Here is a 72,089-nt window from a genome sequence, read left to right as displayed (position 1 = left end):
TAGTATCCTTGCCCATTATAGTATTTTATTACCAGCTAAGAACCAGAAGTACAGACAGAAACATCTTTCAAACATCAAACGTTTGTCGATCCGTAAGAGACAGGCGAATTAGATGCTTAAAACACATACCTTTGTCGTCAGTCTTCCCAGGCTTCAGAGTAACATCAGGACTTTGTCCACTCTCTGACTCTGAAGAAGACTGCAGAAATCTCACGGTTGAATAAATCACTCCCTGATCACTCATCTTTAGAGTAAGAAGAGAAATATATTTTGCAACAGGATGCATAAAACCTTACAACAGGATGATTTCTGTCTAAAGAAAAACTAAAATGTCAGTCAATAGGAACATACCAGGATTTCATGCAGAGAGGGGTGTGTGTGTGTGTCCATGTATGTGTCTGTGTGTCTGTGGGTGTGTGTTTATTAACCCCTTTAAGCGCCTACAGCATGACTGAGCCTGACTTTTATGAGAAATGGAAAATCTTTCAACATTTATGTTAAAGTTATTTATACAGTGATCACTACTAGTGATTGTTACCATGATTATTGGAAAATACAGAAAGAGTTTTTAAAATCTACCAATAGATTATTGTCCTATGCACACAGCCAATTTTGCTTAAAATGTTCAACATACATATACAAATGTTAGGTGAAATTGGTACTCCCTCAAATCATTGGAATACTTTTAAGCTAGCAATTCAAAAAACAAAAATCCTACATTCTAAAAAAAATAATTATCTTGGCTTTAAAATGACTTACACGTGTCCAACATACATATAAATATTTAAAAGTTTTTGCATTGTTTTCAATTATATGTGATTCTACTAGAGTGTTTCCAAAAGTCCATCCCATACACCATCTGCAAAAGAATTATTTGAGGGTTAATATTGCAGATTGGTTAACGTTCCAGATTCCAGTGCCCTGTGCAAGATGTACTGAATAAAAATCTCTTAGGTTAGAGGCCAGTCACCTGTATTTTTAATCCCAAATGATTCCATGAGTATCAGAATTTTAGAAACAATATTCCAGTGTATGATGTTGCCAAAAAAGCCTATGTGAAAATAAAATTTGTGAATAGGCGGTCATTAGTTAATGTCCATAATGGATGCGGTCTATTAATAGATGCCAACATAGAAAAAATTACTAAATAGTAAACATTTAAAATGTACCTTTCTTCTTCTATAAATCAGTGTGAAAAGATGATATCCAAGACACAACAAATATGGGGAAAATATCACACACATAACTATATTTTTTCTAAATTTTTTTTAATGTACAAAATTTTCTAAACTTAATTATTCACATTTTCACTAATTTCCTAAGAAAAAGAGTCTTTTCTATTATAGAATCCTTCAAAATGGATATTATGTAAATCATTAAACCCAAATAAAAATTAATTAACCCCCTCTCTCTTTCTTATTTGGATAACACAAAGCAAAAATCATAGTACATTGAGAAAGAGAAAATAACTTTCTGTGAATGCTGAACTACAATTTTCACATCCTTCAGAGTTAATGCAACTCTAATTCAATCAACAGAGAATGATTTCCTATCAATCCCACTCATGCCAAATCATTTGTAGTCAAAGGCCTCATTTCTAGAATAAGTAGGACTAATAACATAATCAGGTACAAAGGTCTGAGAGAATAAAAGCAGAGGATTACCTGTCGTGGTGCCACGGAGTGATGCAGATGGAGAACACTGACCCCAAGATGAGGGAGACGTTGGCCCTTCCAGCCCTGGGTCCCTTGGGGGCTGTAAAATGAAAAGCAGAAATGATATGCCTCTGAATCATACTTCAACTCAAAATTTTCTGCCCCTCCTCTTGACCAAAGTGATAAAAGGAAATTGTATGATGCAAGTTGATGTTGCCAGTAACGGAAAGATGGTCGTGAGCTATAGCTTCCTCCATTTCAACTCACCAACCACTGAGTACTCTTTGCAAAATAACATTCAAAATCGACTAATATCTTTAACAAAAAACTAACATGCTTAAGCGAAACTGCTACGAAGAAGGGATAACTAAAAAGTCTATGCATAAATATATATATATGTCTACACAAGAAGTGTCATGGCTAAATTCTTTAGCTCTTAGTTTAGATAATAGCCTATCTGTTAGAAATGTTCCCTTATATTTTACTATTGGGAAAAGAATTATTTCTTTTTTCTATTTATGTTCATTACAGGTAAATGTATTTTAGAAATTATTTTAAAACATCCATATTTCTACCATAAAAATTGTGGTGTATATATTCCTCTAGGTTTTTTTAATCAGTACATTATGTCTACTATCGAAATTGGTATCATTCCATATACAGTGCTTTTAATCCATTACTTTCTAATGAATGATAAGTAATTTCCTCATTTTATAGAGGTATTGCCACATGGGTGTACCATAATTTATTTTGGCAATTCCCTAATGTTGGACATTTAGGTTGTTTCCCAATTTTATGCTAGTGTAAAAAATATTTGGCCTGTACTTTTGAATATTTTCTTTAGAAAACTTTTTTAAAGGAATATAGGGTGGGATGGTGAGAGAGGTAGAGAACAGAAGGGGAAATTGCTTTCACAGAGACAAACTCCACCCATTTCACCAAATCCCTTGCTTATCTTTAACTTCCCACACCCACCTGCAGCCATGCTAAACCATCATTCTTCAGAAGGCCTCCCTTTTCTTCAGTTTCCTCAGGCCTCCTGCTTTTCCTCCAACTGCATGTTCTGACCACCAAGACCTGGTCTAGGTTATGCTTCCTGTTGTTTGGGCGTCATTTCTGCCTCCTGACACAATCCTTAACCTCTGAATCACCACTGAGGTCTGCCACTTGTCGTCATTTGCAGGCTGCCAGCTGAAATACCTCCCAGAGACTCATTTAACTCAGTAATGTACGTAAAGTTCCATGGGTGCAGTCTGGACGCCTCAGGAATACTTGATACTTGCTGCTGGGCATTTTCTTTTCTTTCTCCTAATCCTGGGGACTGGCTTTGTCAATCCCAATCGGAGGATGATGGTCCCTAGCCCTCTAGCCCAGTGCCAAAATAATAAAGGAAGTTAATTCTGCTGAGAGGAGACGGAGTGGGTGTAGGGGCAGTGATGGCCGTTGTTGAAAAGGTGGCAGGCAGAAAGAGACACTGTCATTGATTGGAGCACATCCTGGGTATAAAACCATATAGAAGCCTCCCAGCACTGGTAGGTATTTATTACTGTCTGCATTTCACAAATGAAGAAACTAATGTGAAGAGGTTCATTGACTTGCCTAAGGAAACCTTATTGTTAATTTTGACCCATGTTTAAAATCAGGCCTGACTGAAGATACAGAACATGGATGGACTGGGAATTCAGAAGGGCCTTTCAACAAAGCTCTTGCCACAAGGCATGAATTCTGCAACCAGGCAGATCTGGCTTGAAAGGCAAGCGACTAGGTCCTGTGTGTGACTTCAGGCAAGTCACGTCACTTCCCTAAATCTCAAATTCACTACAGTAAAACGGTGATACAGTGTGGATTAAATGAAATGAGGTATATAAAGTGCCCAACCAGAACCTGTCATACATATATAGCAGTCTTCCATTAAATATTAAATATTGTTATCTGAAGTCCGAGATTCAAATCCTTCCTATATGTTAAAATTTGAACAAGTCACTCTAAATCTTCAAGCCTTAGTTTCTTCACATATTCAAAAGGAATATCACCTACTTCACAGACCTGGAAGAATGAAATGAAATTAGCACTACATACACGGTGTCTTAGACTTCAAAATATGTCCACATTTTCTCATTTTCTTGTTTCTCCACTCCTAAGGTTCTGAAGCGCCGGACTGCAATCCAGAAATCCTGACACATTGAGCTGTGTTCTCTATCCCACTATGTGGGGCTAGAGTGCAGGTGTTCGGAAGAATGGAGTTGGGATAGTACACTAACACAACTCAGGAGCTGGGAAACACGGCAGCATTCCACCCCTGCTCTAGGAAGATCATTCCATAGCCTCCGATCTTACTGCCCCATGGAGACAGTGGTGATGCTGAGGCTTTTCTATTTTGATTTACATCCCTACAGCTGCTGAGAGGGTGAGTAGTTCTCTGGATGGAAGCTAGATAAGTACAGAACATACTCTTTTACACTTCTCACGTATTGTCCATCTCTTTTATCATACCATACAGTCCATAGAGTGAGCACATCTGTCTTATTCATTATTGGAATGGTAACACATACAAGAGATATAGGATTGACTATAAAATCTAAATTTTTCATAGTTTTGAAAAGAGGAGGAATGTGACTAATGATTGGAAAATCAACTTTTGTAGTTGCTGTCTCTAAGCTCTATTTTCTTTTTATTACCAAGCTATGAATCTCTGGAAAAGGCAAATTTCTTCTTCAAAGAAACAATCAGCACCAGAAGATAACCGTAACTTCAGACAGGATTGACTGAAACTCCTATCATGGCCCTTTGAACAAGATTGGAAACATCACAAGATTAGAAGTACCACACTTTACCACAACTATCACAACCAGTTAGTAAGACAGAAAGATAAGTTGGAAGAGTTTTGAATATTCTTGTACTTTGTCTTCCAAATTCACTTTTGTACACATCTACAAACATGAATGTATATAAAGTATTCACTTATTTATTTTCTGGTTGCTTTGCTGCAAAAGCTATTTTATTTGGGAAACCACACATTTTACCCCATTTCTTTCTGACAATTGTGTTAGCTAGAAGCTTAACACATGACATCTAGTCACACTTTCAAACCTCTCGGTCACAGCTTCAAACCTCCTGGTCACACCTTCAAACCTCCTGATCACACCTTCAAACTTCAGTTCTCATTTCACAGTGGCACGCTGTTCTTCCTGTGCTAGGCTGAAGTAAGGATGTCTGGAATAACAACTAGCACACAGAAAAGGATGGTCTGTGTCACTTCACTTAGAGGAATAACCTCACCTGGCCAGATTCCCACCTCGTTGTTCATTTGTCCTAATACGTAGCTTTTATACCACTTAGTGACAGTAAATTTTCTGACTCTTACAGTAAAAATTAAAATGACCTCTAGTTTGAGATTTCACGTTCCCCTAATCACTTCATTTGTCCTTTTTGTCTTTACAATAAAAGCCATTCTAATGCTCTAGATTTAAAATACTCTATATTATCCCAGCTGGGCCTCTAGCAGTCAAGCAAACAGTAACCAACCTTCCTCCAATCTCTAAGTAAGCAAATGAGAGGGCCACCTCAGGAACTGAGCAAGCATGATAAAATAATGGCAAAATAAGCTATTTGGGCTCTGTGCCACTAAAGGATAAAGTCTACTCACAGGTTGAAAATGAAGATAGTTAAGTGCTGAACCACAATTAAGACTTTTGATTCTTAAGCCAGTGTTTTCTCCACCTTATCACACAGTTCAGATTGGGACAACATAGGCACCAGAATTTGAGCAGCAGTTCTCCAGCTTTACTGATCATTTGGGGAGTTTCCCAAGGCAGATTCTGAGCTCACCCTTAAATCATTCATTTACCTTTGTTGTTTATCTTTAGTAAATTTTTTGGATTTTCTTTTCTAGCTCATTACCTATTAATGGTAGGAATCCAATTATTAAAAGAATCATATGGATCACAGGTTAAACTTATAGCACAAAACTGATGTTCACAGGTCTCACATTTCAAATCAAAACATAGTCTAACGATAGAATATACACTGTCCAAAGAGTACCCACTAGACACATGTGATTATCTAAATAAATCGAAATTAAATAGCACTACATAAAAACATACTCTATTGGCACCAATAACACCAGTCTAACAAGTCTAACGATAGAATATACAAAATACATAATCTCAACTAACATTTCTATTTATATTTTAAATGTCCACATGAATAGATTCAACCTTATTATCAATGAAATATCCAAGATAAATAATGTGAAGGCAATAAGAACAAAAACAAAAGACAAACAATTGAACAAACTTAAAAAGCACCTACTATATGGAAAAGACTATGCTAGGTTTTCTGGGTAAGAGACACACCATCCCATGGAAGTGGAAAAGGAGGGATGAGGTACAGTAGTACTTGGAAAAGAAATCTGATTATTTCAAGAGGTCTCTTTATTAAGGGAAGAAGCAAGGGGAACATGTATCTGCTGACCTAAGTGTAGTAAAAATCTAATTTCATATAAAACTAGTCCTATTCAAAATTTAATTTCTAATGATCATTTGTCTATCAGTAGCTTACAATCAAGTAGCCAGTTCAAAGTATTAAAAATCATAGACACCAGTATCAAGTATTTTCCTAATTTGGTTTGAATTAGAGAATTCATATTCTCCAATTTTGGTTTGAATATAAGAAATCTTAATAGACAGCAGAGATAGAGCAAAATAAGTAAATCAATACTACAGAGAACTCAGAGAATGGGGACAAAGAGTTAATATATTAAAAATATTTTAATCTAAGGACTACTTCTCCCCAACCTTGCTCAGTCTTGAATGGATCATCTTATTCAGCAAGACACAGAAGGAAGGTTATTTTGAGGAAGAACCAAAAACCATAGACCTCTCAGAGGTTCAAAAAGCAATTTTTCCTTTCTCAACTGATGGGGTTGACATCAGTGTGAGAGGATTTTATACTGTACATCCATCAAGGTCTACAACTTAAACAGAAATATTTATTTCCATGAGACCTGAAGATGATAGTGTAGCCTTGCACAATGAAGTAGAGATCAGGTGACTTTCCACAGTAAACCTGAATACATCGGCCATAAATTTTTGAGCAGTCAAAAGGACCATGGCAAACAGGTTACCAAGCCAGCTGTGGAGCTACACTGTCCAAAGAGTACCCACTAGACACATGTGATTATCTAAATAAATCGAAATTAAATAGCACTACATAAAAACATACTCTATTGGCACCAATTACACCAGTTAAGTGAAAAAATCAAGATGATTTATTATAATAGACCTTAGAGTAAAAAGGGTAAGTATAGAATCTAGATTGGCATATGGGTGTTCACTTTACAATTCTCAAGTTTTATATTTAATATTTTTCATAATGTTAGAAATAAAACTGCTTAAATAGCACTGTAAGTTACACTAGGCACATCTCAAGTAATCAGTAGCCCTACCCATGGCTAGTGTTACCCTATTGGACTGCACAGATATAGAACATTTCCATTATTGCAAGTCATTGGACAGAGCTGCTCTAGAGCCTAGCTGCTCAGGAGTCCTGGCAAGCCTTCAGAGACTAATTCTTCCGACCTAAAGTCAGTACTGACTGGTCCCTGGGGCAAATGGATTATAATTAACAGGACAACACAACTTTTAAAGAGTGGAGGTATAGATGGAAGACTAAAAATACCAAAGGCATAGTTATTACTAAGAAAAGTAATAAAGGTGCGATCTATCAGAAAGAGGTTCAAGGGAATTGGGAAACTATACTGAGGTGTGTTCAATAGGAATTAAAATATATATGCATTCACAGAAACATGTATAAGTCTGAATTTTAGACAATTTGTAAAGCTGAGAACTCATTTAGTTCCCACACACATATAAAATACATATGGTGAAATAAGGAATAAGGGCGTAATCAAAGATGTACCTGACTTAGGGTGCCGATTTTACTCTTGCAGCACTTAAAGGAAGCACTGCTTATACCAAAAATATTTAGATGTGAATAATCCCTGATGACTTTGTGATAACTGTAAAAAATCCAGAATGTTCTATAAACAACTTCTATAAGCATAAAAAAAATTAAATCCAATCACGTATGAAAGAAATAAGGGGCCGGGCGCAATGGCTCACGCCTGTAATCCTAGCACTCTGAGAGGAGGCCGAGGTGGTCAGATTGCTTGAGGTCAGGAGTTCGAAACCAGCCTGAGCAAGAGCGAGACCTCATCTCTACTATAAATAGAAAGAAATTAATTGGGCAACTAATATATATAGAAAAAATTAGCCGGGCATGGTGGCACATGCCTGTAGTCCCAGCTACTCGGGAGGCTGAGGCAGGAGGATTGCTTGAGCCCAGGACATTGAGGTTGTTGTGAGCTAGGCTGATGCCATAACACTCACTCTTGCCTGGGCAACAAAGCGAGATTCTGTCTCAAGAAAAAAAAGAAATAAGGGAAGATCTGCAATTGTCTTTACTGGATGGGAATCTGGCTACATATTTCTACCTAAAACATCTTCTTCCAAACTATTACTAGAACAATTTCTTAACTTGAAATCAAAACAAAACAAACACCACTCTCCATCCAGGCTTTGATGCTTTATTGGAGCAAATCTTCAACAAAAGGTGGCTTTTATTTACAAAATTTAATGTGTGGGGGGACTGTCCAACCCAGTTGGACCCAAGTAATGATAACCATTAAGGTTGTTTATGTATTTTTCTTATTTTCAGTTTACATACAAAAAAAATTTATTTGCTTCACATTCATAAAAATCCCAATATTGTAAATAACAAATAAACCCTCCCTTACCCATCCCTTAATTAAATATACAAACAGCTTCAGAAACATTAAATTTAAATTGGTTTAATCTTGAAGTGTAATCCAATAAGACTGAAAACTAAACATTTCAGGTCTTGTACCAAATAGTAAAATACTCGAAGGCCTTCAGGATCCCTAAAATGTAAAAAGGTAAAAGTTACTTTTTTGTTCCTAGAATGAAACAATGTTATAAATTCCTAAAACAAATAAAATCAAAAGCTTGTAACAATTAAGTTAATAGAATCTAGGAAAAAGGAAGGATTTTGCTGACAACTGAAATGAACAGACTAAATGATTAACATCTCTATGCTGTAGGGGAAAAAATAGTTTCTTCATCAATATTCATTATATTTCAAGTATTTATCTCCTTATGAACATAATAACTGTATCACAAAGATATACAAAGCAGAAAAAATATTCATAATACTACAATGCCTTACTCTCATGGAATAACTATAAATATTTTCCATTTTTTTATAAATAAAATCACTCCCTGTGCCCTTTATTATATTACTTTCTCCACAGCATTAAAAAAAACAACTCACTAATAATTTTAACTAAATAGTTCCCTCCTTGTTAGACGTTTGGATTATTTTCCTATTACAAATAACACTCAATGAGCATCTTTGTACACAATAAAGCTTTTCCAGTATTTGAGAATATTTCCCTACCACAGATGTTCATAAATGAAATTATTATGTCAAAGAGGAATAAAAAATGTTAACAATTTTTGATACATATTACCAAATTGCTTTCTACCAAAAATAGTACCAATTTACAATCACAGTAGGGTATGAATGCCATTCCCTCATCAACTGTAGAAAAATTAATTTGACAGCTTAAAAGTAACTGGTTGGTCTTTATGAGCACAGTTTTTTGTGCCCAATAGTTATTATGCATTCATTCCTTTCTCCTTTCCTCTAATAAATATTTCTCCTCTCATCTAATAAGTATTTCTCCTTTCTCCTTTCCTCTAATAAATATTTATATAAAGTATCTATTATGTGTCAGACACTATGCTAACTTTGGAGATACAGCAAGACTCTTATAGAGCTTACATTCAAACCAGTAAAGCAGACGAATTATTATAATTTCAGGTGACAGGGAAAAGTAAGAACATTATGGGGACATTTTGAGGGGAAAAGATGGGAAGAAATAGCCTGATCAGACCAAGACAATGGGACATGCTACAATGGCCCAGAGACATAGATCTTGGGAAAATATAGGTAGCTAAAGGAATATTTAAGCTATATTGAATATTTTCAATTTTTTTCAAGTATTGAACCCAAGGAGGAGCGTGATATAATACCGAGCTAACAAGGCTGATAAAATCCAATAAGGATTTCTTTACATTTTCTGAAATCGCACCCAGATTTTCATACAAAATAGCTAATAAAATCTGAGTGTTCTTATACAGAAGTGTTGGAATAAGATGTTTTTGACAATCTGTGAAATACCCTGCTAATTTCTTAGATAAGTTTTTAATGATGTAAAAATCAAAATTGCATGTGCATGATAAACTGACAGGATGCCACTGAAATATTCTTGGCTAACCAACTGACTACAGTTCTAAAATGAGCCTCTCTAACAATGTCGGGCTGGCCAAAATGCTTTAACATACTTACTTTGACTGATTTACATCAATAAGAGAACCTATTTTTGATGTAGTAAAAGAAATGTGCTCATCTCCAATTACAATTTCCAGCTCCTGAAAAAAATAAAATAGCAGAGAAATGTAGTTAATATAAAAATCTCTGGAATACCAGAGATATCTGTATGCTTGCTACAAAGGGGGGTCTCCATTTTAGTCACAAGTTTCTTGGTAGTCAATAGTGGATGCAGTGAAGGGGAAGAAACTTGATCTGTTAGACATAAACTAAATCCTTAAAATAAAAGCCTTATTAACTGCTTACAGCACTACCCCCAATTTTATTACCAAGAATTGCTTTCCTGTGACATCATAAAGATATTATAAAATAAAATGACACAGAAATGTTTCTTATGTCAGTAAAAAATAAAGCCATTTCTTTGAAGCACATGTAAAAACTAATGATATGGGTATAAACCTATTTTTAATATAATAGATACAAAGATATTTTCCCTTTCCATAAGATTCAGCAAATAAAATGTATAATAATAATGGCCACCACTTTAGCACATATATGTGTCAGGCCCTGCTGCTAGGGACCTTACAAATGTTCTTTGCAATCCCTAAAATAACCTTGTAAGGTAGGCTTTATTAGTCTATTTTACAAATGTACAATTCAAAACTCATAAAGCAGAGGAAAACACTTGTTCATATTTACAACCACTGATCAGTGATGGTACGGATAGCTGATCCCAGAAGAGTAAGACAAATACTCCCCAAAATAACTGATATAGATTTTCCTCTATCTTGTTTATCTGCAAATATAAAACCAAAAATTAAGAGGCTATGCTTGTAATACGTTTTCAAGTTAAATTAACAAATACACCACTAAGAGAGTCCTAGCTATATATTAAATCAAAAGACCTAATTATGCAGTTTATGGCACACACCAAATGGAGAATTAACTAAGATTCTCTAACAATCACAAAATCTTTGACTTAATGATCCAACAGGCAATCTTTGGAACACGCTTATGCTTCCCCACTAACCAAAACCCATGAACACATCATCGAGTGGTTAGATGAAGCACTACACTTTCCCTGAGTATAAAAGATATAAAAGGGGCTGGGCGCGGTGGCTCAAGCCTGTAATCCTAGCTCTCTGGGAGGCCGAGGCGGGCGGATTGCTCGAGGTCAGGAGTTCGAGACCAGCCTGAGCAAGAGCGAGACCCCGTCTCTACTATAAATAGAAAGAAATTAATTGGCCAACTAATATAGAAAAAAAAAAAAAAATTAGCCGGGCATGGTGGCACATGCCTGTAGTCCCAGCTACTCGGGAGGCTGAGGCAGCAGGATTGCTTGAGCCGAGGAGTTTGAGGTTGCTGTGAGCTAGACTGATGCCACGGCACTCACTCTAGCCTGGGCAACAAAATGAGACTCTGTCTCAAAAAAAAAAAAAAAAAAAAAAAAAATGATATAAAAGGTTAGTTGCTGTTGTATTTTAGTACATATGTACAAATGCATAAAACTGAGATCTAAATTTACTTTTTAAAGTGATACAATGAATAAAATAAATCCTATTAACTATTACCTTTGCTTTCCTAAATAATGTTTCTTTAAATAGAAGAGTTAAGTTACTGCTACAGTTGTCAACATCTGTTAGATTTCTCCACATTTTCTTCTAAAAGTATAATCCTCAGAAATATACAAAAGTGAATTAAGTATTTCTTCCGTCCAGGGGTCGTATCTCATTTCTCCAAGAGTTGAAAATACCCAATTCAGAAACCAAAATTTCTTTATACACAGTGAAATTAGGCCTTCAGAGTTCTTCAGAAGCCTTTTGAGAAACACCAAATTATTCTGAAGAAAATATGAGAGGCAAACGCAATGGTCAGTTTGAACAAAGAAACCACCAATCAAGTGTCTCTCTGGGTCATAAGGATCCAAATAAAGAATTTTGAAAGTTAAAATTTGGAAAGTGAATTTTACACAGTCAGTGAGAATCTGAAGTCTCAAATTTAACAAACACTTGTACTTATTCCCAATAAAAATGACTAACAGGCCGGGCGCGGTGGCTCACGCCTGTAATCCTAGCACTCTGGGAGGCCGAGGCGGGCGGATTGCTCAAGGTCAGGAGTTCAAAACCAGCCTGAGCGAGACCGCGTCTCTACCATAAAAATAGAAAGAATTTAATTGGCCAACTAATATATATAATATAAAAATCAGCCGGGCATGGTGGCTCGTGCCTGTAGTCCCAGCTACTCGGGAGGCTGAGGCAGCAGGATTGCTTGAGCCCAGGAGTCTGAGGTTGCTGTGAGCTAGGCTGACGCCACGGCACTCACTCTAGCCTAGGCAAGAAAGCGAGACTCTGTCTCAAAAAAAAAAAAAAAAAAAAAAAATGACTAACATACAACAAAAATTATTCATAACACCATGAAAATATCCTAACTTTGGCTGGGAGGGCTACAGAGAAGATTGTTAAGAAAGATGTCTAAATTTAGAGCTATGCACTGACTCCTTTACTATGAGGAGTAAGCACTAAAAATGAAGCTAAGTGAAATAAAATTCAAAAGTATTTGTCAGGTGCCTACTAAGTGGAAAACCAAAGAATCAATGAGAATTCATTCTAAGTAAGTAAAGGGAAACATAATTATGTTGTCAATTTTTAATATTAATGCATTTAAAGAATCATTAAATACAAACCTGTCGACCAACCCTGTCAGGGGGAGGCCACAAAGCATCATCTTCTTTTGTAATTTCACTGTCATCAATAATTCTCTTTAGTTCTTCCATTACACTCTTGTGTACATAAGCCTGAAAATGAATTATAATAAAATTTCATAATGCCTGTCTATGTCATCCCACAACTCAGAAGGAAATAAAACAGTTACAAACCTTGAATATTCATAGAATCTCACAGAAATATTTAATTCTGATTCCAAAAGTACAGAATAAGAAACATTCATCCTTCTTATATTATTTTTCATCTCTTACTCTTTCCTTTAATACATATTTTTCCCTCTTTTCATCACTAGCTCCCTTTTTTTTTTTTTTTGACAGAGTCTTGGTTTGTTGCCCAGGCTAGAGTGAGTGCCATGGCGTCAGCCTAGCTCACAGCAACCTCAAACTCCTGGGCTCAAGCAATCCTACTGCCTCAGCTTACCAAGCAGCTGGGACTACAGGCATGTGCCACCATGCCCGGCTAATTTTTTTCTATATATATTAGTTGGCCAATTAATTTCTTTCTATTTATAGTAGAGACGGGGTCTCGTTCTTGCTCAGGTTGGTTTCGAACTCCTGAGCTCAAACGATCCACCCGCCTCAGCCTCCCAGAGAGCTAGGATTACAGGCGTGAGCCACCACGCCCGGCCACTAGCTCCTTTTTAAAACCCTGTATTCTGCCTTTGTAACATGGAGACTCAAATATTTTCAAGTGGTTATTGGTGACAACACAAGATCTGTGAAGTAAACAGCAACAAATGCAAGCACATATCATAGTTAGTGCTTTAAACTTTTTTTTTCCGCCTATAATCCTAGCACTCTGAGAGGCCAAGGCAGGAGGATCACTCAAGATCAGGAGTTTGAAACTAGCATGAGCAAGAATGAGACCCCATCTCTACTAAAAATAGAAAGAAATTAATTGGCCAACTAATATATATACAAAAAAATTAGCTGGGCATGGTGGCGCATGCCTGTAGTCCCAGCAACTCGGGAGGCTGAGGCAGAAGGATTGCTTGAGCCCAGGAGTTTGAGGTTGCCGTGAGCTAGGCTGATGCCACGGCACTCTAGCCCGGTCTAGAACAAGAAGGGCTAGAACAGAACAAGACTCTGTCTCAAAAAAAAAAACTTTTTTTTTCATTCTTTATTTCTCTTTTCTAGACTCACTGAATCAGAATAAACTTTCTTATCTCTATCTTTTGTGCCTTTCATTTAAAAGTTATACTATTATGATTACCAATTAGTTTTAAATAATGAATAGAGTAAAAAAACAAAGTTAATTATAAAATGAATTAAATGATAGACCCAAATGTGAGACTACAAGTTAATAGATTCAGATTGCTACTTTTGTTGCATCTAAGCTACAACTGTATCTAATGTATTTACTTTTTTGTGTGTACTTCAAAAGGCTTTTAAGCAAATGTATACATTTGTAATAAATCATAACCAAATATATACAATTATAATAAATTACAAGTAAATATACATTAATATAATTAATCATAATAATTATACATTAATAAATTATCTGAAAATAATTTTCTATATATATATCTTCTCATTTAAATGGAAACACTTTTCAATCTATAAATTGCCTTCTTCTTTACAATATAGCCTTAGATGCATTTTTATAAATTTAACACAAACTCAAAAAAAATAAAAAAATAATTTAACACAAACTCAAGGAAAATGGACTAAGCATAAAAAATTAGACATTCAAAAAGAACTTACCTCTTTTCTGATCATGACATCATTTTTGTAATTGCTGTTGTTGGCATATCTAAGCTTTCCTGTAAGGAGTGGGAAAAAATTCAATCTATAACACCAAAAACTGCCAAAATAAATAAATATCATTGTAAGCAATTTTGAAGGTAAAGACCATATTATACTACTACTTTTATTCATATTTCCTCCCTCCTACTATAATATCAATATTAGACACAGACACTTAAGTAAATATTTGATGGTGAATTGGCTGAAGTTGAAACTAGCCAAATTTTTAAATATTCCATGCCTTCAATATATTACTGGTTACTTTAAGGCCTATTTTCTTAAGCTATGTCATGAACTAGAAAGGAAATCTGAAAAAGAAAATAAAATGTTTTCAAGTTTGTTATATCTATATTGGTACTAAGTGCCTTACTCAAAGCATTTAATCTAATCTGTAAAACACACTTTCAAAGGCAGTTTTTATTCTCTCGCCTATTCACAGGCAAGAAAACACAGTTAAATAACTTGCCCAGGGTCACCCAAGATTCAGATCTAGATCTACTTTATTCCAATACTCACACTTTCTCCATTATGCCAAAATTTTCTTTTAATTATTTTTCTTCGAATTACCGTATGTATATAATTATGGTAATGCTAATATTTTAGAGTAATGACTAGGAAGCATACAAAACAATTATGTACTACTTCTGGATAAAACCTGACCAGTTTGTTAGGTGATCTACATTTAATGTTAATCCATCATGACTTTTGCGATCCCTGACACACACTTCCCCTTATGGCTAGTCAGTAGCCCAGATACAGCTACAATGTGCTGTTGACACGCTAAAATGATAGGTTACTCTAATAAGGTACACCTCTTATAAATCAGTCAAAAGATAATAGTGAGTCAAAAGACTCACTATTACCAATGGAAGTATGTAGAATGGTGTGGAAGCAGATAAATGGATGACAACCATTGTTCTAGCATGAAATTTCCCTGATAATATTTGGGTACTGGCCGGGCGCTGTGGCTCACGCCTGTAATCCTAGCTCTTGGGAGGCCGAGGCGGGCGGATTGGATTGCTCAAGGTCAGGAGTTCAAAACCAGCCTGAGCAAGAGCGAGACCCCGTCTCTACTATAAATAGAAAGAAATTAATTGACCAACTAATATATATATAAAAAAATTAGCCGGGCATGGTGGCGCATGCCTGTAGTCCCAGCTACCTGGGAGGCTGAGGCAGAAGGATCGCTGGAGCCCAGGAGTTTGAGGTTGCTGTGAGCTAGGCTGACCCCACGGCACTCACTCTAGCCTGTGCAACAAAGCGAGACTCTGTCTCAAAAAAAAAAAAAAAATATTTGGGTACTTAATTGACATGACTGGTTAAAAGTGATATGGACAAGCTGGATGATGTTCATAGGCAAGGCTGAAAACAATACTACACATAACGAAAGAATAGATAAATTCTGGTAATTTTGACTCCTGAGCTAAATTCAGAAGAGACATGGGGAGAGCAAGAATGAATAAGGTGATTAAGGTTTCTAAATAATTGCAGGGCTGTAATTACCTTGAGTTCCCCGTGAAATGCTTGATACTCTTCCCCTTTCCTAATATATGATCCTCCTCTAATGTTTCGTTCATGCTGTCATAGAACCTTGTTCAAAGCATGCAACACCACTTAATATGCATAACTGCTCTATAGTTAGTTACATGTCTCTGTCTCCCACCAAGACATAACTCCATGAGGAAAAATTGAAGTCTCACTCATTACTGTACCCTGAATTTTGTATTATTAACGCATGTCCCCAAGCACATAACGTGCATTCAGAAAATATATATAGCCAATTGAACTTCCTCGTAGTCGAGTTCAATGCACAATAACATTCTCTAAAGAGCGTCAGAGCTGTCAAAAGAGAATTGCACACAACATAGGTAGCAGTTTCACCTAGCCCTGTGCTCATACTGCTCTCAGTCTGTTGTTCTCCCCACCTCCCCTCAGAGGTCAAGAAAATACCTACTCTCACTTCAAGACTCTTCTCAAGAGTCTAGTCCTCTAGGAAGCTTTTCTTGATTCCCTCCTTTGGAATTAACCTCTCCCTCTTTTTTTGTACTTTTAATGCATCCTATGGTGAACAATTGTATTTAAGCACCTAAAACATATTACACTCATTTGTTTACATGTCGGTCTCTTCCCATTCAAAACACACACAACCTGAAAAAATAAAATGAATGAACAGGCTGAAAGTTACGGGTTACCGAAAGATTTTAAGCATCCACTGGACCACGGCTTGGTGGGAGTGTTTTTAAAACTTTCAGGCATTTAAAATTAGGGCAATAACCTACAGAACCTTTAAAGTCCCTTCTGGTGCGCTGACTCTAGGATTCTGATTATCACAAGTTCAACTTTTCAGTATGTGACTGGATTGACTTTTCTAAATTAACTACAGCAATCAATTTCCCGGTTATTCACAAGACCAACGTAGGCTTCCTATATTCCTCCTAAGCTTTATACTTCGGCGAAAGCAGGGAACTCCGCCGGCACAAGCCCACCAAGGTTCGTTCACCCCACCCCGCCTCGCCTCCTCCGCGACCTCTCGGTCTCAATTCCCCACTCCCAGCACCGCGCGCCGGAGGCCCCTCCTCTGCTCACCGTCCGGCCGAAACTCGAACTCTAGAAACTCGTGTCCAAACTTGCCCTTGTGCCCTACATAGTAGCGCAGGTAGAAATCACTGGCCATAGCCATTTTTGTGCCCAGGAAGCCCGCCGAAATCCCGGCCAACGTGCCGCCTGGCGCCCGGCAGTGACGTCAGTCGCGCAGGGTAAGTGCGTCACTGCAGGCGCGTCCCTTCCGCCTCCTGGGTACCCCAGAGCAAAGCGTGGAAGCGGGGTCTCGCGTGGAAGCGTGGCGTCCCCGGAGGCAGGGTTGCCGTGATGTGACCTTCGCTTGGCTAGGTTTGGAGACACATTATATTCAAAATTAAGTAAATTACATTATTTATTAGCAAAGAACAGAAGTGTGAAAATATAATAGCATTTTTTACGGACTTAGAGCTAAGGTTTTTGCAGGTCGCTTTTACTCGTCGGGTCTCCCAATTCTCGCGGCATCCTAAATGGGTGTGGCTTTATTCCCGTTTAAGTGGTTAGATAAGTAAAGACAAAGCCCAGAACGGCTGAGCTGGATTGTAGCCCGCTTCTTCTTGATTCCTAACAGGGGACTTTCCCCTCTGGATAATGACTGCAAGTTATCAGGCAGCTAGAAGCCTATAATAATCCAGACAGATTAAAGGGAACCCATCAGAGGAGAGAGCTGAAGTTTTAAAAAGCACCTGACACTGAAAAGCCCTGACAGTCATGATATAAAAGCGTTACTTTTAACAGCGGAACTTTTAAGGTGCTTCATTAATTCAGTAAGGGTTAACCTTTAACTGTGAATTTTGGGCAGTTTCACTTAAGATCAGATGATGGTTTAGCCAACGTTTCTCACCTGATAAAATTAAGTTGGGAAAATGAAAGAAGGGTCCAGTATGGGATGATTTTGAAGGACAGGAATGACAGGGTGAGCTTTTACACAAAATCGGCTTGTCAAATATTATTGATCACCCTTTTGTTATCAACACACAGAGCAATCCTGTCTGTTGGATGACAATCTTCAGGGGGACTTAGCAGAAAATGGTAGTCAGAAGACCTGGGATTCAGTACCAAACTACCCATTCTAACCTTGGTCAAACCACTATCTTTAATACTATTTGTTCATCAACCAAATGGATACAGAGCAATCAACTCTGTCATGCTCACAGAATATTTAAGAGGATCAAACAAGATAATGGGTAAGATAAAATAAGATAAAATAAGCTTTGAAGTTTATTAAACATGAGTTTTAACAAGCATTACCCATGTGCCAGAAACAGTTGGACACTAGTAATAAAAAGATAGAGCCATTTGCACTTGTAGTCTAGAAAAGAAAACAAACATGTAAGGCAAATACCAGCACAAAGGATCAATTGTTATAATAAATATATGTAAAATATGCTGGTAGTACAGCCGAAGCAGCAAGTCATTCTATTGCAGAGTCGGAAAATTTGAAAAAAGGAGAGTATCAGAGGGAAGACAGCATGTGAAAAGAGGTGTTTTTTCAATTAGACCTTTTTATGGGTAAGTTCTGTATATGTTCACTGGAATGAAGAAGCATCGCAGGTAGAGAATGGCCTGAGCAAAGACAGCGGTGTGAAAATACATGTTTTGGGAAAGCCAAAAATTCAGCATAGCTAGAACATAAGATTTATGGATGTGGAATGGACTAGAAAGGCAGTTAAGCCAGGTTATCTTGAGTTTATATTAACAGTTATATAACTGTTAATATAGAAAAATCAATCAGTCCGTATTGTAGGCTGCCATATTGGAAAATGCGTAGAAAGATAAAGCACTGTATCTTACCACTAGGAGTGGCAATTCCATTTTGCCCAGGACTGTGTAGTTTCCTGGGATGTGGGACTCTGAGTCCCACAAAACTGGAATGGAAGCCTGAAAGCCCCAGGAAAACTGGAATGAGGTGGTCACCATACTTAACACAAAAATAATTCACAGAAATTTGAGCACAATATTCTGTAGTATCTCTGAAAGAATCAGCTATAATCCATTTCGTTGAATTATGTGGGAAGCCTCATTTAGTATCTTTAGATTCCCTAATGTAGTTCCTTCAGGTTTTTGGCACATGTGCCAGTGCAGTGTTCATATGTACTTAATTAGAGCTATGGATATCAGAATTTGTGGCTATGTAAATAGAGATTATGCAGTGCATAAAGTGGGCCCTTGATCCCCTAAAAAGAATATGGATTCAAAATTCTCTATAACCCTACTTGTTTTTAAGATAAAATATGAAATTATATTTATTTAGCTCTTCATATTTTAAGCCAAAAATGTGCCAAAACATATACCTCTTGTACTCTTGTATTGTGACAAGGATTACAAAATGATAAAGCATTTTTTTTTTTTGAGACAGAGTCTTGCTTTGTTGCCCGAGCTAGAGTGAGTGCCGTGGCATCAGCCTAGCTCACAGCAACCTCAAACTCCTGCGCTCAAGCAATCCTACTGCCTCAGCCTCCTGAGTAGCTGGGACTACATGCATGCGCCACCATACCCAGCTAATTTTTTCTATATATATTAGTTGGCCAATTAATTTCTTTCTATTTATAGTAGAGACAGGGTCTCACTCTTGCTCAGGCTAGTTTCGAACTCCTGACCTCAAGCCATCCGCCTGCCTCAGCCTCCCAGAGTGCTAGGATTACAGGCGTGAGCCACCGCACCCAGCAAGATAAAGCATTTTTGTTTTGTGGTTTTCTCAGATGCTACACAACAGTGATGTGGAAATGTTCTGTGTGGGTAGTCAACACTTGAAATGTGGCTAGTGTGGCTGTGGAACTGAATTCTTAATTTTGATTAATTTACATTAACATTTAAATAGCCACATGTGACTAGCAGCTATCCTGGTCAGCACAGTTATGTAAGAACCTTTTCATACACTTTTTTTTTTTAATTTATTTATTTTTTTTAGAGACAGGGTCTCACTCTGTTGCTCAGGCTAGAGTGAGTGCCCTAGAGTCAGCCTAGCTCACAGCAACCTCAAACTCCTGGGCTCAGGCAATCCTCTTGCCTCAGCCTCCCGAGTAGCTGGGACTACAGGCATGTGCCAACATGCCCGGCTAATTTTTTCTATATATATATTAGTTGGCCAATTAATTTCTTTCTATTTATAGTAGAGATGGGGTCTCGTTCTTGCTCAGGCTGGTTTCGAACTCCTGACCTCGAGCAATCCTCCCGCCTCAGCCTCCCAGAGTGCTAGGATTACAGGCGTGAGCCACTGGCGCCCGGCCTTCATACACTTTTAATAGTGACAATATTTTTTGAACATTTTTCAATATCAGTTGCTATAGGCTCCAAATTAGGGCATACTTAGTGATATCATCACAGTTTATTTATGAAAATAAATGTTTTAGCTGCTTAAATGAAGCCAAAGTACTGTTTCCACGTTTGCTAACACAGTTGGTCAACTTTAAAACCCTAAGTGAAGTAGGTAAGAAATAAGCATTTTATTTCCATTTCCAACTGAAATTGAGACTTAATGATTTATTCATGATATTCATTGACAAAACAGTGATTTCCCACTAGTGTATTTAACTTTATTTCTTTCAGTTTCATGGTGATGAATCAAGTTAGGGAGCTATATTCAGAGATTTTTTTTTATAATTGTTAATCTTTAAAATATTCTGCTGATTTTTCCTACATCTAAAATTCTCTCTTCCTTTGATCTCTTTTAGGCACTATCCTCCTACCTCTTTTTGCCTCTCTATTTAAAATGATCAAATCATCCCAACTTCCAGTTTTCAGAAACATAGTCTAACTTTATTGTGATAAACACTAAAGATAATAGTCTCATGTTTTTTATTTATTTTCTGTATCAGTAACTTTCAATTAGCTTTGATTTTGTTTTTACAGATCAAAGGTTCTGTAAAACTGAGACATTCAGTTAAATGGATCAAAGTAGTAAGTCAAGAATAAGCATATTATATGGTCTAAAAGGGCATACTTAAGTGGTTTAAATTTTTTTTTAATCCAGAATGAGGTAGTCTATTTAGGTCCTAAATCCATTCACTCACCTTTCTCTCATTTATTCTGTAGATTTCTTTAAGGATTTTAGCCATATCTGTCATTTTTATCACCCAGTGGTATTACTTTTTAAATAAAAGAATCACTGTCATGCAGAAACATCAAACTTTCTACTCCATTGTTTATCACATGTTCTTGTAGGGTGAGCAGTTGGAGCTATATCTAGATTTTCATGACATGATGATATATTTAATTCCATTATTCAATCTAAGAACTTTTTTCAGCATATGACAATATTATATGCTTTAAACACATAGCATAATCTCTAACTCTCATGCCTAAAACACAGTCTGCCAAATTAAGGGTAACAGGCTATCCTCCAGTCTTCCATTCTATTTGCCTCTTGTTAATTTATTTAAAGGAGTATGTAAAACAACATTTTTTCCCTCTAAATTAAAAACCAGAAAACAGGTAAAGGAAATTTTTTTAAAAATTAATACATGATTAAGATAAATTCTATCCATTAACTTGCTGCTTTCTTCTAAAATGGTGAAAAATACCACTATTATTCATTTTTAATAATAGAATACCTAAATCTAGCGTGAAAAACACTAGTGTTCTGCATGAGCATAATTTGAGAACTGCTAGTTTAAACTATTATATCTAGGTAGATGTCTGCTCACTTCCTAATTGTTGGTATTTGTTGTTTTTTTTTTTAACAATAAAGCATAGATTGGAAAAACAAGACTAGAAGAGGGGACAATCAAAACAATAAATTCTGTTTGGATTCAACTTGATTAAATAGTAAATATCATAATCCCCTTTTCATTCATTAGTTTGGAAATACCTAGTTTGGTTGACAGATCAACGATGCCAGAAATATAATCCTCCTGGAAAAAGTCTGGCCACGTGAACGAAAGACCCAGTTTTCTTAGATTAAAAATTACTGTGTCCAGTTTTCTAGGCCTATATCCAGAAAAATAAATAAAATTGAGATGTAAAAATTTAAAATACCTATTGTCTGCTTCTTTCCCTTTTACTTAAACAAATATGAACATAAAGTATGAAAGAGTAACCCTCCATTTCACTATATGCCACTTTGCCTTTAACCCACTATGCTCCAACCCCATATTTTTCCTTGCAGTTCCTTAAACAAACTGTGCTTTTTCATGCCTCAGAGTTTTCACATATATATTCTACTGATGGAAAGCTCTTCTTACTCTTTGTCTGGCTTACGTACCCATCCCTAAGGTCTTAGGTTAAATGCCATTTCTCTTCAGGGAGATCTTCATTTCTTATTTCCTTCTACTATCCTATACTTTTTCCTTTTAGCACTTAACACAATTTGTAATGCACAAGCACCCACACAAATAAATAGATAATGTCTCTTCTAGACTTTGATCAAAAGCTCCTTGTTGGCCAGGCGTGGTGGCTCACACCTATAATCCTAGCACTCTGGGAGCCCGAAGTGGGCGGATTGCTCGAGGTCAGGAGTTTGAAACCAGCCTGAGCAAGAGCGAGACCCCGTCTCTACTATAAATAGAAAGAAATTAATTGGACAACTAATATATATAGAAAAAATTAGCCGGGCATGGTGGCACATGCCTGTAGTCCCAGCTACTCGGGAGGCTGAGGCAGAAGGACTGCTCAAGCCCAGGAGTTTGAAATTGCTGTGAGCTAGGCTGATGCCATGGCACTGACTCTAGCCTGGGCAACAAAGTGAGACTCTGTCTCAAAAAAAAAAAAAAAAAAAAAAAAGCTCCTTGTTTCTTTTATTCAACACCTAGCCCAGTCTCTGGCACAGTGAGCCTTAACACTCAGTTTTTTAAAATAGTCGAATAAGTAAGTAAATACTTTGTAATTGGACGTAAATGAACAGCTGAGCAGCAACAGTAGGATTCCACAGGACTTCATTGTTTTGTGTGAAGCCATTCTACCTCTCTTCTTCCTACTGGCTCTTACTACCCATTTAAGTCCTGACTGGTCATTGTGGTATTCCCACAGCAGCACTAAGTATTCTTCATTTAGCTGACTCATTATGACTCCAACTTCTATCACTTACCAGGATTCCAACTTCTATAACCTTTTTAGCTACGAGTCCTCCTTCCTACAGCAGCCTTAGATGTCCCTTCCAGAGTACCCAGAGTGTCCTTTAAAGTCACAGATCACCATGATCAACAAGATTTCCTTCATCATGATAGTTTGAATATTGTGAAATAGTAGGGGACTGCTGTCATCATCTGGAAGCTCACACAAAAATGATGACTTCATCGTTTTAGTCATGTAGTGTTTGTAGCATACCATCATCTTAGGCATGTCCTGCCTTACTGTGTCACAGACCGAGGTTCTTTTCTTGGCCACAGTAGACTTTAAGTGAAAAAGATATGGAAGGGCCAAAGAAAGAAAACTAACATTTATTGAACACATATTATGTACCAGATACTGTACAAGTACATACTCTGTCAGCCCTCACAACAACCCTGTGAGGTAGGAATTATCCTCATTTTACACATAAAGAATCACCTTTCTGACAATTTGGGTTGTCTCTTGAATTTTTCTTTGACATTAACTTCCATTTATTTATTTTTATCCTCCCTATTGTAGAGATTTTGGCAGCTGTATACAAGAAAACCTACTTCCATTCAATAAATATTAATTTAATGAAGTAAGTTTCATAGAACATGAAAGCATGATTGAAAATTATAAGCTACCATCCTGTAGCACATTACATTCTTTTATGGGCTCTGTTAAAAATCACCTGAGCTACTAAGCCTTCTTGTTTGGTTTTCACATTTCCTGTTTTTACACACACAGGCATGTGCACGCACACTCAAGCACGCGTGCACACACACACACACACTTTCGTTATTGATCTAACTTTGACTCTCTAGGCTTAGAATTCTTAGTCTAATAGGAACGGGGAGCCAGCCTGATGAACAAGACACGTTGAATGTTCTTAATCATGAAATGACTCCAGCAGCTTCTAATTCAAAGTAAGTACCAAGCAGGGTTTACCTGTCTCAGAATGAGATAAAAGGGAACCATCTTTCTCTTACCTATCTCCAAGGGGAAACTCAGAAGTTTTCCTTTATAGTTCTCTAATTCTACACACAGGGACCTGGACTGAAGAGCTTTATGTCCTTCCACTTTCTCTTTGAAGGAGGTCTTGGTCCACACCTATAATCCTGAGCAAGTAGAACCTTGAATGTTCTCTCTTTTCAACTCCTTTATTGGATATCTCTTCTCTCATTTCATCCCAAATCATCTGGACCTGTAATGGTCTAGATAAAAACTAGGTTCAGGGGCAAGGCAGGCTAGGATGTGAGGGACCATGCTGTCTGTGCCATGCCTCAACAAACATTGCAGATTTCTAAAACCTCCCTTGAATGACACTGTCCCCCACTTCTACCCAGGGTCTCTAGGACTGAACACAGTGGAAACAAGACTGACAGTGTTTCTCAGCTCAGGGTATATGGTATGTAGTGTCTCATTCAGCATCGTTTCAGATATCTAGGGAAATGTGTAAAGGAACATCTGGGATCCATGTCCCATTTCTGCCTTTATGTCCCACTAGAAAGTCCACTATCTGTTCTTGGAGGTATTGATTCCAAGAACATAATCACCCCTAAATTTTTCTTGCCTGGGGATCTTCAAAGGATGCTATAGCTGTAGGAGAGGCTCTCTACTCGGATGCCGGCCACAGCAGCATACAGTTCGGGAACCACTAACTCTGGTACTTGCAACACCGCCTTGTCATCTGCAGTTCTAGTGGCAGCTTCTAGGCGCAAGCGTAGCTCTCTAGGTGAGGGGCGGTTGTCCTCACTCCAGCGCCAGCAGGACTTCATAATACTATACCTGAGGGGGAAACAAGAGATGCTGACTTCCTTGGCAAGCAAATGTCTGAGAAACATGTCTCCTCTCCCACCAAAAAACCTCAACAAAACCCCTGCATCTTTCATAATAAGAATGACTTAAAATTTTTCAAACTACAGAGTATGACAGGACAGGTTTTTCTCACTATATATGGTTTACTGTGCATCGTAAACACTAAACAGTAAAGGATCGGGGCTAGGACTGAACACGTCTTTTTTACTGTATAATGTGAGATGGAGATTTTAATCATTCTATATTGTGTACACTTTGTGTTGATTTTCATGTTGTTTCAGATGTCTCTTCATCAAAATATTAAGGTCTTTAAGGTGAGGTACTTTGTCAGTTGTCTCCTCCAGTATCAAGGACAGCCTTTAACACCTAGAAATGTTTGTCAACAATTTCATTCCAGTATATTCAGCCACATTTCTAAACTGTGTGTGTGTGTGTGTATATACACACATATATACTAAGATATTTAAACTTTATAATCTGCTTGATACAGTAACTGTTTTTTGTAGGGAAAACCAAGTGCTGGAAATTTATCCATTCAATGCTGAAAAACTTATAAAATAGCAACAGTTCTAATAGAAATGTTAATATATTCTTTGCTGCCTTCTTATATATAATTTAACCTTTTATTATGTTCTGTAACAGTTCCTTTTTGAATTTCATTGGTAATACAATTCCATATATAATTTTAATTTTTCCATTTTCTATCTCTAGATTGGTTCACTGTCTCTTTCTGTGGATAAGATTGTATCCTTCTTTTCCTTCCTTTCTAATTTCTTCTTGCCCCCCTTCTTCTGATTGGATTCTGTCATACTGAGAGCTGGGAAAACAGGGAGTCAGTAATTTTTAAAGTTATATGAACTGGTGTACTCTGAATGAGTAACTCTAATGCAGTGAATTTTATGACAGTTATCTTTGAACTGAGGCTGGCAGAAGGCTGACATTTGGAAAAAACACTACTATACTTCCATTGAGTTTGGATCACTTCCTATTTTAGAAGCTTCCTGTGGAACTACCCTATATCAAAATTATATTCCTAATATAGTTCTCGGTAGTTGCCTCAACATTGTGTGTATGTGGGGGGTAGGGGTGTGTGTGTGTGTGTGTGTGTGTATGATATATGGGATGTGTTTTACTGCATGGGTTTGGTCTAAAGCTATACATTAGCATATAAGGACGACTGTGGATCATCTGAGCCACTTTAAAAGGGGCATGATTGATAGGGAGCAAAAAAGATTTGGAATGAAAGAAGAATAGGCCTTTAAAAGCCACTTACATGGTGTGTGTACAGCTACTAGGTCTCTTCATAATTTTCCTTCTCTGGAGATACTGTAGGATGCTGGTAGGAGGGACTTCAGGATATGGTGGTGCCCCTGTTATCATGGAAAGAATGACAGTAGCACAAGAACTTTAGGGTCTTTTTAAATATGAACTGTAACTAACACTGCTTTCCATCTATTTGGGCAAATTGCCTGCAAAAGGTATAGCCACAAGAAAAATACTAGATATAATACAGTTGCTCCCTGATGATCAAGTAAGTATATAGCTTAGTAAATTTGGGGGAAAGGTGTTTGGGAGAAAAAAATGATAAGTTAGGAGAATTTTGAGTCTTTAAGGAAAGCAATAAAATAAGACTAAGAAGACCTGTCCTCCACTCCCAATAACATGGGAAGGTGCTGCCGTTTCTCAATCAAATGGAAAAATAAGTCAGAGGAAAACATTTTTATGTTTACACAGAATCACTCTGGAAATTATCCTTGGGATTGAAAACTCCCTTGCAAATGGTAATGTTTGGGGAACTGAAAGAAAGAGGAAGAGAGCAAAAAATGAGAAGGTATCTAGGGAAATACCACTTTATGAGACTATCTCGGGAATCAGGCTTGGATGTCATGTTAGGTCAGTTCAAACCTTTCTCAAAGCATATGTTATCCACCACTTAAATAAACATACTTACATATTTGCATACAGGTACACACTACTTTGGGGATCATCCTTACCTAGAGTCACCATCTCATAAAGCAGAATCCCAAAGGACCAGCTGTAAAAGAAACAGAGCCATCTGCTTAATTTCTATTCCTGCCTGTTCTAAAGAGAGCTCATTTAAATATCAGAAAGCTTTAGTAAGAACTCCATAAATAAGGCAATGAGGGAGAATCAAGGGTGAGTGTCTGATAAAATAAACAAAGTAATCATGGCATTAGAAAGCATTTCTGTGGCCGGGCGCTGTGGCTCATGCCTGTAATCCTAGCTCTTGGGAGGCCGAGGCGGGCGGATTGCTCAAGGTCAGGAGTTCAAAACCAGCCTGAGCAAGAGCGAGACCCCGTCTCTACTATAAATAGAAAGAAATTAATTGGCCAACTGATATATATATAAAAAATTAGCCGGGCATGGTGGCGCATGCCTGTAGTCCCAGCTACCCGGGAGGCTGAGGCAGAAGGATCACTGGAGCCCAGGAGTTTGAGGTTGCTGTGAGCTAGGCTGACGCCACGGCACTCACTCTAGCCTGGGCAACAAAGTGAGACTCTGTCTCAAAAAAAAAAAAATAGAAAGCATTTCTGGGCCGGGCACGGTGGCTCATGCCTGTAATCCTAGCACTCTGGGAGGCTGAGGTGGGAGGATCGCTCAAGGTCAGGAGTTCGAAACCAGCCTGAGTAAGAGCAAGACCTTGTCTCTACTAAAAATAGAAAGAAATTAATTGGCCAACTAAAAATATATAGAAAAAATTAACCGGGCATGGTGGCACATGCCTGTAGTCCCAGCTACTCAGGAGGCTGAGGCAGAAGGATCGCTTGAGCCCAGAAGTTTGAGGTTGGTGTGAGCTAGGCTGATGCCACGGCACTCACTCTAGCCTGGGCAACAGAGTGAGACTCTGTCTCAAATAAAAAAAAAAAAAGAAAGCATTTCTGTTCAATTTCCTTAGATTCTAATCTCTTTGAGGACTGGATTTATGTCTCTTTTCTTCTGTATCTCAAATTAATAAATGCTTACTATTATGTATGTAATAGTATATAAATGTAAATGTGTATGTGTGCAATTGCACACATGTACACACACACACACATTTACCTAATTATAAAGAAATTTTCTCTGCATGTTTTTCATCCTTTCCCTCTCTGCTGAAATTGCAGCTTTGCTTTTGCTTTTTTTTTTTGAGACAGAGTCTCACTCTGTTGCCCTGGCTAGAGTACCATGGCGACAACCTAGCTCACAGGAACCTCAAACTCCTGGGCTCAAGCAATCCTCCTGTCTCAGCCTCCCGAGTAGCTGGGACTACAGGCATGTGCCACCATGCCCGGCTAATTTTTTCTGTATATTTTTAGTTGTCCAATTAATTTCTTTCTATTTTTAGTAGAGACAGGGTCTCACTCTTGCTCAGGCTAGTTTCGAACTCCTGACCTTAAGTGATCCACCCACCTCAGTCTCCCAGAGTGCTAGGATTACAGGCATGAGCCACTGCACCCAGCGTAGAAATCCTAGCTTTTATTCATAGCACAAGACTAAGTGAATTTTATTATTTATCCATTCTTTTCTCAGTAGATCTAATTGCTCAAACCTTGGAAAAATACTAACAGAGCAAGCTTTATACATAGTTGAAATAGGCATGCTAAATAGTATGCCTTGAGAGATGTATATTTTACTATTCTATAATATTATTAAATGAGTGATATTTTACAGTTTATTACTCCCAGATCTCTATTGAAAAATTGATGTCATTGGAGCAGCATTGGAAATCTCTTAACTGATTCATCATTAACCAATCTTCCAAATTCCCTCTGCTGCTCCTGACCAGTAGGACTCATAGCTAGTAGGATATTCTACATTACATCCATGTGCTTCTCCAAGCAGTTGAGTCATATGGCTATCAAAAGTCAATTGTGATTCTTTTTTTTTTTTTTGACAGAGTCTCACTCTGTTGCCTGGGCTAGAGTGCCATGGCGTTAGCCTAGCTCACAGCAACCTCAAACTCCTGGGGATGGCTCAAGCGATCCTCCTGCCTCAGCCTCCCAAGTAGCTGGGACTATATGCATGCGCCACTATGCCTGGCTAATTTTTTCTATATGTTTTTAGTTGGCCAATTAATTTCTATTTTTAGTAGAAATGGGGGTCTCACTCTTGATCCTCCCACCTCGGCCTCCCAGAATGCTAGGATTACAGGCATGAGCCACCGTGCCCTGCCAACTGTGATTCTTTACAATCCTATTTATGCCAATTTTACATGTAACTGTCATTATGTAATCAATTAAATATTATATAAACTAATTAAACATAAATGTAAAGAAGTGTTATCTCCCTGCAAACTAAGTTAAATACTTTGAAAATAGTCCATAAAAATACACTGCTAAAAAGAAAATGTTGTCACATTTGGGTGGGTGAGACAACTGTAGGAAATTGGGAAAAATAAAAATCTGAAGTCAAATTATTTCACAATTGTTTTCAAGTTTTTCACTCTACTTAGAATCATCCCAAACTGGAACTCAAAAATAAGTCATTACAAATGCTATTTATACAGGAAACACAACATATAACTCCATTTAAGAGGTCCACCTTCATAAAAAGAAGCCTTGACCCTCCTTCAAAAGATAGATAAATGTACATTTATATGTTTAAGTTAAATTATTGGTGGTATTTTTTTTATTTTAATAATGCTTGTTTAACTGGGCTTTTGATTAAGTAGACCCACTGCTGATAAAAGAGACTCTACTAGATTAAGTCCTCATATGAATGTGAGTAATCTTTTCATTTTTCTTTTTTCTTTCCTAATTCAGGCTGCTAATTTAATACAGAAAGAATACTGGAAAAGGCACTAAAAAGGATTGCAGATAGATGCCAGACGTGAACTCTGTTACATAATATTTCTGCTTGAGAGTATATCTGACTTTCCTTCTTTTTAGAAACACAATCTCACTTTGTCACCCAGGCTGGAGTACAGTGGCATGATCATAGGTCACTTCACCCTCGAACTCCTGGCCTCAAATGATCCTTCCACCTCAGCCTCCTACAGTGCTGGGATTACAGATGTGAGCCACCTTGTCTGGCCTACAGTATATCTGATTTCTAAGTAGAGATTTCATTTGCAAACATAATTGGCAACAGATCAAATCATGTTCAGGGAGGACACCCAGGTCATGCAGGGAAGAAATCCAAAGGCCAGGAGGAACAAACCGTACACATCTCCTCTGATGCCAGCAGGTCTCAGGAGAAGCCGTTCGGGGGCAAGCCACTTGAGAGGTATGGTTCGTGTAGAGGAGATGGCCCCTTGGGCATGGACTTCATAAGCCAGGCCCAGTCCACAGAGCTTAGCAGTAAGATCACTTTGGATTAGGATGTTCCTGGCTGCCACATCTCCATGAAATAGATGTTTATCTTGTAGAAATTCCTGTCAAAATAGTATCAAAGATGATCAACTGTCTGAGGTCACCACTCGGGTCACAGACATGGAGGGGCAGTCCTAGGAATCCTCAAAAAGACAAGGACATTTTCTACTCTGAACAAGTCTCATTAATCATGACATACTGCCTCCAAAGTATGCTGATGAATCAGACATTTTTTGCATTGTGTCTAGGATTAGCAAACTGAGCAAGTAATCCAAATGATATTAACACTGGATTTTGAAAGTGTAATCACCCACTCTGCGTCAACCCCTGACGTCTGCTTGATTTCACTTTCCTCTCGGGAAAGGAGAGAGCTAGACACTGGAAAAGGGAGTAGGTTCCAAATTTCTAGCAGTAATCCCCCAAATAAGGTAATAAACACATAGCAAAATTGAATGCCAGAGAAGTTTTACATCACCTCGTTTTGTCCCTAGAAGAACTGGATGAGGTGAGTTATGGAAGTATCTTTTAGATAAGTCTAAATGATTACACAAGGTCATATAGTTATTAAAGGGCAGTGACCAGAACCAGGTATTCTAATGCATAGGATGTATCATACAAACTCTAGTAATAATTCTAAGCCAGGCTGAAAATCAGAATTGCCTGAGAGCTTTTTAACATTTTCACCCTAGACTTACTAAACCAAAACCTAGGAAGAGAGACCTGGTAACATACATTTCTTAAGAAATATCAAAGTGATTCTAGTATAGCCAATAAAGCATTGGAGAGCCACTGCACCTGATGACACTGATTTGCTGGAGTCTTTTCCTTCGGCATCATGCTATTCAAGACTTACGGAGAAGTTGAGAAGCTATACATGATCAAAGAATTAGAGATTTAGGTCTATGGTTACTAAACAAGGGTGCTATAAAAAAAATTAAAGTGATAATTTCCAATCATTGATGATGAAAGAAACAGTGACTAGCAGTTTTCTGTCCATGGTAAGGTTTTAGAACAAAGAAATTATAATGAGAAGGATTAAAGAATGTATTACTAATTTTGAGGGTGTTAAAAATAAGAGTATGATATAGACTTGTAACAGGTAATGTAGGGCCCTGATGAATGCATCAATTTGATCAATTCATCACTGTTGAGTACCTGTGCAGTTATGGTTCAGAATACAAGGTAGGCCGCATCCTGACACTATAACTTTTTCAAGGGAACATACTCATTTATGTGGTATGTTTGTTCCCTTTCCCCTGGAGCTTCAGCCCTAACTACTGCTCTTTTCCTACCTTAATACCTCCTGTTTTTCTTTTTCCTGTTTCTATTTAGATCTCTGGTATATTTCACACCTCACAGTGTCAAGCTATGTCAAATATTATACTTGAAATAGTAGCTTCACAAAGCCTTCATTTTTCTATAGCAAATGCTAATTTTAAACAGTTATCTAAATAATTTCATAGAAATAGTCACCTAAATTCCTGAGTAATTGTAGTAGAGGTGATTTTTTTTTCTCTTAAACCCTGAGTTCTTTCTCTTACCTCTTTATTTAAGTTGATTTTAAATAAAGAAATGATCCCCTTGTTACTGTTTCTCATTCCTCCTTTTCTATTTATTCCTTGATTGTTGATAAGTATATGTACTGCCTATCACATTCAGTATCAAAGCAAGACTCTAACCAAACATGTTCTGAACTAGTTCTTCTCGTTTTTCAGGTATAAAATTGTATGCTTCTGGTTTTGTAACCTTTCACCCATTCAGTTTCTCTTTCCATATCTTCTCCCTACTTGCTTCCCTATTTCCCCTTTTACATCTGTTACTGTTAGTATATATGGGGAAATAAGAGTATCAAGACATGGGCATATAGCTCTTGACCCTAGCTTTTGACCTTTAAGAAACCTTTAAAATCCTTCCTGTTCCTTCTATAAACCCTAAGTTGATTATTTTCTTCCTGGAAGTACCAATCCTGTACTATAAATGATTTCATAAAGGAGGAACTAAGAACAAGTGCTTGAGTTTCTGCCCCCTAACTTCTATTTATCTTTAAAATATACACCCCATTTGAGTATATGAATATGGGAAATATGGCACCAAATATGAGGCTAAAAGAAACATCCCCACCATCTGTTGTCATTTTGCCCAGTCTTACCAGAGCCGAGAGGACCTGCTTTCCGATGTGATACACTTGTTTTTCTGTGAGATCATAGAGGAGACCATCCATGGTCATCACATCCTAAAGAGACCGGGATAAAAAGCATTATATCAAAATGGCATTAACAGATTTGGGGGAAAAAATGAGTTGGGCAGAGGGACTCTGAAATGCAGATATCAAAGCTAAGAAAAATTACAAAAACATAGGGACTAAGATTCAAAAAGAGACTGGCTGGTATGGGAGATTTTCAGATATGCAGAGACATACAGTGATTCATTGGACTGGAAAAACAAGAGTGTAGATTCATAAAAGGCAAGAAAGACAGGAATATATAAAACTGTCCACTGAATAAAGCAGCAGTTTTTCTAGAGCTGTATGTGGTGTGTGTGTGTGTGTGTGTGTGTGTGTGTGTGTGTGTGTGTGTGCAGTTAGCATCATTATTGAATGCCCACAATGTGCCTGATTCCATGTTAGGAACTTGGAATACACGAGTGAACAAAATAACATGGCTGATGCCTTCTGGACATTATTGTATGGCAGACACATGTGCACACAGAATCAAATAATCGTACGTAAATAAATGGTTACACATCTATAAGAACCATGAAGGAAATATACAAAATGCTAAGAGAGGATATGATGGTGGGAAGAAGAGAACTGATTCAGTTAGAAGGACAAGGAAAGCTTTTGATGAAAATCAAAAAGCTTCTCCCTTCTTTGCATAGTAAATGTTCACTGAAGGATGGATGAGTGGACATTAACTATGCAAAGAAGAGAAGAGAGAAGTTTGGCATAACTAGAAAAACACATGAAGATAATCTAAAATAGAGATGTGGTATTTTTGAAAAATGGAAGGTAGTATGGTTAGAACACAGAATAAGTTATACATGGATAACCTCTTTAAAAGGTTTAAAATACCTAAAGACTTGCACATCGTCCTATTTACAACATTGATGGAAGACATTAACAGGGTCCCTTTTTTATACCCATATGTATGTATGTACTATAATCTGCATATTGAGAAGGCTCAATTAATACTGAACTTGCTCATTAGCAAGTGAGAAACTAGGGAAATAGGTAGCACTTCAGAAAGAGGAAAAGTGTAAGGAAAAGGACTTCCATTGAAATCTAGAAATTTCTGAACATTTTAATTTTTTAAAATATGAGTTTGAGGTACAAAAACTTAAGAGGCTGAATTTCTCACTGAGACAGCCCTGGCATACTATTGTGATATTACAGAGTGGAAAACACAATAACAACAAAATTACAATCATTATTAACAGTGGTTCTATTGTTGTATAATTGTCCTTATAACAGCTACCATTTTCAGTGCTTACTCTGTACCAGCCACTCCTATGTTTTTACATGCATAAATTCTTTTAGTTTTTTTTGCAATCGTTTATTATTACTCCCATTTTACAGATTCAGAAAACTCAGGATCAGAAAGGTGACTTGCCCAAAGTCACAAAGCGAGTAGGAGGTGGAGCCTAAAGTCCAAGCTTAAACTTGTGCTTCCCAATATGGTAGCCGTTAGCCACATGTGGCTACTTAAACTTCCATTATCTAAAATTAAATAAAATTTTAAAATTTAGTTTCTCAGTCACACCAGCCACATTTCAAATGTTCAAAAGCCACCTGTGATTGATTAGTGGCTATCATATTGCACAGAGCTGATACAGAACATTTCTGTGGTCACAAAAAGTTCTATGGGACAGTGATAGCTAATTACCGTTTTGTTATTGTAATGTCTCTCTTTTTTGTCATTTGTCATGCCAATTTACATGTGAACAGCTAAGCAAACAGGCCAAGCCTTTCCTTCCTAACACCTCTACCCTACTGCTCACCCGGCGACAGGTCCAGAGAAAGCTGAGCAGGTCCCCCTGGGCCACATCTTCCAACACCATGTAGAGTGGCAGACTTTCTGTGCAGCAGCCTTCCAGCTGCACGAGGTTCTTGTGTTTCCCCAGGTACTGATAAAATTGGATTCGCCCTAAGAAATCCTGTACCTCATGGAGCTCAGCGGGTTCTGTGGAGGACAGAAGAGCCAGGCAGTGAGCAGAGCATCACCAATGAGCAGGAGACATGGAGCAGGAAGAAACTTCAGATGGTAATTCTCAAGGCCCCCTCAGGGGAGTGAGGGTCAACAAAAAGTAAATAGAAAGGGGACAAATTAGAAGACGAAGATGCTCAGTGTCACTGATCTTTTATCAAAGGTCACATAGAATCAATCATAGATTTTAGAACTGGATAGGCTTTCATCTGCCTAAATAGACAAATATTCTGTTCACATTAAAACTCTATCACTGTGTAGGCCCTTTGATTAATATTTTTTGCTTATCCTTGTTCTATTTTGTATATCCACCATTACTGGCCTATATCATGAGTATCAGCAAAAAGAGAAATACAGTATCAGGATAGGATATCAAATAGTGAAGAAAAAAAAGCTGGTCACAGTGGCTCACCCCTGGAATTCTAGTACTCTGGGAGGCCAAGGTGAGACAATCACTTGAGATCAGGAGTTTGAGACCAGCCTGAGCAAGAGTGAGACCCTGTCTCTACAAAAAAAAAAAAAAAAAAAATCAGCAGGTGGTGTGCACCTGTAGTCCCAGCTGGACTTAGAAAACTGAGGCAGGAGAATCGCTTGAGCCCAGGAATTTGAGGTTGCAGTGAGCTATGATGACACCCCTGCATTCTAGCTGGGGGCAAAAAGTGAGACTGTCTCAAAAATAAAAAAATAAAACATGAAGAAAAATCAAGAAATGATTTCAGAATCCTAGTCCAAGTAACATCCAATGTGGAAAAATAAGTTCTAACAGCCTTGAGAGACAAGGTTAGGCGAGGGAAAGAAAGACCCCAACCATTTGTGTGTCAGTTTCTACCCTCTCTTCCCTTCTGTACACAATTGTGGTCACAACTATCTGTTGATTGACATCTCGATGTTTGCAAACCCTGTTAACGTTTACTGTTAGGAATTCACAATGGAAAGTAAAAAGAGGAAGGGAAATCTAACACTTCTCCTGTTACCTTTTAAAGCCTTGAGGACAACAGTCTTTGGCTTAGCGGAGTCCCCAGTGTTCATTTTGGCCCGATAGATGGCCCCACAGCTACCATTGTAGATCTGCTCCAGAACTTCAGAGAGTTGTTCCCGGGGCACCTGCAGCTTAGCCAGGGCAGGTGCGGTAGTTTGTAGAAAGCTTTCCACTGATGTCTCCTTAAGTGGCACAACCACATTTCCTCCATGCCCTGCTGCTTCCCAGCTTAGGTCCCTAGATGGAGGTATAGGGGCAGTGCCTAGAACAAAGACATGATTTCAACCAGCTTTTCTCTGCCCTGCGGACTCCAGGAGAACAAGTTGGCACGGCAGTTCCCCCAGCAGTTTTCTCTCTGGCCAATGTGGGGTTGTTTTCTGATGCTTCTCCATAAACATCAACACCAAGCTTATACAACATTCATAATAATCCCCCATTACTTCCAGGACAACTCAGGATGGACTGCTGGAAAGTGGTCATGATAATTGCTTTTCTGTCTTCCTCAGGATTACAATTTAGTATTTCTCATGAGTACAGTACGGAGGCGATTAAAGAAGTTCCTAGGCCAGGCTCACGCCTGTAATCCTAGCACTCTCGGAGGCCGAGGTGGGAGGATTGCTTGAGCTCAGGAATTTGAGACTAGTCTGAGCATGAGTCAGTCCCTGTCTCTACTAAAAACAGAAAAAATTAGCTGGGCATAGTGGCATGTGCCTGTAGCCCCAGCTACTCGGGAGGCTGAGGCAGAAATATCGCTTGAGCCCAGGAGTTTGAGGTTGCTGTGAGCTAGGCTGACGCCACAGCACTCTGGCCCGGACAACAGAGTGAGACTCTGTCTCAAAAAAAAAAAAAAAAAAAAAAATTAAGGAAATTCCTGAGTAGGTACCCAAACCATAGATACCTAAAGGTGGTGGTAACAGCCAGGTACTATCATTTAAGTCAGTCAAATGGCTTTCAGTGTTGGAGGAAAGATATGGCTAACTCATCAACTTTAAGCTATAGTTATTCTTCCTTCCTTAAGTTGTCTCAAAAGTCAAATTATTCCATATTTCCTTGAGTCTTAGTCAAAAAAGTCTTCTGGTACTTTCTCCCTTGTTTAGCTAGCATGAACTTTCCTGCAGTTAAAAAAGAGAGGCTCATTCTTCTTGTTAAAACTCCATTCATTCATTCATTCATTAATCTATCCATTTATTCAACAAACATCACCTACTTCATGCAAGATATTGTTCTAGGTTTTGGGAACAGGCAAAGTTCAGATTCAACTGAAGATTACTTTCTAGTGGTAGGGGAGAGGAAGAAGATAATAATATTTCAAGCACTGATTGTTGTGGAGGAAAATAACAAAAGGAAAAGAGGCATCAATGATGCTATTTATATATGAAAGTCAAGAAAGGCCTTTCTGATGAGATGACATCTGAGAAAGACCTGGAAGCAATTGGAGAGCAAACCATGCTGGTGTCAGGAAGAGTATTGCAGCCAAAGGGAGCAAGAAGTGCAAAGGCACTGAGCGAGGAACATACTTGGTATATTTGAGGATGATCAGGAAAGCCAGTATAGCTGGAGCCAAGAGGGACCACTGGAGCATTGTAGGCTAAGGCCAGGGAGACCCAGACCGTGTAAGCCCACTGAAAGAACATTGTCTTTTTTTATGCTAAGCAAGATGGGAAGCTCTTGGAGGTTTCAAACAGAGAACTGACAGGACTGACTCTGCCTTAAAAGAATCATTCTGGCTTCTTTGGGGAGAACAGACCATGAAGGGGTGGAGGAAAAGCAGGGAAAGCAGTTAGGAGTGTGCTGCAATGATCTATGCAAGGTGAGAGTGGCTTGGGTTTATTGTGAAGATAGAGTTAACAGGATTTGCTTGCAGATTAGATAAAGACTGAGACAAAGAGGTAGTGACGGATATCTTTAAGATTTTAGCCTGCAAATACAAAGGCTGCACTTGCCATTTACTAAAACAGGGAAAACTACTGCAGGAGGACATTTGTGAGAGAATCTTAGGCCCTCTGTTTTGGACATGTTACATATGAGATGTGTATTATATCCAAACTGCAAAGTAGGTGGTTTAATATAAGAATCTGGAGTTGAAGGGACCATTATCAGAATAGAAAAGGTATTTGAGTCCATAAGACTGAAAATTCTACCATTTAGGAAGTGACTTTAGATTTTTTAAAAATAAAAAAGAGGAAGTGCAAAATTGTTTCAAGTGCTTTTGACAGGTCAAGTAAGACAAGGACTAAGAATCGATCATTGGACTTGTCAACATAGCTATCATTGATGAGCTTGGAAAGACCTGTTTTGTTGGAATAGTAGGGATGAAAGCCTTATTTTAGTATGTTCAAAAGAGAATGTAGAGGTAGTGGAAATGAATGTGGACAACTTCTTTGAGAAGTTTTCTATAAAACTGAAGTATAAAAGAATCAGGATAAAATTTTTAAAAGGGACTAAGGATCAGCCACTATAGAGTTTTGTATCACTGTTAATTTTTTTTGTTTTGTTTTTCCTTCTTTCACTCTTAGTTTCCTGTATGAGCTGATTCTCTTTTATCATATGCTCAGTAGAACTCCACAATAGCCTGTTATTTCCTACTGAATGTTTCAATGACTAATATGAAGGCTACCCTTTTTTATCATATATTCTGTAGGCAAAGATTAGGGGGAGAATGTATCATAGGGTACAATGTCATTCTTCAAGGATGTTACCAAAGCTGGCTTTATACCCTCTAGCTTTCTCCTAGGTCCTTACACACTCACATAGTCAAAGGTTTGATAGTCCATTAGGGCAAAGAGGACAGAAACAGGTCACATGAGGTGTCTCTTGCCCACCCTTCCGTCAGTCACTCAAGCGAGTTCCAACTCACGACTTCTTAGAGATCACCTCCTCTCCACACCACAGGAGGGAACCCCTGCGTCTCTCATGGCAGGTGCCTAGACTCCTAGACTTGGACCTATTGGAACTTGGACCATATTTTTCCTAATCTCCATCTTCCCTGAGCCCCTTCCCAGCCCCACAGTTTGAGCTTTACCTCGGAGTCCAGGTTGCTGCTGTTGGGCTCTTTGTTCTCTGATAAAAAGCCACAGGATGACACCAAGTAGGATAAGGAAGGTGCCAACCAGGAGAGCTGGGACAATAATCACTTCGTACTGCTTCTCCTGGACAACTGGGTAGAATCAAGCAGGAAAAGAAGACAATGACAAAGAAGCCTGACCTGATGTCCACAGTTTCCCCTACCCACGGGGCCTCAGCTCATCATACATGAAAAGGCCATCTCTTCACCAATTGGCATTTATTCCACCCTCCCCCCAAAAGAGTCAATGGCCTTTAGCCCCCATTCTTATATTACCACTATCTTCATTTCTACTAGAAATCAAATAATCCTCCTTCAAGAATCTGTCCAGACCTTAGTCTCCATAATCCTAAAATCAGAGCATAGACATTCGTGGTGTCTGTACTCACCACACAGCTTGTCAGTGAGACTGCATTCCAGCAGCACCCGTGTCATGCCTTTCTCACCGCCCATCGCCGCAGGGCTGTCCACCTCTCTGCTAGGCCCGCAGAGAATGTGCAGAGCACGGCTGTGAATAATTCCCAAGGACTGAGTGGTTCTGGAAAAAAAATGGAGCATGCACAATTTTAAACTGCCTCTATAAATAACTAGTTAAGTAAGTGGCTACCTCTCTGAATCATCCATTTATCTCCATCTGTCTGATATTCAGGCTGGAAGAACCCACACACACATACTCCCCGCCCCTCAGCATTTTTCTTCACCCTATTCTATAGCAAATGCAGCCCTAATCTGGTCTTGTCCTTCCATCCCATTGTTACTGAAATTATTTTAAAGGCTTTCCTCCCACTTAGCTCTTCTCCCGTGCTCAAGTACGGATTCACAGAATCTGTGTGAACAATTGTGATCTGTGGGGTATGTGAGCAACATCTACCTCCGTTACAGTCCTTAAGTGTGTCCAATTTTTTTTAGCTGTGCATCATACTTTTTAACAAAACATTTATTTGTATATGAAGTTAATTCAGAGAGTGAATAAATATTTGGCATATGCCAAGAGATAGGAGTTGTGCATTTGTTTTCTTTCTCTGAACTATTGCACCCTCACAAGCAATGAACAGACAGCATTTATCAATAAATATTATTGAGTTCCTAAGCCCTCAGAGCTTCGAGGAGCTTCCCCTGCTCATAGCAGATATAGACACACACGCATTCTTCCCAGGATATAAATGAAGTGTCAGTACCAAGCCACTTTCTCTCTTTTAAATAAAAAGGGAATATATTAATATGGTCCAAAAATGAAAATATAAAATGGTATAGCACAAAAATATTTTCTCCCACTCTGTCCTTCTCCATTTATCCAGTTCCCAGTTCTCCTCCAAGAAGACTATAGTTACTAGTTTCTTGTTTACTTGGCAAGAGATTCTTTATGTGACTTTGAAGTCTACATAATCAGCATGTATTTCAAATGGCACCTCCAGAAATTTGGTTCTTTCTTTCTGAAGAGAATTTGTGATTAATGCTCTCTCATGTAGCTACAAACTTTATATTTTGCCCTTACTTGACAAGATTCTCCTGTGACTCTATGATCAGGAAAGCCTGCTTCTTTAATTCCGATTAATATAAGAGAAAATATGGTGATTTTCTGCTAAGTAATCCTAAATATGTGATCTAGTCTTGTAGTAACTTGATACAAACATGAAACAAAAATCAGAAGTGTAACTTGTATGCCATGCCATATGTGACATGTGTTACTTAAGCCATATTATGCAGTCTTCTGTTATTACATATTACTGATACTAATAACCACAGTGTTACTTATTGAGGCAGAGTCTCTCAGTGCCTGAAGGTCCTATGTAAAGAAGCCTCCCAGCTCCTGCCTCGCCCCCTTTTTCACTCTTCTTGGAATTCCATGAGCTGCTATCTGGGTTTGATAGTTAAACAATTCACTTTCAACTCAGAAGAGAGACAGGTGTGTGCTTGTTTGACAGAAGCCCAGGCAAACAGAGAATTAGTAGCAAGAAGGTGGAAAATTGCAGAAGGAGAGGGATTCTTATCTGTAGGTTTGTACACAGCAGGAGATCTAAGAAGTCAATGGATAATTAACAAAGTCCACCACATCTAATTTGTTTACCAAAAAGGCAAGGAGAAAGTTTCCACAATTCACAAGACCACGTGGAAGGAAAGGTACCAGCAATGGTGCAAGAAACAGAGCCTTGAGAGTGGAGCAAAGGGGAAGGTCTTAAAACAGTTTGGCTAGGGGAATTCAGAGGCTGTTTGAAATTTTCTTACTGCTATTCTCATTCCCGTTTTCCTTTCCTCTTGCTTCTTTTCCAGTGCGTTATCAGATGTAATTATTTTTATTCAGGGAGCAGCCAGTTTAACAAGTTTGGCTTTCTGGGGAGTAGGTTCTATGAGCATATGCTCTCTTACCATTGTACTAGTGGAAAAAAAAGGATCAGCCAGCAGCCAGCTCACACTGTGACCTCTGCCCAGAAAACAAACTGCACACCCAGTGGTATGTACTGAATGAAATTGTTTAAAGCCAGGTGTGCACATGTGCCCCACACAGAACTGCTCATGGTGGGCCACACTCAACTACAGCACCTGGCCAAACACACTTATCTGCAACGAGTGAAATCACGCTCAGACCCTTGCACCAGGCTATCACACCTATTACAGAGCACCCCGATTTGGATAAAATATGACCTTCGAGTGCATTTCCTGACCATCACTTTGTGCATGGGTAGTTTAAAGAGGCTAGGCTTATTAACACCTAGCAGCCCAATGAAATTGGGTGCTAGAGCAAGGACAAATGTACAGGGTAATGAGGCCCACTCAATGAAAGTGCTTTCCAGATGTTTGTACAATATGCTCTTCTCTTTCCAATGATTACAGTTGAGGTAGAGGCATATGGAATATGCCAAATGAGTCCAGTATTTTTAAGGTATACACACCAGGCATACTCACATATCCATGAAAACCTATACAGGAAATCTGACCATTTAGAGCCCACCGAAGCTTGTACATTAGAAGATGCTCATATTCGCTTGTAACAACAATATTCTCTCTAGATCACTTTTTTCCCTAACAATTCCTATTCAGTAACCAAATGGCTTTGCCTGGCTGGTCTGTGTCAAGCTGAGAAAAGGCATGCTTGGTGCCGAAGCTTGTAGGATGACTCTTCCCATGGGTTAGTTTGTAGCTCATCTGACCATTAGAAGAATGCTCCTAACCAACATTTCTAAACAATATGATCCATATTCTGCCCCCTTTAATTATGTTTTTAGCTCATTTAGCAGTGAAGTAGTATGTCTTCTTTAATTTTATCTAAACAGTTTTCCCATTGTGTTAAAAAAAATTACATGTACTTTTTCAGCTGGACTGTAAAATCCTTAAGAATATAAAGCATTATCTTACAGTTCTGTCTTTACTGCTGTGTATAATGGAATTCAGGGCAATAGAATCAAGGGTCAAAAGAAATTATGAAATATTCTACGCTGCTAACTACATTTGACAGTTGCAAAATGTTTGTGTATAGTTTGCTTATAGTTTACACATGACTTCATCAACAGTTCCAAATCTCTTCAGGCAGGTTCCTAATTAAAACAATATTAATTGCCTCAGTTGTGGTTATCACTCTTTAATTTTTTTCTCCTCAGTTGCTTTTGACTGTCTTTTAGCATATTAAAATGTTCAGCTCTTATCCTGAATTGAGAATCTGGAGGGAGAAATAGCACAATGAAGAAAGATATATAAACAGGGAGAGAAGGAGAGTGAAATGGAGAGTGAAGTCCACCTAAATTTTTGCAAAACTGGAGTCTGGAGACCGTAGACGTTGATGAATATAACTAAAAGTAATGTGAATATTAACTCTCCAAACTTTTACATATACTCACAATACATATATAATGCCACGCTGCATTTCTACATGTTTTATGTCCAAAAATATAGTTTTACAACAATAACACAACTCTTAATTAGTGACATTTCTTTTCAATTAGCACTATATAGTCTCCTAGACATAATCAGCAATTTTCCCATGACTTTACAGAAGAAACTCTTCTTACCAAAATACACCTACATACAGAACTTTTCAAATCATATTCATTCTCCTGTACTCTCCCTGCTTATGTGTTGAGAAAAATGTCCTGATTGGCCTTGGTAATAACATCTGGGCCTGTTCCAGTAAGATGTGATTAAATCTGTCATGTCAGCCTCACCTTCAATGTTACCACTTGCTTATCAACCCATGTGGATCTGCCAGCCATGTTATTTTTAGATAGACAATGATCCACCTTTCAGGTGGATGCCACACTAGGTTAAGGATAGCAGACTTAAAGTGAGGAGAGTAAAATACAAGGCGCTAGCAGCCCCCAGACTGAAGCAGTCTGCCTTCCTGCAGAGTCATCTTTCTCCCCCTTTCATCCTTACCCTTGGGCTACCTGGCAGGGGGAAAAAAAAGTGTTTAATGAAGGGAACATATTAAGTTGGAAGCAAGGTAGAAAAGAATGTTCAGATCTAGAGGATTCCAGAATTACTTATCTCTAACATCCTGAAAAACAGGCTGTCCTTCCTGTTTTCAGATCATATAAAACATTTAGCAACTACAGTGTACCAGGTATTGTGCTAGGCACTTGCATACAAAGGAGGAAAGGCAGAAGCTGAGGGATTAAGTTACAAATTAGCCAGGGTAAAAAAAAAGGGGAGGGGCAAGTAATTGGCAGGGCAAGTAATTGGCAGAGCAAGTTTCAAACCCAGGTCTTTTACTTACAGACCCAATGTTCTTTAAGCTACTTTCTCATACATGTGTCCTTGTCACTCGAATGAGCAAGACCACCAGGGTCAAGAAGGAATTATGTCAGAATCCAAGAGAATCATGGAAACCACAATGCCGAAACCAGATTTTACCAACAAACATACCATAATTTGGAAAGAACAGAATCTGCCTGTGTGTCCTTGAAACCCTTATTGGGGCATAGATGATGTCTGTATGTCTGTCTTGAAAGTGTATTCTGGAAATAAAGGTAGGATCAGAAAATTTTTCTAGTACTCACCAGATTATGGAATTTGGGGTTGTTGTCTTTGTTCATATTCCTGGGCGTGACCCCCAATCCTATTTCTGTCTTCTGCTTCTTGAGTGAAAAAGCCCAGTTTCCAGGACTGGCGATCTTTCACTGCAAGCCTGAGGGGCAGGAAGGATCCAGAAATCCCAGAGGACAGAGCACTGGCTTGGGAATGAGGATTCCCCTGCTGGCTTTCTCCGCACCCCAGGCTCTACCTTCCTACTGAAACATACCTATGGGAGGACAAAGGGTGAATGGAAGGCCACACCGAAGAGCTGATCCTTTTTAAGTCTGGAGAAGCAGACTTGAGCAGCTGACTTGCCTCATGCCCTGTGGTATCTCCTGGTGTGGATGGGGTGGAGAGGGGGTTACTAGGTGCGGAGGTTACCTTGTCCTCCAGCCCTGTCTCAGGTAGAGAAGGATTGCGACTGTTCTGATCTTCACCCTCCTCCACCTTCCTAGGGAGCCAGGGCTTGAAATGAACTTTGAAACCTTAGAGAAAGGGGTCCCTTCACGGTGCCTAGGAGTCCTAAGCCTGTTCAAACAGATCTTTTGACAGTAAGACACCATTATCAGCTTTTCTTGCTTCTTATTTCTACCTATCCCCGGGGATTCCTGAAGCACATGTGATAGACAGTTGAGATGAGGACGCCTAATTGGTATCCTGGCACCTCACGAAAGTTTACTCTGTAGAGGAGCCAGGTGATTGCAAGACAGCCTCACAACGGCTAGGTAAGAAAAAACACAGGGCTCACTGACACTACAGACTGCATCAGATTTCAAATAGATTACATAGATAAACACATTTTATTTCCTTTGAGGTGTTATGCAAATTCAAAACAGTTTATATTATAATTATTCTATTTTTTATGCTCCCAATTCCATAATCTGCCATCTACCACTTCATAAGCCTCAAAAGCCCAGAAATAATATATCTTAAATTAGATATTCTCCTGCCAATTATATACTCTTCCTGGGATTATAAAACAGTAACAATTTCCCCAGGCCCCCAGTTGGTCCAGCCCAGAATAATGGCTGCCAATAACAGGGAAAAGCCAAGAACATACAAGCATCACCCCCACTAACCACAGAATTGTCTCGGATCCATCTGTGTCTTCTTTTTCCTACCTGATTAATGCAGAAGATGCCCACGTGTGCTGCCTGGGGCTTCTTTCAAACACCTTGTTCCTACTGTTGTAAGTCACAGTGCATTTCCAAGATCAGTCCCCCTCTTTGGTCTCATCCTGCTGGGTTTTTCCTTCTAAGGGTGAACTTTTGGTTCTTTAAAAATATCTTGGAAGTTTTCCCTCATAAGTGAGATGTTTTGTTTTCTGGCCACTCCTCCAGTGTGTTCTAGCACACTGCCCTCTGGCAGAAAGGAGGGCCCAAGCTAAGGAAGACAGAGAACAGTCTACAGCAGATTGTAGGAGCCCATACACACACATAAACACACACACACACACACATACACACATACACACACACTCTGTCATTTTCTGATAAATGAGTCCCAGACCCAGGCAGGCAAAGAGATGATGGACAGGAGATTTCACAATCAGAAAATCAACTCAGCTGCCATTGACCTCATTGCTGTGTCATACAGGGTGTGACGCTATATTCTATCCATAGAATGTAATCCCTGGCAAACAATAACAAATGCCTGGCAATGCGAAAAGGCCACCTCTGGGAACACATAACCACCTTCCTCATTCTTCACAGATCTAAGAGCAGATTCTCCTCCTTAGGGAGCGGGTCAGCGTAGCTCAGAACTGAGCAGCCCAGGAGCTGGGGGACGTGGAGTCAGCACCGAATTGGTGCTATGATAACAGAGTGACAGGTTTGAAGTTCTAGTTCTGGTTTCGTGGGTGATTCATTCAGCATCTGCAGGCATGCCACCTGACCTTGCCATTCCTTCTCTTCATAGTTTAGGGACCAGGAAACTGCATCTCTCCTCACGGCAATAAAGAACTACAGAGAGCAGCAGGAAATTAGTCACACCAGAAAAGGAGCAGGTCACGCAATAAGTATCCTCAGCCTGTTATTACACCTCACCTCTTCCCTGCAAGGGCTGTCAAGCTCCAGAGGCTTCCTTTAACCTGCATCTTCCTGCCCATGTCATGGCAGCCCCAGAGTCTCACAGGCGTCCATTCCTACCCTTACCCTGCCTACAATTTCCTGTGGTGTAATGGTTAGAAAAGGGGCTTTGGAGTTTGACTTCTATTTGAATCTCATATCCATCATTCAGTATGACTTTGTGTGAGGTATTTTAACTTTCTGAGCCTCTGTTTTCCCATATGTAAAATGGTGATAATGATATCTACCTATGATGGTTTTTGAGAGTTACTTGTCATAATTTATGTAAAATGCCTAGAATATTACCAGGCTCATTGCAGAGAATCAGCATGTGTTAGTATCTTTTTTGTTGTTGTTGTTGTTGTTTTTTGAGACAGAGTCTCGCTTTGTTGCCCAGGCTAGAGTGAGTGCCGTGGTGTCAGCCTAGCTCACAGCAACCTCAAACTCCTGGGCTCCAGCGATCCTTCTGCCTCAGCCTCCCAAGTAGCTGGGACTACAGGCATGCACCACCATGCCTGGCTAATTTTTTCTATATACATTAGTTGGCCAATTAATTTCTTTTTATTTATAGTAGAGATGAGGTCTTGTTCTTGCTCAGGCTGGTTTCGAACTCCTGACCTCGAGCAATCCGCCCGCCTCGGCCTCCCAGAGTGCTAGGATTACAAGCGTGAGCCACCGTGCCCAGCTGAGCATGTGTTAGTCTCTGTCTTCCTCCTTTCTTCATCTGCCTTTCAGGTTTGGAGGTAGTCACATAGCTGTACCAATCAGGTAAACGTATTATAAATAACCAAAAATAATAAAACAAAACAAAAAACCTTTTATCTAAATATTTATAATATTTGTTGATTTAAGTATATACATTCCTATGTGTGGAGAGGGAGTTAAAGTAATCCAAAAGTTAATGTGAATTTTAAAATTTCTTATACTTCACCTAGATGTCATTTGACAGCCTAAATATTACAGCTGCTAGTAGATTTCTGAATTCAACAATCGTGAGGAAGAGAGATATAAACAAAATGGATCAAATAGTATACTGCTGTGAAGTAAGGCACAAAAATGGAAAGAATGCTAGGTAAGGGTATGTTATTTAACCAGGGAAAAGTTACCAGCACCTTCCTCATTTCTTCTGCCCCTAAATTCTTCAGCTCCTTGTACTGTTTCCATAGATATCACATATATGCTGGCTAACTCCCGCCTAGTTCCTGAACCAATCCTGATGGAAGCAATAAGGAGATCAGTTTCAGTCCCCTTCTCCCCATTCATCGTACCATACTCCCCAATTTGGGAAGATGCAGACTTGACCCACTTTCACATGGTTTACAAAGTGACTCGTACTTAGTATCCAAGCCCTCTCAAACCTGGAGTTCTATCCTGAAGCCCACACAGGTGGATCGGGCCTTTTGTCCTCTCCTTGCCTGGATCCATCCTAATGAGATTGGAACTTTGCTCTAGACTCGGGTTACTGAGCTCTTGCTAAAAGTGTAAAGACCACTCAGATAAATGCAACCACGCTGGCCTAATGCCTGTCTACTGACCAACATTCTGCTCCACTCTACTTCATTCCCACCTACACACCCCTGGACCCATTGCCTCTGTGTTCTGCTGGCCACGCCGAAAACCTAAGGTGCTAATTCTTGCCTAAATTTTACTCTATAGTTGAACTGTCATCTACAACCATACCACCCTGAAGGCGCCCAATCTCGTCTATAATTGAACTGTCCACCTAGAGTCTCTGCTACAATCTAGTTAGAGTGTCTCAAATCATTTACTCTTAGGAGGCCAGCCTCATTCCAAGTCATTCGCTCAGATTAACAGATGTTAACAGATGTTAAACAATTAATTGCAAAAAATTCTTAAATATGTTTCGCTATGAAGGAGAAGTACAAGGCGCTAGAAGGTATAAAAGGAAAGGAAGTCAATAAAAGTTTCTGTAAGTGGCATTTAAACTCAGACAAATGATGAGCAGGAGCTGACTACATAAAATGGGCACAGGCACGGAGGAAGAAAGGAGGAGTGTACAGGTCTTGCATCAGAACAGAGCTTGATACATTCTCAGAATTGGAAGGTCACTGGGCCTGGGCCGCAGCAAGAGAGGAGAAAACCAGAAATGATGATACAGTGCAAGTAGGCCAGAAGCAGATCATGATGAGCCTTTTAGGCTATGCTAAATATTGCTTGTTTTATTCTAAGTGCCACTGAAGTGATTTAAGTAGAGAGAGACATGGTCTGTTTTGTATTTTACAAAGACATCATTTGGAATACTACTCCACAATAAGGAAGAACAAATTATTGCTACATGCAACAATTGGTTGGAGCTTAAGGGCATTATGCAGAGTGGATAAAAAGCCGATCTCAAAAAGTTATGCACTGCATGGTTCCATTTATATAACATTTTCAAAATGGCAAAATTGGAGAGACAGAAAATAGATCAGTGGTTGCCAGAAGGAACAGGGAGGAGGTGTGACTATGAAGGAGTAGCATGAAGGAGTTTTCTGTATCTTGACTATAGTGATAATTATATGAATCCACACATGTGATAAAATGTCATAGAACTATGAATAGAGAAGAACAAAATGATAAGTGAATGCAAAAACTGAAATCCCAGAAAGCTCTTTAATCTAGTTAATTATATTGTACCACTGTCAGTGTCCTAATTTGAATAATTTACTATATTTATGTAGATATTACCATTGGGGGATGCTGGGTAATGGGTATACCAGAGTCTATACTATTTTTGCAACTACTTGTGAATCTATAATTATTTCAAAATTAAAAGTAAAAAATAACGTGACTTTGGTAGTCATTACATAATAAATTACAGATGATAAGAATAAATATGAGAATACCAATTCTAATACCAAAACTAATAGCTTCATAATGGTTTCTTGGATTACAGTAGTGACAGTAAAAATAAAGAATACAAGAGACCTTCAGGAGATTAAACCAACAGGACACAGTGGTTGTAGGAGGTAGGAAGGAGAAGGGGAAATCAAATAAGACAGGAAGATCATGAGTTATTTCTGACATTTTGATTTGAGATGCCAGTGTGACTTTCAAGAAGAATATTAGAAATAAGCATTTGGTTGTACAGGTCTTAGGATTCATAAGGGAAGTCTTAGACTGGAGATAAATATTTAGAAGTCATTAGATGATATTTGAAGTCTTGGAAATAGATAAGAGGGAAGATAAAATAATGAAAGAAAAGGAAAAAGAAGAAGAAAAGAAGGTCTAGTAAAGAATGCATGGAGTTCCAACATTTAAGGGCTAGGTGAAAGAAGAGTTGGGGCAGAGGTGGGAACTCAGAAAGAGTCAAAGATGGAGCAACCAGAGCAGTGGAAGGGAACCCAGAGCTCATAGTGTTGTAGAAGCAGAGGAGAAGGGGGTGTGTAAGGAGAGTGTGGAAGACAATTGAACTTAAAGGTGATGAGTGGTCAGGGAAAAATACAACCAGTAGATACAGGCAATATGGAAATCACTCATGGTCATAGAAAGAATGGTTATAGTGTAGAATAGAGAATGGGTGGTTCTGGGAATGATTAGGTGGTGAGGATGTGGAGAAAATGTGTTTAGGCAACTCTTGTAAGATATTTGAGAGATGTGTGAATGAGAAGACTGAGAAGAGGATTTCAAAGAAGGTTTTGGAAATTTAGGGTTCCAGCACAATGAGAAAGGGAACTGGTAACATCCCAACATGCAGTAATCTCTCTCTTCTGACAAAAAATAATAAAAAAGCAAAGCTTGGTGTGGAGGGACACGTATTAGCCATGAGTATTTTACAAAGCTTCGACATACACACACATACACACAATGATACTGAAAAACAGAGAGATAGATTACTAGAACACATAAATATTCCATAAATAAAATACACATTTAAGACTTTAAAGTAGTCTGCGTGAATTAAAATAAACATATCAGTGGTTCTGAAATCAGGCAGCACATTAGATTCTCCTGGGAAACTTTTTAAAGATAACAATACCGGAGTTATTCCCCACCCCTCTTAGAGATTATAGTGGTTATGAACCCCATAGAGTAAGAACTTGCATATGAGTATTCAATATGAACCCGCATATCAGTATTCAATAAAGGAAATTCTCACCAGGAGATACTAGAATACAGTTGGGGTTGAGAACTTGTAAGATAGGTTATTCCCTAAATGGAGTTTAGGCAATAGGGTACTTATTTGATAAAAAATAATTTAGATCCTTGCTTCACCTCTACACAAAATAAATTTTAGTTGGAAAAATAACTAGATGTTTTCAGAGACATAAAAAATTAACATTATAAATTGTATTGGATTGGTGATGAGTTCCTAAATTTAAGGGAAAGGATGCTTTCCATTAGAAAAAAAAGATCACAGTGAAAACATCAGTCAATAAACAAATAAAAAAGTGTTCTTATAGTAATAAGAAAAGTACTAATAAATAATTTTTCAAGAAATGTGGAAAACTAAATAAAAAAGCAATTTGCCAATCCAAAATGTTTAACAAATATGGAAGCAGGGTGAAGTAAGTTAGGGATTTTCATCTTAACTAGCAATTTAAAAATACACTTTAAAATTTAAAAGCTATAATTTCTTGATAATCCTTTTAAGAAAAAAAATATTTGAAAAAAATTTTATGCTCTGAAGAGCCCTATTTAAAAAGACCATTCTTATATGATTGACAAAGAATCTAAGTTTCTATGTTTATGGAGAATAACTTGGCAATATGTAAATTGAGAGCCTGAATGGTACTCATAATTTGGACCCTGCAATTCCTCTCCCAGGAGTCAATTATAAGATAATATGTTTTTGTTTTTTTTGTTTTTTTTTTTTTTTTTTTTTTTTTTTGAGACAGAGTCTCACTTTGTTGCCCAGGCTAGAGTGAGTGCCGTGGCGTCAGCCTGGCTCACAGCAACCTCAATCTCCGGGGCTCAGCGATCCTCCTGCCTCAGCCTCCCGAGTAGCTGGGACTACAGGCATGCGCCACCATGCCCGGCTAATTTTTTCTATATATATTTTTAGTTGGTCAATTAATTTGTTTCTATTTTTGGTAGAGACGGGGTCTCGCTCAGGCTGGTTTCGAACTCCTGACCTTGAGCACTCCGCCCGCCTCGGCCTCCCAAAGTGCTAGGATTACAGGCGTGAGCCACCGCGCCCGGCCGATAATATGCTTTTAATAGAAGATGTTCCTGAACACATAAAATATTTATTATACTTATTTACTTTTTTTGAAAACATAAATAGAAAGTTGCTTCAAAATAATTCCAGGACTTGGAGGAGGAGAAGTAGGTGGAGATATAAATGAGACAAGATTGGACATGTGTTCAAAATTACTGAATTCAGGTGATAAATGTACGGGGAATTATTCTACTATTTTTGCTGCTTTTGTATACATTTGAAATTTTCTGGAATAAAAAGCTAAAAATAGAAATAGCTCAAATTTTCATCATGGGAGGATGCCTCTCTAGATAGCAAGACAATGGAAAACTATAAATCTATTAAATTTGTGAAATCTATAAAATTTCACAAAATTTTTAATAAATGGTGATTTTTTTATGTTAGTTGGTTAAGTGGAAAATCACATTTTAATAATGTATATTGAGGAAGGGCACAGCTAAATTGACTGGGGGGAAATACCTGTGTGGGGGCACCCCAAGGAGAAGCATATCAGAATGTTACAGCAACAGTGGTGATGGTTATTATGAATGAGTTTTCCCTCCATTTCCTATTTTCCAAATTAAATGAATTAAGCCTTATTTTATAATAAGAAAATGCAAAGGAAGAAAGGCTAGGAGGCAGAAATGTTTGAAAGCAAAGATATCAAAAGATAAATTGGCCGAGGGTGACAGAAAAGAGAAAAAAAAGTCTTCCTGAAGAACTAGTAACAAGAATTAAAGCTGAGGTAGAATCGTTAAATCAAGACTTAGAGCTTCAAAGAGAGCTCTATTGGCCTAAATTCAAGGTGAAGACCTGGAGTTTAACCAGTTCTTCTTTGTTGCTTGCTGATGCTATTATCTGGCAGACCTGGCAGAGAGCCAAGATGGAACTGCCAGGAATAAAGTTAATGTATTATCTCTATCCAACTGTGGTATAATAGAAAGAACCCAGCACCCAGAGTCAGATTTGGGGAGTGGATTCTATATTGACAGCCACCATTGTAATATATAATCTCTCTCTCTCTTTCTCTCTCCCCTGCCCCCACCGCCCCCCTCCTGCCTCCCTCCCTCATTTATCTATGTAATTTTGAGCAAGTGTCATGAGTTCCCAGGGTTTGAATTTCTAATCTATAAAATAATGGATCATAATCCTGCAGAACATAATCAGAAACATTCTGACAAGACAAATGAGATAAAACATATGAGAGTATGTTAAAGCATTAGAATATAAGTATTTCAGAAATCCAAGGTAGAAATATCACATGTCCCACCCCCCATTTCCCTACATACACATATACATACCCACCACCCATTGCTTCTGAAGCACCCTTGGTTCCCAAAGTAAAATTTCTACAGTAAATGCTTTGGGAATCTGTTGAACTGTTAAGGCTTTGGTATTTCAGAGACTTTCAAGCCAGTTCTACCCATTGCTCTATCATTCATTGCCCATACCTTTTCTGCTCTCTTCTACCACTACCCATAATTTTTCGGGAGACAAAGTTACTACATCTAAAGAGAGATGATATGAGATGCATTTTGGAAAAAAATCTGAGATCGAATGAACTTTAAATAATGCTGTATCTGTACTTCTGTGGTCTCCAGTGTGACGAGCCCCTGGCATTAATCTTTACTTTGGCTTCTACTGCCTTCTGCCATGAAATTCATCCTCTTTTCCTCACCTAGATTATTTCTCAGTACAAAGTTCCCGGAGAAATGCATGGTGAAAGGGAAGAAATCTCTCCTGAGGTAGGCAAAGGAATCATGCGGTCTCAGTTATGGCCCTGGGTCAGTGACTTCTTCTGTCACCCTAAGCAGCCAATTAACATCTCTTTGTCACAGGGTCACATGTGAAGCATTGCGAGAGACAGGAGCAATAGAAATACAAGGCCTTGTCATTACTGATTGATATCTTGTGACAGTATCAGACAAAGTAGAACTTTTATGAAACCAAGGACACATAAAATATATTTACAGAGGAGAAGAGAATTCAGAAGTGTAAAACCAGAGAAAAGGTGGACAACAGAGTTCTTCTCTATCTTTTTAAGAAAGGAATTTAAGACTTCATATCATTTCCTCAAAATCCAGTCCTTCAAGTCCTTCTAGTAGAATCTTTCTTTGCTGTCTGTTGACAGAAAGAGTGAGATCTACAGAAAAAGAAATTAAGAATTGTAAGTCCACCTCTACAAAGATATAGAAAACAATTTAAAGCAAAGGTATGATATGAATACTGATAGCAACACCTGCTACCCTTGTGGATTCTTGATTTGTCCTGGGAATAAAAATGTGGCAGTAGCACTAATGTTTAAAGATGGGTTTGACCCTACTTTTTGAAATGAAAGATCAACAAACATCTCAATAAAAAAGATACCTTTTTGATCAGAAGGACAAATATCATAAGTTTACTGCCAAAACTTCAGAGGAAAACCCTCAAAAGTTTTTGCCTAATCTTTATTTACATTGAACAATAAAGATATGTAAGTGCTGTTCCCCATTCCTTGCTTCTCCCCATGTGCCTCCTGACATATTTTTGGACCTTTTGCCAAGACAAAGGTAAGAAGGCTAAATTTAGGTGTTGTATCCTTGATCCATATTAACTCTCCCTCCTTTTCCACAAAACCCTGCCTCTTTCCCCATATCAGCATGGGGCAGAGTTCAGACAATAAATCAAGTGAAGCAACCTGCTTTGGACTCCACCCTGCTCTGCTCCTCCCTAACTGACATTTATATTTAGCACAAGCTTCCTTGATACTGGTTTTGATTCTCACTCTTGCCTAGTACAGTTTATTGCATACGGTTATAATGGCAAACATTTATATGGTGTACTATTCCAAGCACTTTACATATAGGAAGTCATTTAGTTATCACAGATGAAGAAACTGGGGCACAGAGAGGTTAAGTAATTTGCTTCAGATCACACAGCTAATAAACAGTGAAGATGGGATTCCAACCCAAGTCATTTGGCTTTAAAGTCCATGTTCATCTATTATATATATACTCATAATAATGAAAAATTTTAAAAATAAAGTCCATGTTCTTAAAATTCTCATTATGCTGCCTTTATTAGATTCTCAAACACCATTTTTTGCCCAATTAGAATTACCCTTAATTACTAGAATCACCTTTAATTAGAATTACTTTTGTTTTTTAAATTGCGCTATAATTCACATACCATAAAATCCACCCCTCTAAAGTGTATGATTTAGTGTTTTTATTATATTTACAAAGATATGCAACTGCCACTACTATCTTACTTTAGAATATTTTCATCAACCCAATATGAAACATCTACCCAATAGTGGTCACTCCCCATTGCTCTCCTGCCACCCCAGCCCCTGGCAATCACTAATTGTTTTCTTTCTTTATGGATTTGCCTATTCAGTACATTTCATATAAATTGAATCACACAATATGTGGCCTTTCGTGTCTGGCCTCTTTTACGCAGCATAATGTTTTCAAAGTTCATCTATGTTATAGTATGAAGCAGCACTTCATTCCTTTTTGTGGCTGAATAACATTGCATTGTATGGATATTACTGTTTTGTTTATCCATTTATCAATTAGTAGACATCTGGGTAACTTTCACTTTTTTTGTTTAAGAAATGGGGGTCTCAGTCTGTTGTCCAGGCTAGAGTGCAGTGGCACAATCATACCTCACTGCAGCCTCCAACTCCTGGTCTCAAGTGATCCTCCACCTTCAACCTCCCAAGTACCTAGAATATAGGTATGTGCCACCATATCTGGCTAATTAAAAAAAAAAAAATGTCAGTGACAGTGTCTCACTATGTTACCCAGGCTCACTTTTTTGCTTTTATGAATAATGCTGCTATAAACACTCACACACAAGTTTTTGTGTGGACATATGCTTTCATTTGTCTTCAGTATATGCATTGGAGTGGAACTGCTAGTATGATAACTCTGTTTAAATTTTGAGGAAATGCCAACTTTTTTTTTTTTTTTTTTTTTTGAGACAGGGTCTCTCTGATTCCAGGACTAGAGTGAAGCCCTGAGGTTATCAAAATTTCTCAGGTTGCCATGAATTAGCAGGACTAGAGAAGGTATCCAAAGTGTCCAAATCCCTAACTTCCAATCAATATAAATATTTCTATTTATCCATCTTCCTACAGAGACTACTCCCTAGGCATCCAAGAAACATTTGAGGTTTAAATAAAAGCCACAAAGATGCAGCCCCCAATATCACTGCTAAACCCATAACTCAAGTATAAAGATACAAGGACATCTTTGTGAGCAATTTATTTCACACACTATCTGAATATCTATAAACTTACAATCTGTCACTTGTTACGCCTTGCTGATACTGTCAAATCTTTATTGCCCTCTGTAGATAACGTAAGGTCATATTTTTAGCCTCCCTCTATTTCCTAGTCAATATTAACTCAGTGAACCAAAAATAATTTTAATATTATCCCAGGAAAAACAGACTTATAAATATGAATGTGGTGGGGGAAAAGAAAGTATAGATAAGTGTAAATCACATTTGGCTTATCTACATTTCTTTTTTTTTCCAATCCTGAAAATTTGAAATATTCTTCAAAATTATCTTCATTTTTATAATAGAAAACCATTTCAGAATAATCCATAACTGCTTATCCATAAGTTCATACTGCATGTGGAAACTAAAGTTTAAGTGAAAAATTGACTTGTCTAAGGTCATAAAACAAATCAGAGATCTAATCAGATGGGCCTTTCTGATCACGAACCTATTATTAGACCATCCTTAAGTATGAACTATGGGTGAGGGAAAGAGAGAAAGTGAAATTAAGGTCACTTGGAGTTATAGGAGCTGCTTGGGCTTCAGGAAGGGATGCAAACACGACAGACTCAACTCGTGTCAGAAAGCCATTCCATTCCCACGCTGCGAATGAGGTAACCACTCTGTACCTTCTGTGCCATTAGAGTCACAATTCCCTGGTAAAGGAACAAAACAACAAAATGAACATCCCTGCCATTTATTTCTAATCTCCTTGGCAAATACACCACGAAATGAAGCACATGCTCCACAAGTGCCATAGAATTCCAAATGTGTACAACAAGAAGAGCCCTTTGAAAGCACCAAAAACAAACCTAACCTCCAAATTTCCTGATGGGCAAACTAAGGCCCAGAGTGTAGACACCTTCCAATAATTAATTAACACTTAAGCTAAGGCCGGGCGCGGTGGCTCACGCCTGTAATCCTAGCACTCTGGGAGGCCGAGGCGGGTGGATTGCTCGAGGTCAGGAGTTCGAAACCAGCCTGAGCAAGAGCGAGACCCCGTCTCTACTATAAATAGAAAGAAATTAATTGGCCAACTAATATATATAGAAAAAATTAGCCGGGCATGGTGGTGCATGCCTGTAGTCCCAGCTACTCGGGTGGCTGAGGCAGTAGAATTTCTTGAGCCCAAGAGTTTGAGGTTGCTGTGAGCTAAGCTGATGCTAGGGCACTCACTCTAGCCTGGGCAGCAAAGTGAGACTCTGTCTCAAAAAACAAAAACAACAAAAAAAACACTTAAGCTAAAACTAGCATTATATGTCTTAAACCTCCACTGGGTGCTCTTTCTGCTGCAATTTCCAACATCATTCATAAGGCTGACTCAATATTTTGTTTCTTTTTAATCAGTTAAGTTTTGTAGGGATGAGAATGAGGAGGAAGATATGGGTTTGTGGAATTCATAATGTGCACATACCTTCATAGTTTCTTTTGCCTCCAGGACTTTGGGACATACCTGTGTCTGGATGAGCCTCTGTAAACTCTACTCGAGTTGAAAGCCGGAGTATTTACCTCCCCGTTGTGTTTTCATTTCTGGGCTTTAAGAATATTCTAATGAATACTCTACTCCTTTCTTCTTCCTTGGCCAGAACTCATTCAGATTCATACTGAAATACTGGCCTCAAGAAACACCAAAGCTGTCGCCAGGCCTTGAGACCTGTGGGGAAAGTCCACAGGGGTAGGAGGCAGGGCCGCCAGGTGGTTTCAGACCAAACTGGCTGGATTTGAGGAATCTGACTGTAAATCTGATGGAAAACAGGGTAGTCAGATAGATTTTCAGCACTTCCTTAGCCCTTCTCCTCCCTCCTTGAACCATAAGCCAAGTCTGTCACTTCTACCACTTAAACAAGTTCCTTCCTGCTGTTGTAGTCTCTAACTGGCCAGGTGCAGCACTATATCTGGGCCCAGGATGAAGAGTTGTCATGGAATGCTTCAGAAAGGGTCAACCAGGAGCTTTCCCTGTCTGGGCCAAGCCAGCCCAATCTGACTTAAAAGGGACTTTGGAGAAGTTGATCCAGAGCCTTTTTTGCTGACACAAACTAGGGGTGGCTTGGTATACCACTGGTCCTGATAGCTGAGTATTGTCAGAAAAAAAATGCTTGAGATCAACTTCTCTAAACCCAAAATTATCATCTTTGACACATATTTTCACCATTTAGTTGGTAGCATAATATGAATATAACATAATGCTATCTCCTGAAGTTGTCCAACATAACACATAACACCTGCATTTATCCAACAACATAGAACATCTGATTAAGTCAATCAACATCTGAGTGTATGACCAAAGCTAGTAATTTCAAAGTTTCTGCCAGAAAGGCGCTTGACGGCTTGATGTCTAATGTGAATATTACATGTATATTATTGAAATTTTTCTATAACCACAGTGCACATTTTGAAGCACACTTTTCCCTTAAACCTTAGCATCTACTACTATGTGTGCTTACTATAATTCTAACTTAGCCTAGAATTTTATATATATATAAAATAATTTTCATTTAGATCAATGTTCTAAAAATAGCATCACATTTCCATGTATTCTGTTAACTGACAATTTTAAGAACCATGCTGAAGAAAAAAAAAAAAAAAGAACCATGCTGAAATATATAAATATGAGGCTATTTAACATGGCTGAGGCTATAAGATTTTAACAGCTGTAGAAGGAAAAATTAAAACAGGTTTCCTTTTCATTTATGATTTTGGCCAGTAACTTAAAGCATAAAATTATGGGTGATAAAATGCAATCACTTCAATTTGCTTTGACCATGGTGATTGTTAAGAATTAGCTATCAGGCCGGGCGCAGTGGCTCACGCCTGTAATCCTAGCTCTCTGGGAGGCCGAGGCGGGCGGATTGCTCGAGGTCAGAAGTTCGAAACCAGCCTGAGCAAGAGCGAGACCCCGTCTCTACTATAAAATAGAAGGAAATTAATTGGCCAACTAATATATATACAAAAAAAAATTAGCCGGGCATGGTGGCGAATGCCTGTAGTCCCAGCTACTTGGGAGGCTGAGGCAGGAGGATTGCTCGAGCCAGGAGTTTGAGGTTGCTGTGAGCTAGGCTGACGCCACGGCACTCACTCTAGCCTGGGCAACAAAGCGAGACTCTGTCTCAAAAAAAAAAAAGAAAAAAAAAAAAAAAGAATTAGCTATCAATAAGCCTTGCTGTCACTAAGCCAAGAAGGCTTATTATGAATGATAAAACAGATTGAGTTGGATTTCAGGCAGATAGTGCTTAGAAGCTGGGATACAACTTAGACTGCTGGGGGCTAATGAAAGAGTGAGCATCAGGAAGTTTTTCTATTCCCTGAAGACTCACCCTTGGGAAGTGGTATTCACAGCATGGTAGAGCGGGGCTCTCCCCTGCCCAATTCAGCAGAAGTCGTAGTGAGGGAAAACCAGTGGAGATGGCCACCTGGCCTGAGGAGGTAAGAGCAACTGCAGCAAATGAGACCACAGGCAAGGGTTGGATAGAAACTCCTCATTCCATCCTCATTATCTTTTCATTATCCAGAGCTGCATGTCTCCCCAACTAAACTCTAACCCATCCCATTATTATTCTGGTTGGAAATTCTGAAGAGTTCCAAAATAAAAGACTTGTTTTCAAAAACACTGGAAGAATCCCTAGAGATTTCCTAGCGTACCTCTACCTTCATTTTCTAAAAGGAAAATAATAATAATAACAATAAAACAAGGACTACTGAAATAGGTGCTTTGTTCTTTTTTTAATTCTAATATTTGTGTATGTGTCCCTTATTGTCCTGAAAGATGCCTTGTTCTTTGCTCACAAAGAGAATGCCAAAGCTTAAAACAGATTTCAGGTCCCTCAGACTCAGAGCAGGACTCTAACCATTCTACACTGATACCTGTGTAATTAGCTGCTTTACCTTTGTGCATATTCCTTCTCTTCTACTTTCATTTTCTCTAGTTAGAACCCTGTCTAAGACATGATATACTAATACCCAACGTACTTATTCAATACTTAACAGTTTGCCTATGATTATCTGTTTCTTCCCAACCAGATATGGTGCTTCCGGGAAAATAAGACCTACCCATAAAATAAGCCCTCGCAGGATTTCTAAGCATTTGCGCAATATAAGCCCTAACCCAAAAAATAAGACCTAGTGCTGGGCGTGGCTACGCAGCGCATCTGCACAACCCATGCATTTCATCCCGGAGCGGTAAAGAAGATGAGCAGCCCTTCTCATCTGCCCCATCGTGACAGCTACTATCCCAAAGGTGACCAGAAAGGTGCGGGCAGCCCCATTAACAAGGTCAGCTCCCCCTGTCTGGTCCCGGCCATACTGTGCGTGCTGCAAGCTGAGGCTTTGAGGAGAAAATAACACATCCCCTGAAAATAAGCCCTAGGGTGTCTTCTTGAGGATAAATAAATAAATAAATATAAGACCCTGTCTTATTTTCAGGGAAACACGGTAGTAATTTCCTTGGGGGCATAATCTAGCTTCTTTAGGTCCCTCATTAGCAGAGCTCAGAAGTGGGCACATCTCTATTTGGAAAGCATGTTGGGAAACTAGAAACCAGCTAAACCTAGGCTGGTGGGGAGGACAAAAATGAATTGACAAAGTTAGAGGAAAAGGTATGAAACCTTCATGAGAATCAGAATTTAGGGACTTCAGCTATTTTGTTCATTGCTATATCCCTAGCACAGAGAACAGTATCTGACACACATCAAGATTCATATGCTTATTGAATAATAAATAGCTAAATTCACCTATGAAAATCGCATTAGATCTGCAAGAAATTTTATAGAAAAATAACCTATAGAAACCAATTGGGCATAAAGGATTACACTGTAATGCTAAAAGCACAAGGGGCAATGGGAAGTAGTTTTTAACAGTATTATATAGGAAGGGCGTCGTTCCCAGGTTTCTCCTCAATGGGGACACATTTTTAGCTCCATCAGTAGTCAGGATGCTATTTAAAGTTCTTTGTTAAGAAACACTGATCCCTCAGATAAAAATAGGATGACATGCCCAACAAGAACACCATATACAAAAATCAACTCAAAATGGATTAAAGACTTAAATATAAGACCTGGCACTGTAAAAATACTAGAAGAAAATGCAGGAGGAAAGCTCCATGACATTGGTCTGGACAATGATTTTTTTTTTTTTAATATGAGCTCAAAGCACAGACGACAAAAACTAAAATAAACAAATAGGATTATATCAAACTAAAAATCTTCTGCCCAGGCAAGGAAAGAATCAACAAGAAGCAACACATGAAATGGGAGAAAATATTTGCAAACATACATCTGATAAAAGATTACTATCCAAAATACATAACTCAATAGTAAAAAAAAAAAAAAAAATTATAAAATAAACAAAAGACCTAAATAGACATTTCTCAAATGTAGACACACAAATGGCCAACACAAATGTGAAAAAATGCTCAACATCACTAATCATCAGGGAAATGCAAATTAAAACCACAATGAGATATTATTCCACACCCATCAGAATGGCTATTATCAAAAAGACAAAAGATAACAAGTGTTGGTGAGAATTTGGAAAAGAAGGGAAATCATGCACACTGTTGGTGGGAAGGTAAATTAGTACACGCATTACGGAAAACAGTATGGAGGTTTCTTTAAAAATTAAAAACAGAACTATCATATGATCTAGTGATTCCACTATTTGGCATATACCCAAAGGAAATGATATCAGTATGTATGAAGTCATGACTTCATACATACTGATATCTGCACTCCTATGTTCATTGAAGTATTATTCACAACATCCCAGAGATGGAATTAACCTAGGTGTCCATCAACAGATGAATGGATAAAGAAAATGTGGCATACAGTATATACACAAGGAAATACTATTCAGCCTTAAGAAAGGAAGTTGACAACACATAGGAAGCTGGAAGACATTATGTTAAGTGAAATAAGCGAGGCACAGAAAGAAAAATACCACATGATCTCATTTATATGTGATATCTAAAAAACATTGAATTCATAACAGTAAGAGTAGAATAGTATTTACCAGGAGCTGGGGAAAGAAAGGATTGGGGGAGATGCCCAAGGATACAAAATTTGTTACATAGGAAGAATAAAGTTAAGAGGAACTCTATTGCACAACATGGTGACTACAGTTAATAACAATGTATTGTATTCTTGAAAATTACTAAGAGAGTAGATGTTAACTGTTCTCAACACCAAAAATAGTATGTGAGGTAATGCATATGTGAATTTGCTTAATTTAGCCATTCCACAATGTATACATATTCTAAAGCAACATGTTGTGACAAACATATACAATTTTTTAATCTTTCAATTAAAAATAAATTTGAAAAAATAAAAATACAATAAAAGTAAAAATAAAGAACATTCAGTTGGAGAAAGCTCAGGTATGGTAGGCAGAACAATGGCTTCCCAAACATGTCTATGTCTTAATCTCCAGAACCTATGAATATGTTAGTTTTCGTTCTTCTGAGCCAAAGTCTCACTCTGTTGCCTGGGCTAGAGTGCTGTGGTGTCAGCCCAGCTCACAGCAACCTCAAACTCCTGGGTTCAAGTGATCTTCCTGCCTAAGAGTCCCAGGTAGCTGGGACTACAGGCATGTGCCACCATGCCTGGCTAATTTTTTTCTATTTTTAGTTGTTTGGCTAACTTCTATTTTTAGTAGAGACAGGGTCTCGCTCTTACTCAAGCTGGTCTCGAACTCCTAAGCTCAAGCAATCCTCCCACCTCGCCTCAGCCTCCCAGAGTGCTAGGATTACAGGCGTGAGCCACTGCAGCCTGGCCAGAATATGTCAGTTTTTAATAGAATTAAAATAGCAAAAGACAATTAAAGTTGCAGATGGAGTTAATCAACTGACCTTAAAATAGAGAGATTATCCTGGATTACCCAGTGAATCCAATGCAATCACAAGGATCCTTAAAAGTGGAAGAGGAAGGCAAAACTGTCAGTGTCAGCAGCAGGAAACGTAAGAAACACTCTGCCAGCCATTTCTGGCTTTGAAAATGGAGGGAAGCCCTGAGCCAAGGAACGTGGACAGCCTCTAGAAACCGGACAAGGCAAGGAAACTGATTCTCCTAGAGTCTCCAGAAGAAATACAGACCTGTCCATACATTTTTGACTGCTGACCTCCAGAACTGTATGGTAAAAATCCGTGTTGTTTTAAGTCCAGTTTGTAGTAATTTGTTACAGTAGCAATAGGAAACTTACACACTCAGGTTGAAACAAAATAAGGCCACAGAGTCATATAACTCCAGTAGAACATGCTTGTTGGGACTGGTGGTGAGGGTTTGGGAAAGATGAGAAACAAAGTTTCTATCAAAGACAACTGAAATAGATGTGATGTTCAACTAACTCTGAGCATGTGCATAGAGACCAAGTAATTGTTATGGGTTGAATCTTACTCTGCTGCTCCCCCACAAATTTATATGTTGGAGTCCTAACCCCTAATACCCTATAATGTGACCCTATTTGGAGATAGGATCTTTACAGGGACAGTCAATTAAAATGAGGTACTTAGGGTGGGCCCTAATCCAGTAGGACAGGCGTCCTTATAAAAAAAAGGTGAAATTCAGAGACAGACACATACAAAGGGAAAATGCCATATGAACTGAAGGTAGCTATCTACAAGCCAAAGAAAGAGGCCTGGAACAGAGTCTTTCCTCATAGCCCTCAGAAAGAACCAATTCTGCCAACACCTACTCAGACATCTAGCTTCCTGAACTGTGAGACAGTAATTTCGGTTAAGTCACCCAGTTTGTGGCACTTTGTTGCAGCACCCCTAGCAAATGCATACACTAATGGAGACACGGAAGAAAAAGTATATGATTTTTATTGAAGCAGATGCTTTCTTTGAAAGACCTAGATGACGCTGGCAGTGTGTGGAGATTCTGATGTAACATGGAGATGAGCCAGGTAGACAGCGCAAAGTTCTGTTTCCAGGCGCACTGCAGTTGAGGTGCGCTGCACAGGACAGCAGCTCGGCCCCTTCATTTCCACAACTACCCCTGGCTCTCACAAAGCAGTAGGAAGAAAGTTCGGTCCCATAAGTGTGAGAAACACAAATGCCGAAAGGATTCGTTACAGAAGGAAGCAACAATCCCAGAAATGAAAGAGAAAGAATGGAGACAACCTGGGGCTGAGGTTGAGGGTCTGATAGAGAAAAGTGAAAAAGAGAGAAAAAAGATTAAGAAGAAAACAGAGATTCGGGCAACAAGGAACGTAGCATACCCAATGTACAGTTTTTAAGCATGGTTACAGATTATCTCATTTAAATATCACAACGACCCTGTGAGGTAGTTACAGTTTTATTTAGACCTAACAGATGAGGAAGATGAAGCTGATCTGAATTACTATGCGGTCCTCTGTCAAGTAATCCCTGTACCTCAGTCTCCCTGCCCCGTCCTGCTTGCCCCCTGTGGAGGAACACACAGAGGCCCCCATCACTGGGCTTGCTCCCTTCCCCAAATCTGCTGAGGCAGGTTTAGTCTCTTGTCACATAAACACAGAAGCCCAAACCCACAAGATGCTTGTTCTCAAGAAATACAGGTTAATTCACCTGCTGATTAGTGTCTGTTCACATAAATACACACAGCCGATCACGAGCGCTCCACTCCCAGCCTCTTCCCCTTTTTCAATCCCCCAAAGTCTCAGTCCACCCCTAGCTGCGTGCCTGCAGCCCCCTCCACCCTCCAGGTCCCCCAGTGCCCCGGTTCACTACCGTGTCCCTCGTCCGGTCACTCCGGCTTCAGATGGAACTGGCCCGGTCCGGGGGTAAAAACGGCGGGTTTGGGCAGGGCGAGGCGTGCCAGCCTCAAGGAAATGCTTTGCAGTCCCTCCTTCCCAGCGTGGGGCGTGGCTGCCAGCAAAGGATGGAGTTTGGGCCGGCTCCCCGCAAAGGGAAGTCTTGCGGGCACTGGGGTTTCCGGCACTGGCCACACACTAGCCAGCCGGAAACCCCTGCTGAAACTGTGAAAGCTGGACTCGCTGCGGATCTGCAGACTGATTTCCTACTCCTGCGATTGCTACATGGCCAGGTAGAATGGAGACTCCCGGGCAGGTGAACCCGGAGTCGTGACACGGAGCAACAGCGCCACCTCCCGGCCGGCCCCGTAGCTGCTGCCTTCGCCGGCGCTTAAGATGGTCTTGGTTAGTCAATCCCAGGACGGTCTCCACCCCGACCAAGCCTTGGCCGGTTGTTGCAAGATAGTACTGACCACCGCCGTGACATGGGGCAACCTATAAGGAAGTGATGGGGCTAAAAAATCCCAAGAGTAGGTAATCAATCATTCATTTAGCATATGTTTTTTAAACCCATTGTGTGCTGGGCCCTCCTCTGGGGAAATGGTGATGAACAAGATAGTTATGTTACCTGCCCGCATGGGATTTACAGTCATACGAATCGCTCAAGAAGAAACACAGCTGAAAGAATTCCGAGTTAGATACTAACACCTAATAAAAGTTGCATTAAAGAAATATAGGTCATGGGTAACTGGACTAGACAACCAGTTTGTTCAGCGTCATTAGCATACCAAGCAGAAACTGGCGTCCGTTACAACAAAACTAATTTGGGTGCAATGTAATGTGCAGTATTTAGAAATTGAGGTACTTCAGTTCTCGAGGTTTTTTTCTCTATTAAAATGTTCATTCTCTGCAGAGCTCTTGTACTTTTTAATTTTTTTTATAACTTTTTAATAAAAAATGATTTTTTTTTTGAGACAGAGTCTCACCTTGTTGCCCAGGCTAGAGTGAGTACCATGGCATCAGCCTAGTTCACAGCAAACTCAATCTCCTGGGCTCAAGCAATCCTCATGCCTCAGCCTCCCAAGTAGCTGGGACTCCAGGCATGCGCCACCATGCCCGGGTAACTTATTTTATTTTATTTTTTTTTGAGACAGAGCATGCTTTGTTGCCCAGGCTAGAGTGAGTGCCATGGCGTCAGCCTAGCTCACAGCAACCTCAAACTCCTGGGCTCAAGCAATCCTTCTGCCTCAGCCTCCGGAGTAGCTGAGACTACAGGCATGCGCCACCACGCCCGGCTAATTTTTCCTATATATATTAGTTGGACAATTAATTTATTTCTATTTATAGCAAAGACAGGGTCTCACTCTTGCTCAGACTGGTTTCGAACTCCTGACCTCGAGCAATCCAATCCGCCCACCTCGGCCTCCCAGAGTTCTAGGATTACAGGCGTGAGCCACCGTGCCCGGCCCTGGCTAATTTTTTGTTTATATATTTTTAGTTGGTCAATTAATTTCTTTCTATTTTTAGTAGAGATGGAGTCTCGCTCAGGCTGGTTTCGAACTCCTGACCTCAAGCAATCCGTCCACCTCAATCCGGAGTGCTGGGATTACAGGCATGAGCCACCACACCCAGCCCAGAGCTCTTTTAAAACAGGGTGAACTGTACTAAATGCCACTGAATTGTACTTTTTAAAATGGCTAAGGGTTAATTTTATATTATGTGAATTTACCTCAATTTTTTTTTATCTCTAGTAATAGGATTACCTCAATTTTACAAAAAGGATTGAAGGAAGACATTTCATTGGTTAACTGTTCTTTCCATACTTTATTCATAACTGATTAATAAAAGTCAAATGAACTGATCTGAACTTATTATTATATAATCTCCTCTTCTACCGCCCCAAGAGCACTCCTTGATGGTATAGACTGTGGCTGCTTCATTTTTGTAATCCCTGCAGCATATTGTGAGATATCCATTCTGTTTGCACAGAATTTTGTTTAAAAAGCTAATTACCATTATGGCGATAGAAGTTAATAATCTCTAGGATTTTAAAAACACAAGAGGAGGAGGCAAAAATTTATTCTCCAATTTTATCGAGCAATTCAAATACATTATAAATTTTTTTAATTTCTGAAATAGAGAAAACAATGGAAATAATAATGCCCAGACACAGAAACACCTAAGTACTACTAGATAGCAAGTGCTAGTTAAATAGCTGATAAAAACAAGAAGATACATAAATGTGGCTGATCCCACACATTATACTCATGAATAAAATGGTTAGAACATCTGTCATTTTATTATTATTATTTCTTTTTTTGAGACAGAGTTTCACTCTGTTGCCTCAGCTAGGTTGCCATAACATCAGCCTGGCTCACAACAACCTCAAACTCCTGGGCTCAAGGGATCCTCCTGCCTCAGCCTCCCAAGTAGCAGCAACTACAGGCATGCACCACCATGCCCAGCTAATTTTTTTGTATATATTTTTAGTTGTCCAGCTAATTTCATTCTATATTTTTTAGTAGAGATGGTGTCCCGCTGTTACTCACGCTGGCCTTGAACTTCTGAGCTCAAACGGTCCATCCACCTCGGCCTCCCAGAGTGCTAGGAGGTGTGAGGCACCACACCCAGCCAGAAAATCTGTTATTTCTCTTTTTTCTCCAGCTATTCATTCTATTATAATTTCAATTATTACTTTGATCTCAATTTATGGCCCTCCAACTCATTTTCCCCAATACTCAGACCCAGTATTCCTTCCAGATGGTTATCTCTGCCTCACTATTAATTCCATAAGCATTTATTGAGTGCTCATTATCTGCTCTGCCCAGATTAAGTACTGAACAGTGGGAAATCACACTGAGTATACACTGAGGATCTCTTCATTCTCCAGTTTACTCCACACAAACCTTAACTACCAGACCCTGCTCTCCTCTAAGCTCCTATTGCAGCCATCCATTCACATATTAATGTAGTCTCTCTTGTATTATACAATTCTGCAATTGTGAGGAGGGAATTCAGCTTGAAGTCTGGTGGAGTGGACACTCCTAGAAGCTATTTACATGAGGCATGGAGGAATCCCTGGGAAATCATTCATTATAAAGAAAAAGAAAGTCAGAGCATGAAGGCGTTGTCCATTAACAAGAATAGCTTGGGGTTCGGCATTGTGTCTGCCTCTCGATGTCCTTTGGCCAACCTCTCCTGACTCATAACTGAGTCCTAGTGAGAGGGGACTGTAAGTACAACTGGTTGTGTTATTTCACAGGAAAATATAACAATAACAACAACAAAAACTGTATTAGGCCTTGGGCACACAAAGCAGTATTGCTTCGGAACTATATTCAAAGGAATTTAACACAAAAGCAAGGCAGGTGAACCCTTCCAACTTCCTGTGAACACACAGCCCAACTTCACCGCAGGAGGGCAAGCAGGGGCTATCTGTGGAGGATAGCTCCGCAGGCTCCTGAGACCTGAAAGAATTCCTCTGGCACAGAGGATCAGAGCAACTTTGATGGAAGCCGTAAATACAGTCAACAGTGGAGTCACTGCAACAGTGTCTGGCAGCTAAATGGGGCCTTGTAGGCATTGAGAGAACAGTACACATCACCAGAAGGAATTTTGGCCAGACAAGGAAAATGACAGATTCCATATAGCAGCTAAGGTTTGAGTTGGCAAAAATTTATGGGATTCCCTACTACCTTGAGGACTCTCGGAGACAGTTGGGGAAAGGGTCTTTTAAGAAAAATCAGAGGTTCTGAAACCAACTAAAGACAGAGATAAAGGAATGTGGGACATTACTATTAGTTTGGCCTCATGGTTACCCCGGGTTGGTGTGTCCTAGACAATGCTGATCATGGGTAAGCTTCCATTCCTAAATTGTTTCTTTTTACATTGTATATTAGTTTTCTATTGCTGATGTAACAAATTACCACAAACTTGGTGGCTGAAACAGTACCATTTTTTTTTTTTTAATTTTATAGTTCTGTAAACCAGAAGTTCAACAAAGATCTTCCTGAGCTAAAATCAAGGTGTTCACAGGGCTATTTTCCTTTCTAGGGGTGCTTGGGGAGAAACTGTTTTCCTTGCCTTTTCCAGCTTCTAGATTTCTTATATATATATACTTTGATTCATAGGTTCATAGCTCTTATTTCCATCTTTAAAGACAGCAATGGCTGGTATAGGTCTTCTCACAGCATGTGTTTGTTTCCCTGACCCTTCTTCCATTGCTGTCTGTCTCGCCATCTGAACATAGCTGGGAGAGTTTCTCTGCTTTTAAGGGCTCATGTAGTGGTTAGAGTATACCTACAGCATAATCTTTCCATCTAAAGTTCCGTAACCTTAGTTGCATCTACAATATCACTTTTACCATTTAAGGTAACATAATCACAAGTTCCCAGGATTGGGATGTGGACATCTTGGGGGGTGCCATTATTCCGCCTACCACACATTGCTTGGAAGAGCTTGTAGTATACGGCCCATATCGTATGCTTCTTTGTAGTCCCTGCTTCCTGCAAATAGTAAGAGATCAATAAACGTTGAACATAAAACAAGTATCTTACTTGCCAACTACTTTTATTCTAGTCAAGAAGATTCATGCTCCCCATGGAGAAAAATGTGATGATTTGGGACATTATGCCAACCACCTGGCTCCACTCATTTTTTTCTTCCCGTTTTTCTCCTTTCCTCGGGATTTCCATAGAATCATTCAGTGTAAAGATCATCTACCTATAGCGAAGTTCCATAGCTTATGCAACACTGTGTGAGCTTTGAAGCCTGAGAAAGGTGAGCAGGCTGACCTTTCTGGGCCTCGGTTTTCTCACTTGTAAAATGACAAGATTAGACTAGATTAGCCTCAGGTTGTTGTCAAATTTCATATTCTTTTGATTCCCTAATCCCTGAACAGAAAATCTCATTTGGTCCAAACTCCTGCCTAGCAGAGCCATTGCCCTACAATGGAACATCTCTGGCGGGAAGACACCCTGCTCTGTCTGAGGCTCTTCAGTGCTGAGGGATGGCCACCAGGCAGCTTACTCCCATTCATAACACCTGAATATCAGAAATTTTTTCTCATACTCAGTAGAAAATGTGACAACCTCTCTTTATGTATGTAAAATGGAGACAAAAATGATCCACGTCACAGAGAAATTCAAATAAAAAAATATACTTGAAAATACTAGCAAAAGTGCTGCATAAGTGTTGTCATATAATTATTAATATTATCAATAATAATCTAGGTTTCTAGTAACCTGTACTTGTGCAATCTATGGTGGGTTGTACATTTATCTTTTAAAAAATTTAATCTTGTTCATCTCAGTTCCCTTCAGGTAAAACATTAAAAACAATCCTGAATCAAAACTCTGACATATACCTTTCTGGATATTTTATTGAGATATGGTCAGCTAACAGTTAATTTTTTAAAAAGAAAACACACTTTTTATATTATTTTCCCTACTTCATTGATAATAGTAAAAAGAACAGGGTTTTAATACATAGTACTTACTAAATAATTCTTTAAAGGTTGACACTAATTATTTGATAAACACTCTTTGAATAAGATTTTCCAAATAGCTACCTGTCTCCTGAGGGCTATAAGCTTCAGATTAAGAATCCCACATCCATGCAGCCGTGCAGATCAGGAAGCTAGGAAATGCCCCGTAGATGCTTATTTATCACGCTTTTTGCCCCCATTTCACCTCCTTGAATGTCATCAATAACAATCCTTCTATTAATACCTATTAAATCTCTTTGTCTTCATTGTGTGAACTCACCTCCTTCTCATTTCTTGCCTGAATTTCTGTAAGATTCTTCTAGCTGGGCTCCATTTCTCAATTTTATCCTCCCTCTACTCTTTCATATTACTGCCAGAATGATTTTTCCAACAAGCAAGTCTTACAGTGTAATACATTCCCCCATTTAAAATCATTACATAATTACAGAATAACATCGCTTAATCATAGTGAATCTCCATAAACACTCATCTTATCTCTACTTCCTAATATCCTCCAGTTGCCCTAACTGCTCATAATCTCTACAACACCCAAAAAAACAGGAAGTACCCAGTCTTCTCACTGCACAAGCATTTGCACGCTCTGTTCCCTATGCTTGTAATTCCCTTCTCTTCTAATTTCCCTGATAATTCCTCCTGATACTTTAGGATGCAACTCATCTCTGAGAAGTAAATGTTCTCTGAACTTCACTTTGAATCCTCTCCTATGCAGATGATCCTTCTTTTTTCTCAATGCCCAGAGTGTTTCTCATTTGTAATAGTTTCCTTGTCTATTTCTTCCAATAGGCTATTCTCTCCTGGAAGACAGACACCACAATCACTATATGTAGACCCTAGCAAAGTGCTGGCACATGTTTGCCAAATATGAAAAGAAGATCAGAAAAAGTGATGATCTTAAACTGAAATCCCCAGATACTTTCCAGTTCATCATCTTATTTGATTCCTATAACAGCTTTCTCCAAAGAAAGAGTTCACCTATTGTGAAGCACACGTATTTTTTATTGTACTATAGGGAAATTGAGACTTGGTGGTTGTGGCTTGTTCATAGTCACACAGAAAGTAAGCTCCAAGTTCAAGACTTTCCAAGTTAAATGTTTTATTAAATACATATTTGTACCCAAATACATAACAATTGCTAGAAAAATCAATTTTAACACATATAACTATGTGCTAAAGTCTCTAAGAAGTGATTAAGAAATGTATTGAAGTCTAAATCCCATTAAGGATTCATTTATGCTATGTCATAACAATGCAGTGATCTGAAAGGAGTCCAGAGAAAGAAAAACCAAAAAGTGAAATCTGTGTTTCAACATTACCAAAGGGAAATATGCTTATTAACAGATGATGTGAACACTCTGTGTAGTGTGAGGTTGCTATTAAACATCACTCAAGACCCCCAGTACCTCTAAGACTGCATCTCCTTAGCTTCCCAATGCCTTTCAAAAACTCTAAACATATTCCCAGACCAGTACACTCGGGATATACTATTCCTGGAACACTCTAGATTTTTCCTCAGCTAACCCCCTCACTTCCTTCAGGTCTCTGCTCAGATGTACTCTTATCAGCGAAGTCTCTCCTGAACACCCACTTCACTCCATCCTGCCACATCTATCACCTTTACAATGTTTTCTCCTATAGGACTTAATCCCACACATACTATACAATTACTTGTTAATTTGTTATCTCTCTTCCGTAACTCCATAAGGACAGGATCTTGTTTTTCTTCACAGAAGTATCCCTAGAACCTAGAATAGTATCTGGCATATAATACTCACTCAATAAATACTTATTAAATAGACAAGTGAATGAATCAATTATCCATGGGTTATATTGCCTTCTGGTTTTAAGTATGAGGTGTAGTTGTACATGTTTTTGAAGCAAATGGTTTGATTCTTCCTATAGATACAGTGTCTTACAGCTATTTATGTTTCTATCTAGGAAACTAAAGTTGCTACAAATCTCTGAACCAAATTCATAGCCCGCCCTACTATATACAGGATTCACTGCTAACATCTTGTACTCTAACATCTTGTACCATTATTTCACCATCTTTAAAGGACTGCAGCACTTTCACCAGCATTTGTAGCGCATTGGTTTCATGAGCTCGGAGCCAAAGATGACTCTGGCAGACCAATCTTTGTGGAGGCCCAGCTAAGTGGGTATTTCCAAGAAGTCGGTCCTAGAGCCTTTAAAATAACCATTCATTAAAGAAGTATCTCACCATCCATTCACCATTATTTTAAGAAGGGTAGCCTTTTGCACCATTCTTTCAAGAAACCTTTGTTGAAGCTGGCCCTTCAGTTTTTTTTTTTTTTAAGAGGTTTTGGATGCATTTATTACCTTGAACACGTTGATGGTATTTGCATATGTCCAAACTCATCAAATTTTACACATTACATATGAATAGTTCTTTGTATATCAATTATACTTTGATAAAGCAGCTAAAAATAGATAGATAAATGTAATTATCACTCTCCAATCACTGTGGTGACCCAAAGTGGCCCTGCAGATCTACAGCAGTCTCTCTAGGTTGTAATAAAAACTTCACTGAAAATTGTTGTTGATCTTATTTATTAGCTTGTCAGGGTCAGACTCAAAGAGTGAGAACTTTTAGCAATGATCAGAAAGATGGCTAAATGATTTTTAATGTTCAGCATTCACTGAGCTTCAAAAAATAAGGCAATCGGGAGGAAATAAACACAAAATCTGAAATTCAGAGATGCAATTATATTCTCATGCAATTGAACACACCATATTTTAAAAACAGCTTGCCTCTAATTGCTGTACTCATAGGTTTTTGTAATGGCCCTTCAGTTTTGACTCCAACTTATTTGCCCTTCACTTCCTTCTCTTACCAATTCTT

General features: G+C 38.8%; 3 protein-coding genes across 6 annotated transcripts in view; all 3 read right to left on the bottom strand.

Moving 5' to 3' along the window:
• The window catches only part of LOC105858380 (killer cell lectin-like receptor 2), a 13,932-nt gene extending 11,166 nt beyond the window's left edge, over positions 1 to 2,766 (bottom strand). The window contains exons 1-3 of one of the 2 annotated variants that reach the window (XM_012741486.3): positions 2,631 to 2,766; positions 1,665 to 1,755; positions 130 to 244 (exon numbers count right to left, since the gene is read on the bottom strand). In XM_012741486.3, coding sequence (XP_012596940.3) covers positions 130 to 244 — 115 coding nt within the window. In that variant the 5' untranslated portion in view covers positions 1,665 to 1,755; positions 2,631 to 2,766. 2 annotated transcript variants of the gene reach the window in all.
• Positions 2,767 to 8,221: 5,455 nt separating this feature from the next.
• On the bottom strand, positions 8,222 to 17,304 carry MAGOHB (mago homolog B, exon junction complex subunit). Its single transcript, XM_076007660.1, has 5 exons — positions 17,125 to 17,304; positions 14,497 to 14,555; positions 12,751 to 12,861; positions 10,086 to 10,168; positions 8,222 to 8,595 (listed from the first exon to the last, which is right to left on the bottom strand). Exons 1-5 carry the CDS (start codon positions 17,216 to 17,218, stop codon positions 8,496 to 8,498), a joined length of 447 nt encoding a protein of 148 aa, XP_075863775.1. The 5' UTR covers positions 17,219 to 17,304; the 3' UTR covers positions 8,222 to 8,495.
• Positions 17,305 to 23,926: 6,622 nt separating this feature from the next.
• Positions 23,927 to 64,007, bottom strand: STYK1 (serine/threonine/tyrosine kinase 1). Of its 3 annotated transcripts, none has more exons than XM_012741478.3 (11): positions 63,701 to 64,007; positions 43,512 to 43,753; positions 38,910 to 39,058; positions 38,479 to 38,613; positions 35,452 to 35,718; positions 34,272 to 34,453; positions 32,425 to 32,508; positions 30,129 to 30,337; positions 26,958 to 26,998; positions 26,237 to 26,333; positions 23,927 to 24,933 (listed from the first exon to the last, which is right to left on the bottom strand). In XM_012741478.3, exons 3-11 carry the CDS (start codon positions 38,971 to 38,973, stop codon positions 24,729 to 24,731), a joined length of 1,284 nt encoding a protein of 427 aa, XP_012596932.2. In that variant the 5' UTR covers positions 38,974 to 39,058; positions 43,512 to 43,753; positions 63,701 to 64,007; the 3' UTR covers positions 23,927 to 24,728. The 3 variants fall into 3 exon arrangements, with proteins under 3 accessions (XP_012596932.2, XP_012596930.2, XP_012596935.2); XM_012741476.2 differs by lacking the exon at positions 63,701 to 64,007 and adding an exon at positions 44,649 to 45,762; XM_012741481.3 differs by lacking the exon at positions 43,512 to 43,753.
• Positions 64,008 to 72,089: the final 8,082 nt, after the last annotated feature.

The sequence above is a fragment of the Microcebus murinus genome, chromosome 10, assembly GCF_040939455.1.
Source record: "Microcebus murinus isolate Inina chromosome 10, M.murinus_Inina_mat1.0, whole genome shotgun sequence".
Classification (NCBI taxonomy): Eukaryota; Metazoa; Chordata; class Mammalia; order Primates; family Cheirogaleidae; genus Microcebus; species Microcebus murinus.
The sequence above is the reverse complement of the archived record's forward strand: the minus strand, read 5'-3'. Positions and strand labels throughout refer to the sequence as shown.

Bases quoted from the DNA above. Each gene is read 5' to 3' on its own strand.
- MAGOHB (XM_076007660.1), bottom strand. From the start codon at position 17,218: ATGGCTATGGCCAGTGATTTCTACCTGCGCTACTATGTAGGGCACAAG. The intron at 12,862-14,496 runs GTAAGTTCTTTT...ATTCATTTTCAG, and splicing joins ATGTCATGATCAGAAAAGAG to GCTTATGTACACAAGAGTGT. The intron at 8,596-10,085 runs GTAAGTATGTTA...TTTACATTTTAG, and splicing joins ATTGATGTAAATCAGTCAAA to GGATCCTGAAGGCCTTCGAG.
- STYK1 (XM_012741478.3), bottom strand. From the start codon at position 38,973: ATGGGCGGTGAGAAAGGCATGACACGGGTGCTGCTGGAATGCAGTCTC. The intron at 35,719-38,478 runs GTAAAGCTCAAA...TCTTTGTTCTAG, and splicing joins GCAGCAACCTGGACTCCGAG to GCACTGCCCCTATACCTCCA. The intron at 34,454-35,451 runs GTAACAGGAGAA...TGTCCTCCACAG, and splicing joins TGTCCTCAAGGCTTTAAAAG to AACCCGCTGAGCTCCATGAG.